The sequence below is a fragment of the Rattus norvegicus genome, chromosome 2 (genome assembly GCF_036323735.1).
Source record: "Rattus norvegicus strain BN/NHsdMcwi chromosome 2, GRCr8, whole genome shotgun sequence".
NCBI lineage: Eukaryota > Metazoa > Chordata > Mammalia > Rodentia > Muridae > Rattus > Rattus norvegicus.
The window spans coordinates 135,285,201-135,350,763 of NC_086020.1; the positions used below are offsets into that span (position 1 = coordinate 135,285,201).

The following is a 65,563-nucleotide window of genomic DNA, read 5'->3' on the forward strand; positions in this document are numbered from 1 at the left end:
AAGAGTTCACATGGAGGGACCCATGGGCCCAGCTGCACATGTAGCAAAGAATGGCATTGTCTATAGGAGGAAAAGCCCTTTGTCCTGTGAAGGCTCATTTTCACAGTGTAGGGTAATGCCAGAATTGGGAGTGGGTGGGTGGGAGTGGGAGCATCTTCATAGAAGCAGGGGGAGGGGTATGGGAGGGGGAGGTAGGGGATAACATTTGAAATGTTAATACATAATATAAAAAATCTAAAAACAACAACAACAAAATAAAAACAAGGACACACGCTCCACTATGTTCATACCAGCCTCAATTATAATAGCCAGAAACCGGAAAAAAACTCAGATGTCTCTCAAAAGAGGAATGGATACAGAAAATATGGTACATTTACACCATGAAGTGCTACTCAGCCATTAAAAGTAGCAACTTCGTGAAATTCTTAGGCAAATGGATGGAACAAGAAAATATCATCCTAAGTGAGGTAACATGGTCACAAAAGAATACACATATTATGAACTCACTAATAAGTGTATATTAGGAAAAATCTCAGAATACCCATGATATAACTTACAGATCATATTAAGATTAAGAAGAAGGAAAACCAAAGTGTGGATGCCTCGGTCCTACATAGAAGGGGGAACAAAATAATCATGGGAGATAAAGGGTGGGAGGAACTTGGGAGGAAGAGAGGAGGGGGGAGAGGGAATAAAGGGACATCATCAGGTGTGGGAGGAGATGGGGAGATATACAAAGGGTCAGGAAATTGACCTTTGTGTAGCAATGGGAGATGAAGAGCTAGGGGCAGCCACCAGAATGTCCCAGATGCCAGAAAAGGAAGAGGCTTCCAGGACCGCATGGGGATGACATAAGCTGGAATACACAACAAAGGTGAGAGAGAACCTTAAGAGACCATATTCAGAGGTTAGCCACAGCCCCTGATTGAGGGATACCCTTCACAAAATTTTAACCCTGTTTTGCTCCTGTCTAAAGGAAATACAGGGGCAAATAGTGGAGCACAGACTTAAGGAAAGACCATTCAAAGACTGCCCCAACTGGGAATCTATTCCATATGCAGCCACCAAACCCAGTTACTTTCTGATGCCTAGAAGTGCTTACTGACAGGAGCCTGATATGGATATCTCCTGAAAGGCTCTGGCAGAGCCTTACAGATACTATAGATGTGGATCCTTGCAGCCAACCATTGGACTGAGCATGGGTTATGGGAAGGTCTGAAGGAACTGAAGCAGATTGCAACCCCATAGGAAGAACAATATCAAACAACCAGACACCCCCCCCCCAACCCCAGAGCTCCCAGAGACTAAACCACCAACAAAATAATACACATAAAGGGACCTCTGGCTCCACCTGCATATGTAGCAGAAGATGACCTTGTCCCAAAGAAGGGAAGCCCTTGGTCCTGTGAAGGATTGATGCTCCAGCTAGAAAATGTTAGGGCGGGAGTGGGTGAGTGGGTGAGTGGGTGGGGACCTACCTTCATAGAGGTAGATGGAGAGAGGGTGAAATGGGGATTTTCAGGGGGAAATTGGGAAAGGGAATAACATTTGAAATGTAAATAAACAAAATAACCAATAAATAAATAAAAATACAGTACAAAATAAAGACCAATTACATGTGTTTAGTGCATTAGTAGAGAAACTTCAATGAAATAAAAAATGTACTTACAAAGCCGGGGAAATGGATCAGTAGGTAAAGTCTTTGCTAAATAAACATGAGCATCTGGGTTTGGATTTCAGCACACACATTTAATTGTGCATCTGTTTGTTTTTTCTACACCAACATGAAAGTGTAGACCAGTGGATTCTGGATGCTTGTTAGCCAGCCAGTCTAACAATAGCAAACACCTGCTTCAATGAGAGACTCTGACTCAAAAATGAAGTACAGAGAAGAGAGAGAGGTGGGGGGGAGGAAAGAAGGGAGGGAGGAAGGAGGAGGGGAGGGAGGAAGGGAAGGAGGGAAGAACCTGCAAATACATGTTTATAAACAAGCACACATGCATGCAGGAACATATTCAGATTGTGGGTATATAATCTTTCTGTGCACCCCACAAATTAGTTCTAAGTCTCCATTAATTGAATCTTACGTGTGTGTGTGAGCATTGTTTAATACTGTCATCATCCCACATGAACAGCAACAACTACTACAACCACCCCAACACCGTGCAATGACTGCTCAATAAGTACAAATACACTACAATTAGATAATGTTTAAAAGTTGACCTTTCAATTATTCTGGACAAACACAAGTCCTCAGCTAAGGATGGCTATAGATCACCTTTAGGGGATATAAAATGAAATATTTCCCCATCGTAGGAAGTTTACTGGACAGAATTGATCTGAAATATTGTAAGGTGTTTAGGTTTTTCTTTTAATAGATTTGGGAAATCTTCATATTTTTGGCACCCAATGATTTTCTTTGCAATATGTATGTTTATCTTATTTATTTGCCTAAAATCATTACTGTTTGTGAAAGAATATATGATTATTTCAAACCTTCCTGTAGAGTTATCCTTGTTATTTCATAATTTTGGCATTTCCTTTTAAAAAGCTTAGTCTGGACCTGAGTTCAGTCATCAGACATATGTGCTTTTAAGGAGAGCAGCAACTCCCACAAATTGTTCTCTCACCTCCAACAGGTTCAGCTTGGCATGCCCACACTTATACACTTTCTATACACAACGTTTAAACACCATTTAAAAAAAACTATTTGTAAAATGTGCTGTCTATTTCCTCTTGTGACTACTTAAATGAACAGATTGTAAAATAAATGGGACTTGTGCGGCTAAGTGATTAGTGGTCAGGGCTTCTGTTAAATATCACTGTTTTCTTAATATGCTCTCACTGGAGAACAACAGTGCAAAGATGATCGGGGTCCATACTGAATCTGGGCATCTGTTTTAGTCAGCAGCCATCATCAACCATGAGACAAATGAGTGAGATATCTGGGAACTTAGGACCTCAGCTCCTCTGTTCTCCAACATAAAGCCTAAACTCTCCAGGGATCTATGCACTAGGGATTTATTTTTCTAACTGAATCATTAGCCCATGTTTCCATGAACAAAAGAAATAGACAATTTGTTAATAATTTATATATTAATGTTTGCAGTGCTATAAATGGATTAGATATAATAAGTCTTTAAATGACTCATTTGTTTGATCTAAGACTAGATGATTTATTAAATGATCAATGGAGGAATATTGATCCATATGTCACATAGTTAAAAACTTGTGATTTGGTCACATTTTGCCAGATTGCATTACCCCTCTGATATAATCTGCTAACTTTCAGAAGTAGAGATAAATATTCTTATTTCAAAGCTGATTAGATAATATGTTAATACTAAAAACAAAACCGTATGTAATGCTGAACACCCAGGAGATAAGCAAACAGTGATGAACTGCAGTATTTTGGAGAACCAGTATCTATTCAGAGGGAGAATAGTATTTACTGGTGTGTATGTGAGTCCTTACTGTAATGAAGCTTCTATCTTTTATGTTAACATAATTTTCCCAAATTTAACATGCCTTTACATGGATTTGGGGGTTTTGAACTCAAAATTCTTGCATAGCAAAGATATTACTCACCAACCCTTACTCCTTAAGGGCGATGTTGGCCTGGAAACCGGGAAGGGGAATAACAATCAAAATATAAATAAGAAATACTCAAGTTAATCAAGATGGAAAAAATAAAAATAAAAAGAGAAATACATAGAGGAAAGAGGGGGAAATAACAAAAGGCATAAAAATATTGAAAAACATATAGAAGAATGTTTTCATTGTATAAGAATCATATAGAAAGAGAAATAGACAATACCAGATCTCCATAGCACATGATAATCAAAATACTATATGTTCACAATAAAGTATTTAAATGTCAAAAACAAATAGAATAGAATCAAAGACCCAGAAATAAACCCACATACGTATGGACACTTGATTTTTGACAAAGAAGCCAAAAACATACAGTGGAAAAATAAAACATCTTCAACAAATGGTGCTGGTTTAACTGGCAGTCTGTATGTAGGAGAATGAAAATAGAAAAAAAAAAAGAGTGGTAATTTAGATTTTTAGTCCATCTGTCTCTGAATGGACAGACATATTTTCATATATCATTATTTGTGATTACTAATGACTGTCAAGAGCCAGTGTATTTTCATATATTGATCTCAGATTTTCTGTAGATATACCAGGAAGTGAGAACAGCGCATCTAAGTCCTATTTTAAATTTGTTATGAAACTCCTCATTAGTGTTGCATACTGTAGCTGTAGCATTGAATATATTCCACCAACAATGTCTCCAGTTTTACCAGCAGGTTTTATCTTTTATTGCTTTGTTTCCTGTATCTTTCTGCGATCAATGCTGCCATCTGAAAGGTGATCTTAGGATGTGGATTTTATATTACTGACTAATGTTGCTAGTCATCTTTGTTTCCCTTACTCATCTTCTCAGAGACACTGTTGCTTGTTTTCAGTCAAGTTATGGTGATTTTTGTTACTACCAAGACGTAGTACTCCTTCATATCTTTTGGAGACCAAAATGTGATTAAACTACTTACAAATGTTTTTCTATTGCAATGGTTCCTTTTACACCCGATTTCCTTGACAGTGCAAGGATCTTCATTTTAATGTCATTTGAGCTGCCCAGTTTTGTGTTTGTTGACTGAATTATGGATATCATGTCTAAGAATCAATTCTGAGAAACTTACTCTGTTTTTCTCAGAACTTGCACAGTTCCAGGGCTTCTGTTTCAGCAACTACTTCATGTGTGCTTACTTGTTCAGTTTTTTGGGTGTTTTCTTTTTTTTTCTTTCTTTCCATTTTTTTTTACAATATGAAACTCTAACATATTTATATATTTATATATGTGTGTGTTTATGTATTATATATATATGTGTACATATATATGTGTGTGTGCATGTGAATATATATTCACAAAAGTATCATAAAACATAAAATGTTTAACAAAGGACCAGTATACACACAATAGGATAGCAAGAGACTCAGGTTCATAGCACGTTTGCTGCTCAAGTATGAGGAACTGAGTTCAGCCTCTAACACTTACATAAAGTAAAATCCAGGGATGGTGATATGCTCCAGTAACCCCAAAGATGGGCAGGTAGAGGAAGATAGACTCCCTGGGTCTCACTGGCACTCCTTGGCCTAGGATAAATCTATCCCACAAATTCACATTCCAAAGCTCTTGAGCATCATAGTGCTTGTCATCCAGTCTCCCCCTGTACAGCCACCCCGACACACACACACACACACACACACACACACATACACACACACACACTCACACACACACTCACACACACACACACTCACTCACACACACTCACACACACACTCACACACACACTCACACACACATACATCATCGGTTACCATGCACATAGTTGTATACACACACAAAATATTTTACATAAGAAATATTGAGTTTCTGTATATAACAATAAATTTTGTTGATGAAGTTTCAAAATATTACATTAATAATCTGTTATTCCAGGAGCCTACATATAAAACTATAGCCCAAGAAGCAAATTATATGCATATATGCACTTTGTAGAGAAAATTAGTCATCTGGAATAACTTTCACAGTAGAAGCCAATAATGCTGCTGTTATTTTCATTCCAGGTCTTTCACTCTAACTCTCTCCAGATGAGCAGGGAGCCGAGAAAAGAAAATTAGTGGCCATTCCAAGGACATGGCTCTGAGACAATTCTATTCTATTAGTGTGTATACAGCCTTCCAGAAAGTTGTGATTCAGAGCTGCCAAAACATGATCTGCCCAAGAGCAACATTTATTCAGACCATAAAATGGAGAAAGAAAGAAAATTGATAACAGCAACAACAAAAACAACTCCATGGGTCATTTAAACCACCTTCTTAATGTCTGAAAGATTTCACTGGAAGAAAGACTTCTCCTCTATTGGTAGCTTATGTTGAATAAATAATTCTGAATGAACGCAGTCACAAATAGTGATACAGTTTCATAAATCAAAGGGTAGCTACTTCAGCCAAGTGTCTACAGAAGAAGCGCTCACTCCTAGCCCCTCTTCTGCTTGCTTGGACGGCTGCTTGTTTGTACAGACGTCCCTCAAGTACAGACCTCCACACTTGTGCTGCTGCCATGTTTATAATCTTCTCGATATGCTTGCTCAGAACAGTTTCACTCCTTGTAACTCATCTTTTGTTCTGATCCTTCTTGTGTTTTCCTGAAAATTGTGTTCAAGTGACAGAAAAAGTCCAAAATCCATGCTTTGAGGACTGAGGATAGGGTACAAATAAAAGTTTCGTAATTATCAAATGTTTGCTTCTATCTTGGCATTATGATGTGAGTTTTACTGCAATATCTTTCCTTGTAAGAGATTTCTGAATTTTAATACACATTGTCGTTGTTGAGATTAGCTACATTTTGCGTTTTATTATCTAAAGTCATACAATCACATCTCAGTAGAGCCATAGTCAATTGGTATGCTGACTCAAACTTCATATTTTTCTATATATAAAGAAAGAAACCTGAAAATTTAAATCAGCCTCAAGAGACAAAGCAAATTCATGGTGTTCACTACACTTGGGTAACTTAAATAAATACATTTGGCAGGACAGTTGACTATTAGACATACCTCTCGATAACATATTTTTCCACTTGTTAAAGCACAGCCATAGTTTAGCAGAACAGTTTCTAGGCAAACTTGCAAAAGGAATCCTAGCCTGAAGCTCACTGCTTGGAAATGGGCCTCTCCTCTGATTAGATTCACACTAAAACCCACCACATGTCAAATCGACTTAAGAATAAAAAGTCCTATCTGCAGAGTTTGCCTGAATAGCTTATCGATTTGGATTTAAAAAAACAGTGAGTTCAGCAAAATAAGAAAAGCAAGAGAACCAATAACTTAAGCTCAAATGGTTCTCTCCTGAGCTGCTGCACATACTCACAAAGAGAAGAGGAGGCCGTGACGGCCAGCACACTCCTGCATGCTGTGCCACACTGCACATTTAGCTCCTTCCTGAAGAGGAAATGGATGCTGGCACTTTCTGCCCAGCATTGCCTGAAATATTCATAGAATTTTTTTAGAGGAGGCCAAGTCTGATTTACAAAATATATATTCTAATTGCCTGTATACACATTGTTATACCATTTCTGTAGAAAACAATTGTGAATAACAAAGCAATTTTAGCTGCTATTGGATCTTAACCTATACCAAGTCCTAGGTTATGGTTTCCTTTTTACCATTGTATAACTAACATGTAGTTTTATCGAATTATCTGCACTTCAAGTAAGGCAGAACATTATTGTCATCAGGACAAAAACGATCATCACAGTGTTCTAAAGCAATGACTTTTCCTTAAAATCATCTCAGTTACACATTTACCCGTGGCCTCTCCACATGAGAATGTGTCTCTACCTACACAACAATCAGATACTTTGATTCAAAGGAAACCTGTCTTTCCCTCTCTTCATAGATAATCTTCTTAGGCCATTGTTACTGCAGTTAGAGTTCATGCCTGTATTCAGAGCTGGTTAGGTGGTTGAGACAGTAGAATCACAGATTAAATGTTTGTATTCCTGTCTCAAAATATATTTCAAAATGCTGGTCATGTTACAGAGTGATCAAGTCAATGCCTAGAATGGGTTCAATACATAGTGCTGAAAAAAATTCTCTACGTCCATACCATAAGACTTGTGCTGGAAGTTAAAAAGAGAAACACTAAAACTGAAAAAATATGTAACACTTATATGTGCTTTTTGTAATAAGCAACATAACAGCACGCCGTTCATATTGTCTAGAATGGAGATAGTTATTGCTGCATAGAGAATCTATGAGTAGGAGACTTTTATAACCTGAGGCATCTCAGTGTCAAAAATAAATCTGGGAAAAAAAGTGCAAACCAGGTTCTTATGTGATTCACAGTATGGCTGAAGCTAAGATATAAACATAAATAATTATAATTGGCACATCTTCTGAAGTTGACCAGTTATTGACCAGAGAACAAGTAGTAGGTAGCAAAGCTCAATGCTTTCCTAGAAGCTAATTTATAGCTTTCTCAATTCTCTTTTGTAAAAAATGAATGAATCCATTTCATTTTCACTCTAGGTCTAAACTTTACATTTCCACCATCCATATTATTACTCTCTTTAATTCATTTATATTTCATCATGTGAAATTTATTGACATTTGCTAAATCAGATATAAAATGGAGGGATTAAAATATATCCCTTGCTATTTTATACATTCTTGTCTTTTGAAAACCCATAGAAAATGAAGATTTGATGCAATAATTTTGGATGCAGTTACCTTGACAACCAAGAAGCACACTACTGCATGCTACTATTCAGACACATTTCCATATCTAGAATGATCTGCTGTGTTATGTGCAATTCTTTGTGTGGCTTTAAATAAACACCATCTAGTCTTCATTTTGTTTTTAAATAAAGTGTTTGTTCTATTGCTAACAAAATTTTGTTTAAGCGAGCATATATAAATATGTAGCAGGTGAGTCACTAAAAGAAATTCTAAAAGGTTTTCTGAAACTTGAGATTTGTATAAATATGCTATAGCAAAATATATTTAACTAGTACAAAATACTGATAGCACAAAATAAATTTTAGAGTAAGCATAATATTCAGTTATTTTAATTATTATGTGAAATTATCTGTGTTGTGAATTATTTCACATCTTGACCCTTCCTTAAGTTTTTATTGGTTACACATCTAACTGCCCTGTGATACAAAGTGTCTGGGCAAGCAGGCCAATGGATTTGCAAAACTAACAATTTAGTGACACTCAGGCATTACTATGAACACAGTTCCCTGAACTCTAATACTAGTAATACCAAATTAAATAAGCAGGCAAATCACAGATGAAATTCTACAAGCCACAGTTCTGAGCAGAGGAAAAGAACACAATATACATGAATCTCAAATCAATAGTGAGAACACATGAAGCTCTGAGGAAAAGTGACAAATTACCCAGGTCATCTCACATCAAAGACTGCAGTCAGCACATGTATGGAAAAGTGGTCACCATCTGTATTCATTTGTACCAACAAACCCACAATTATATAGGCCAACACAAATGTTTGAAAGGCTACTCCCCAAAGGAAAAGTGTATCTGCTAGATGTTAGAAGTTTGTGCAGAAAAGGAAATTCTTATTATTATTTGTATGAAAACTGCATGAAATGTAACTTTTTGTAAGTTTAGTTGTACATCTAACCTGTAGGTATGCCTCAGGTTACTGAATTTCATGTTACTACACCACCCAGATAATACATTTTTTAAATTGTGTGTTTGTAACAAACTTATCTGTCTTTTAAGTTCATTTATTTGTTTGAAAGATCTAACTTAAAATGTCACAGACTGGAAAGTCTCACATTTGTAATTGTGTTACTATTACTGTATCAGTCATGGTGATCTTTGCTCAGTACTCTTGGATGTTCCAATTGTAATTGTCTCAAAACTGCCCAAATTAGGATGTGAAACTTAATGTTGTGCATTCTCACAACACTACACCAACCACCCATCTATCCCTCACACTCCACTGTGACCTCTGCTCTCCAAGGTACAATGATATTAAGAATCAGGCCAGAGAAAAACCCCATACTTACTTCTACAAGGAAGTTTTCTTCAAGGGATGCTACAGGCCAACAGAGGCTGAGAGCCAGACACCTCGTGCCATACAAGGATATTGTGAATGCAAAGGCAATGTTCTTGATGAAAATTAAAAATAACTAATTTACATGATAAAACAAGTATTATAGAAAAATGTGACTCAGACTTTTTGTTTACATTGGGAAGGATTGAGTGGTCTAGATGGAAAAGAATCAAGCAAGCCATTCTATATTCAGCTACATTCAGAGTAAATTTGGAAGCCACCTGAAATTGTACTGTGGAGTTTGGTGAGTAAAACCATCTCCGTGACAAAAAAATCCAAGGTGACATAGCAAATACTTTATAAAATCCCCAACAAATGAGCCAGAAGATCTAATTAAGGTAATGCTGAAGGGGGTTACAGTGAACAACAGGTTTCAAGGTCACTGAAACTGTCTACTATTGGAGGAATATGACACGAGGGGGCTTTGTATAAAACTCTCCGCAATATTTCTCAGGACAGGATGTTTGTCAAGCCACTGGATGTTGACTGGTATTTTCTGTCCGAAAGTTCTAAAGTTAATAATAATTGTACTAGGTTTACTTTGCATGGGCTCTACAAATGAAAGGAGAAAGACTGCTTGGTTACCAAAACGTTCTTTATACCATGATTGCTGAATATTGAAAAGTCCCATATTGAAATTTACTGATCAGAAAAAGAATTGCTTTCAAAATACCATTTCTTATTGACAATAGGGACTCAATCACTTAGGAGTTCTGCTGAGATGTATATGAATAACAGTATTTTGTGTGTGCTAATATTTATTGTGAAGATCATGAATCAAAGAATGCTATTGTCTTTCGAGTCTTCTTCCTGAAGAAATATATTTCATAAGGGTCCAGCTTCCACGGACAGTGATTTCTCTGATGGATCTAAGCATTCCAAAAGCATTCTGGAAAAAACTTTCAGTTTTAGATTTGTGATGCATAAAAAGAAGTCAGAAATTTTCAATATGAATGGTAGATCAGAATAAAATGCCAAGTCTCACAAATTTCTTTGAGGGACTTAAGATTTCAGTGATGATGTCACTGAATTTATGGAAAAAGAGAAAGAGTGAAACTCAAAAGTGGAAAATACATGAAAATGGATGGTGGTACTCAGGATGACATTTCACAGGTGAGGAGTTGCTCCTTCCAGATGGACAGAGATGGACTGACTCCTCAAGTGGAGTCTGACCCATTTGAATAGAACATGAGTACTGTTTAGGTGATCAATTAAGTTTGAGAAGCCTTAGTTTAGGTGATTGTATATGTTTTAACTTGAGGTAGGAGCCCCATGATCATTTTTTCCTTCATTTTGACTAGTTGTGAATTTGTGTAGCATCCCTATCTACTGGGAAAAAAAGAAGCTTCTTTGTTGCGGGGTTGTTTGCATTGTACATTTGAAGCCCTAGGTTCAGTTCAACTATTCTAGGTAGGTAGGGGTGTGTGTGTGTGTGTGTGTGTGTGTGTGTGTGTGTGTGTGTGTGTGTGTGTGTGTTGAGAACATGGTCATTACTGTTGTTTTATCTTTGCAACCTTTTCTAAAAGTAAGGTCAAGACACTTTCATCACAGTGATCACATACAAGCCTTTATTCTCAACTATGGAGACAGAGGCATGTGGGTCTCTGTGAGCTTGAGGCCAGCCTATAACTCTTAGTGAGTTCAAGGACAGCCAAAGCTATATAGAAAAACAAATCTCAACACAAAACAAAAATGAATGTCTAAAAATAATAAAACAATCCACCGAAACAATCTATCACAAAACTCTGCATAGCTTTGTTCTTTAGTCATGTGGAATGTTTTTTATTTTGTTATTTATTATATTTACTTAGAATGAGATTTTCTTGCTCAATAAGATTTCTATTTTGAAAAAGGAAATCTTTGATAGTAAGTCATTACACTGTGTGTTGGGGAGGCATGTGCATATAGTTGTGTAGGGGATGGTGGGCTGTGTACGCCAATGTGCATTTGCAGGAAGGCTGGAATGTTGGCTATCCTGCTCTGTCACTCTGTTACCAGGAGGCATGTGTTCTTGGTGATTCTGAAGCTTGTCACTTGTCAGCTAGATTGGTAGCCAGTGAGCCACAGCCATTTCCCTGATTCTGCTCTTCATCCTCAGTGCTGCTGTGTAGGTTTAAGGGACTTTTTCCAGCTCTTCATTTTGGTGCTGGATATGTGACCTAACTTCCTGTGTTTGTGTTTTAAGTGGTCTTACCACTGAGTTTAAGTTAAACTTAAGCCCTTAAGTTACAACTTCTGTGATTATATTTAGACTCCATATTATGCTTTCTGTACATTACCTCAGATAATTTTATAATTCTTTGAATTTCATGGCATTTTTCATATTTAAGGACTAACTCTTTTATCTGAAGTTTGATATTCATTTATAATAATGTACTTGCTGATTTTTAATAGTTACTGAGCAGTCATAAGATGTCTTGTAGAAAATTAGTATTTTGAGATCTGGGAGATCCCTTTGTAAAAATGAGAAGTACTTATATTTGAATGGTCAATAAACATTTCAGATTTTTGATCTTAAAAAGTGAATTTGTTTAATGATACTATCCGCAGCAAGTACCAACATTGTAAACCAAAAATCAATGATAGAATGAAGGTGCCTGAGCCCCACATCACCTCCTGTACTCCGTTGTCTATGTATCAGGGATGACGAAGCTCACCTTGATACACCCTTGAGTTGTTTGTCCTCTATAGTCAAGACAGTTTGGTTACAGACTAACCTTCTTCATTGATGCTTTGTGTGTTCCAATGGACCATAAAATGCTTGCTCACTGTGAAAAGACCCATCTGCTTCTTCAGAAGCTGAGTTTCACACAGAGATTTTTATGACTATGATACCTTTCCTGATGCTTCTCAGTGTTTACTCTTCTTACGTTCTGTTTTAGGCTACCCTTAGAGTAACAAAAGTTGCTGCTCCTCAATGTATTGCAATGATTACTGTCTCTTCTGAGAAAGGTAAGTGACGCTCAAACCCTGCACAGGTTACTTAGAAACTTCGAAGTCAAATATTTAAAAATTTAAATTAAATCTAGGAAATCTTGCAGAAGTAACTTGCCACAAATAGAAAGCTATAATCACATGCTAAAATGGGAAATGCATGGGAAATGTCACAGAGTCCTCTGCTGTATTTAAGTGTGAGTGTTCTGCAGCAAACGAAGTGCTGGAATTAACATCATCAGTGTGCTTATTTCTGTACAGAGTGAGCATCTTAATGTCATCCTGAATAAATAATGTGGCTTGTGTTAGATTTCAGAGGAAAGTAAAAAGTATAGAGCTGCAGGGCCTCGTTTATTCTGGCAAATCAGCCAACATGCTTATGCCGTGTCATATTCGGATGCAGATGAACCGAACACCTGGGATCTTAAAAATAAGCCATAAGCTACCTGCAAATTTCTCCTTGCACTTAATGTGTCGGTAGAGCAATAATCAGTAATGGAAAGCTCATTCATTAGTAACTAATACTTGATAGTTTTCCAAGCATCAATGGAGACAAGCTTTTCACAGGACTCAGAACAATTATAGCATAGGGGTGCCTGTAAAAATACCCCTTTTGCTTTCTTCAAGTTTCTTGGTGATTTGAAAACAAGAACTTCCCATCTATGTAAGGATGCCGTTCTGTTGACCTTATTTGTTCATGTTTAGATAGTCATGTAGAGGAGAAAAAAGAACAATACTAAGCATACTAGTGTGGACATCATTAAGCCGAGGAGCCTCAATGCTAGAGAGTGCAACAGATACATAAGGAACACTAAGACCAAGAGAACTAGACTTCCCCAGGGAAGAGCACACCAATTGGTTATCCAGTAAAAATCATCAGCACTAAAAATGTGCATAGTTAGCATTAAACAGACTGAGCAGTGTGTATTTGTGTTTTTAGAAGTGTGTGTGTCTGTGTGTGTGTGTGTGTGTGTGTGTGTGTGTGTGTGTAGTGGTGTTGTGATGATCTGAGGAACATATCTATAGATATTTATTACAGTATGTAAAGATTAAAGATGTTCATCACTAACTGTTCTAACTCTTAGTTCCAGAGCAGAAACGTTACTGGCACTGTATAATTGCCCACATTCAACACCTCACATTAGCTCTAGATTCCAGTTTGTGATAACTGAAACACCTACAGTGTTCATAGTTTTCTGGTTTGCATTTAGAAGATACTTAAGGGTTATTGGGTCAAAAATTATGAATTTTGTACTAAGATTCATTTTTAATACAGTGCTAGATATGTCCCAGAAGAAATACAATAGTTGAGTATTATGACAAACCATCTTGAGCAGAGAACATATATTTTTCAAGCCTTTCCTGTTTCTTAGGTAAACATGGCAATGGGGTTATTGGTATTTGTGCTTTGAAAGTCTTACTGTGACTGAAGATTGTCACAGTTACATGTTATTCATTTCTTTTTGAGATATGTATATATAAAATTATTATACTGATAGGTCCTGCTATGTATTTCATTTTATGTATATATATTATGTATATATATATATGTTATATTGTTTATACATGTTTTATATGTATACTATGTTTATATATACATCTCCATTTAATGGAGTGCACACCTCATTAAAAATGGCACCTACTCATTTTTGAATTCTCTTTTAATTTGATCATTTGTCAGGAAAAACCTATTTCAGGCCATGTGTTTAAAACAGAACAAGAAATAATAGTTAAATTGTTCTCAACATTCGTGAATATGTGTACAGTAGAACAAAGAAGAGGGGAGACAAGAGTCAACAGATAGCCTGCACAATCAGGCAAGAGTGTACAAACATAAAAGAAAGGCAATAAGCAAAAGTTTCCCAGCTTCAGGCTGGAGAGATGCTCAGAACAGACATTTCTTGTGCTCATAGACTCTGGTGCTATAATGAATATCACCTTTATGAATCAAAGAAAAGTGATTATATGAGCCACCAGTGAATTTGCATAATGTTAGTAACAGTATCAGCCCTTCCTTTGGAACAGAATTATCACTTTAATCTCCAATCAATTACAATTTTATAGTAATGCTTTTCTCCTGTTGGCCCTTGCAGAAATGGAGTCTGACACCTGTGATTCATATCCTGGATTTCACAGAAAGCCTGTGAGGATGGTCCCTCTGAATGCGTCGCTATGTCCTGTGCAGTACGTATGTCTACCCATGTGGTAGGTTGTTATGAGGATTTAGTGAGAAGGTCTTGATGAAACCTTCAGTGTGATATTGGATGCAAAGTAAGCCATGAAATGCCAGCCTTTGTGATGCCATTTTGTGACCATACTTGTTCTCATAGAGAACAGAAGGGAACAAATCATTTGCTGCAGAAAAGTTTTTCTTTTTTTATTGGATATATTTCTTTATTTACATTTCAGCACTTAGTCCCTTTCCCAGTTTCCTGTCCGTAAGTCCCCTATCCCCTTCCCTTCTCCCATAAGGTTGTTTCCGTCCCAACTACCCCTCTTACTACCCCTGGAAATTCCCCTTCACTAGGGGTCCAACCTTGGCAGGACCAAGAGCTTCCCCTTACACTCATGCCCAAGGCTGTTCTCTGCTGCACATGTAGTTGGGAGTCCAGGGTCAGTCCATGTATAGTCTTTGCATAGTGGTTTAGTCCCTGGAAGCTCTGGTTATTTGGCATTGTTGTTCTTTTGGGGTTGCAAGCCCCTTCAGCTCTTTCAATCCTTCCTCTAAGTCCCCCAAAGGCGGTCCTGTTCCCAGTTCAGAAGTTTACTGCTAGAGTTCAACTCAGTACTGGACATGCTCTGGTTCTGCCTCTCAGGAGAGCTCTACATCCAGTTCCTATCGGTGTGTGCTTCTTAGCTTCATCTATTTTACCTAGTTTTGGTGGCTGTATATGTATGGTCCACATGTGGGGCAGGCTCTGAATGGCCGATCCTTCAGTCTCTGCCCTAAACTTTCCCTCCATATCCCCTCCTATGAATATTTTTGTTCCCCCTTTAAGGAGGAGTAGAAGCATCTGCACTTTGGTCATCCTTCTTCTTGAGCTTCATGTGGTCTGTGGATTACATCTTGGGTAATTTGAGCATTTGGGCTAATATCCACTTATCAATGAGTATATACAAAGTGTGTTTTTCTGTGATTAGGTTACCTCACTCAGGATGATATTTTCTAGTTCATTCCATTTGCCTATGAATTTCATGAAGTCATTGTTTTTAATAGCTGAGTAATATTCCATTGTGTAGATGTACCACATTTTCTGAATCCATTCCTCTGTTGAAGGGCATCTGGGTTCTTTACAGCTCCTGGCTATTATAAATAAGGCTGCTGTGAACATAGTGGAGTATGTTTCTTTGTTGTATGTTGGAGCATCTTTTGGGTATATGCCCAGGAGATGTATAGCTGGGTCCTCAAGTAGTGGAATTTCCATTTTTCTGAGGAACCTCCTGACTGGTTTTCAGAGTGGTAGTACCAGTTTGCAATTCCACCAACAATGGAAGAGTGTTCCTCTTTCTCCAGCATCTGCTGTCACCCGAGGTTTTTTGTTTTGTTTTGTTTTTTATCTTAGCCATTCTGACTGCTGTGAGGTGTTCAACATCCTTAGTGAACAGGGAAATGCAAATGCAGAAAAGTTTCTAATGCCCTTTATTTTGCAAAAAATCTCTTAGTGTCATTTCTATATATTTTAACACCTTTAACTTTAATATTTTGTTTTTGTTTTTGTTTTATATTGACATGTTATGGGATCATGAGTAGTCCAGATGGTCAGCCTGACTGGATTTTGCATTACCCAAGAGGCATAAGTCTGGGTGTGTCACTGAGGCAGAATGACTAGGGTCTATTCTATTTCCTGTGGTTTATAACTAAATAAGTAAGAAAGGAAGGGAAAGTGACAGCTAAGCAACAACATTCCTTTGAACATTTTTTACCCAGGCCCCTATACAATCAGCTACTCCATATAGCCACTCAAAGGGCCAGAGCTGAGATTGCCCCCATGCTTCCTCTATTATAGCTGTGAATTTGTAATAACATATGAATACTGATTAATAGTATAAATTGGATTATTTTTAAATTTTTATGTTAGGCATCTAAGATAACAAAAATATTAAATTATATGTAGACATTTTCATCAACTTTTTTTTTCAGAGCTGGGGACCGAACCCAGGGCCTTGCGCTTGCTAGGCAAGCACTCTACCACTGAGCTAAATCCCCAACCCTTTCATCAACTTTTTAAATTATCTGCTCAAATTCTTGGGTTTTCTTCTTCATTGAGCTGCTGGAATTGGGTCAGCATATTCCCCCCTTGCTGAAAAGATACACATATGTGCTATGACAACCAGCTAACGCATCACACACAACATATAGATGATATGTGAGTGACCTTATGTTTTCCACTATTCCTCTGCTCATAGAGTCTAACTACTTTCGAACAGGATTAATATAAACTGCAAAAAACAATGTTAGCATTGCATTTATAAATGAAAGAGGAAATTGTGGGGTGAAAAAATATGGCTAGTGGCCTCTCACTTACCAAACACATGTGAAACATTAGATTATGTTTCTACTACTCCAAAAGAAAAGGTGTGGAGCTAGAAGCCTGAGATGACAGAACATAGAACATTTGATTTTCAAAAGACAGGAAGGAAAGAAAAGGAGAAGAAAGCGTGAGGTCATTTGGTAAGATGAAATTTATTAAGAGACAATGATTAAGTAAAACTTAGAGATGGTGGTGCCTCTCTCTTTTTTCCTCCTACCCCTTCTTTCTATTACACACACACACACACACACACACACACACACACACACACACACACACACACCACTCTGTTTTACATAACACACACAAAAATTATAGAAGGATGTAAAGCATAACATAGCAATGTCTTTTTGGGAGTCAATATAGACAAAAGAAAAAAGGGACTATGTTAAGCAACATAGTAAATTGGGAAACTTGAAAAAAGAAAATGGCTTGTGTGGCTGAAAACACAGATTTTATTGAAAATAATGTGCTCTAATTTCCCTGTTGGTTTATTCCTTTTTCCTGTAAAGTATCACACTTTTCTGCATGGCATGTCCTCAAATTAACTTCTTGGATGTTGGGAGCCCAGTATGGGCCCCAGGGTATCCCAACGCTCAGAAGAGGATTTACCACTAAATTGCAACACTGTCTATTTTTATGTGAAATTTACCACAAATAACAGAACAGAAAGAAGAGTAATGACTCATGAATCATTCTTCTGGAAAATAAAATTAGAATTGTTACCAAGGCTTGCCTAAAGTACACACCAAACAATCCTCAATGGGCCTCCCTGTTTCTGTTACAGAAGACAAGAAAGTCTAGGACTGGTTAAATATTCTGATTTACATGTTTTCTGTAAGCTATTTCTTCCTAAGAAATTAATGTATGCATATTTCCATATAGATCTCTGTATGTAAATTGATTTTATGCTTAACGTTTTTTTTTCATCTTTATTCACTTGGATATGTCTTATTTACATTTTGATTGTTATTCCCTTTTGGTTTCCAGGCCAGCATCCCCCTAACCCCTCCCTCTCCCCTTCTCTATAGGTGTTCCCTCCCCATCCTCCTCCCATTACCACCCTCCCCTCCCGCAAGAATCATGTTCACTGGGGGTTCAGTCTTGGCAGGACCAAGGCCTTCCCCTTCCACTGGTGCCCTTACGAGGCTATTCATTGCTACCTATGAGGTTGGAGCCCAGGGTCAGTCCATGTATAGTCTTTGGGTAGCTTAACGATTTTTTAATGAGACTGTGCCACCTACACCAGCCTGGCCTGAAACCTGCTGTGTAATCCTGTGTGATATTTAACTTGATTCTCCTGCATCAGCATCCTGACTTTTATGATTATAAGCATGTCCTTGTTATGCAGAATGAAAGTTGAGCATCACTATGTGGAGCAAATGAGACTAAATTCACATCAGTTTTCCATTTCTGTTTGCAAGTGCTAAAATTACAAGCACCTGCTACAACACACCTTAATATATACATTAGTTTAAAAACCTATTAATCTGTGGTGCTGTAACTAATAAAATATTTTAATAATTGTTTTCAATAACAGTTAAAGTATTTAATATACTTAATATTCACTAATTAATTGTTATATCCATCAAGCCACTTATGTTTTCCATAATTGGCAGTATATAGTCATGAATATTTCTGCTGTATTATTAAAAATCTCGAAATCATACCAAGATTTCCAAGGGATTAACAGTGAATAAAAAGTAATACAGAATATTAAATCCCGTCTCCTGAGGAATATGCAGATTATTTCTAAATTTGTTAGTATTATGATTTCCACTAATTTGATTAATGAAAGATGATTTATCATATAAAATATCCTCTCTTCCTAAATATTATAAATATTGCTACCAGACAAACAGTTCTTGGTAAAGGTGCTCTGTGATCAAGATTGTCAACTAACAATGCAAGACTGGAAAATGAAAGGCATGTAAGTAATTTTAGTAAAAATTCTTCTAGATGTAATCATACTCTTGTGTGGTATGAGTGAGAGTTCACTCATCTGCTTTTGTCTTCAGAGATCTGAACTCAAAGTCTATGTTCTATATCTTAAATGTCAGATGCTATGTTCAAAATCTGTTTCTCCCACTACTCATAGGGGTCCTAAAAATTGCCATGTGTATGGTTGTGTTAAACAACACTAGATAGATAGATAGATAGATAGATAGATAGATAGATAGATAGATAGATAGATAGACAGATAGAAAGATAGATAGAGAGAGAGGGGGGTGGATAGATAGATAGATAGATAGATAGATAGATAGATAGATAGATAGATAGATAGATGCATGCATACATGCATAACCCTGTACGATACATGTGGATATATTATATCCATACACGTGTGTGTGTTGTTATTCTTTTTAAGTTGACTTAACACTCCTATGTATTATGTATAATAAGGCAATGGGACTTAAATCCCATTAGATCTAGACATTTTCTCTTTCTTTCTCTTACATGCAAACACACACACACACACACACACACACACACACACACACACACTCCATGTCCTCTTTTCTGGTTGGTGCTATAAATCAATGATAGTTGTTCAAAGATTCTTTTAGGACAGGAAAATTAAGATTTTCTAAGGGGAAAATTTATGATGTTTCATTTTCCAGTAAGTAGATCGTATGTCATTAATTTTTTAATTGACACTGCAATATTTTAATACCAACTTGTAGGCTCAACTTGGGTGATAGGAGGCTCAACTCAATGGTTTAGCAGAGTTCTGATTTAATTTTGTGTCTTTTATTTGATATTTCTGTTTGCTTTTAGAGATCTGGAAATAAAACAACTTCCTGATAATATCTTCCTCATCTCATTGATTTCTGCCCAACCCATACCCCACCTCCTTGGATTTACAGATTATCAGGTTCTATGATTTCAACTTAACCAAAGAGTCTTCTCTTAAGAAGTTTGTGGTATAATTAAGTCTTTTCAGATAAGGCCTACTAATCTATTGTTTCTAATCCACCTGCTAATGCTGTCAAAAATACATCAGAACATGTTATTTATTAGTCTTAGTGACTAACCCATACATATCTGAAAGCCATTACCCTAATCACAGTGTAACAATGGAAGCATCCATTTTTTCCTTACAGAAGGTCTTACTCTGCCAAGCAATCTTAGCATTTGCAAATTACTGACACCAGGTCATTTGGTTCCCAGTAGCTCAAACACAGAGGTTCTCAACCTGTCCGTTGCAAAACCCTTCTGGCCAATTGTTGGCCTATTGTCCATTTCATAGTAGTCACCTAAGACCAGATATTTACATTATGATTCATAGAAGTATCAAAATTACACTTACAAGGTTTCAAGGAAAATAAATTTATGGTTGGGGGTCACTCTGTCATGAGGACCTGTAGTAAAGAGTCACAGCATTAGGAGCCTAAGAACCACTGCAGCGTAACCCCTCCAATGGTAGCAAGGAATTTACTCTAAACATGTTCCTTTTATTCTTGATAACATTCTCTCTTTACATTGAGTGTAAAAGTAAAAGGACATTGCGCAGAGATATGTTATCCAGAGGTCATTACATGAAGACACTCATCACCTTCACCAATTTAGAAAGAGTATGATCACAGAGAACTTCCCAAAATGAATACATGCCAGCTTCCTGAAAAAACGATTTATGAAACTGTGAAGTTAATTCTTCATGTTTTGATTTCTAAAAAATTACAGATTCAGGATCATTATCCTTCTCTGAGGAGCTGAGTTAAAAAAAATGTTGAACCTAAAATATATGTTTTGTAGATGATATTTTTCCCTTAAATAGAGACTTCTGATTTCAATAACATATCACTTTCTTCACACTTCTTTATCAATGGGCTATGTTTCAATGAAATGAGCACCTGGGGGTGGCTGTTACTTCTCAAATTCATCTTTGTTTACTGAGTTAAGTATTTTACCTGGATTAAGCTTAACGAAAACTCACCAATGACACAGATGCAAGATGTTTTAGTAAATATTTGTCATCATGTCAATGTATATAGCTGCAAGATAAGTGATTGCCCAATAGCAAAATTATCAGGTGATACATGAACCAAGAATTTGAGATGGATAACGAGGCCTGAAAACATCGGAGTAGATTTCGAATATGGTATGACATGGGAAAAATTGCAGAAGTATATTGTATATTACATACATTCAGAGGGAAAACATACCACCTACAAATGTCCTTATCAAAACCGACAGAAAATTTCAAACATGCTGACCTCTTAGGAAAGAAAAATATATACAGCATAGGAAAGCGAGATGTTCTGACTATCAGAAAAACTGATATCATGTTATAAGGTTCAAAGTGGCTTGCTGAGCAAATAGCTTTTGCTGAACTTGAACTGCCTGGAAATATTCTCGATAATTCAAGAAGGAAAAGTGCTATTCTGATTGCCTTTACCCAGATGCTTAAAACTTGCTTTGTAAGGTATAGCCATACTGATACGATCTCTTCTTCAAGTAATGTGTTGTTTACTTTCTGGGAAGGAAAAAGGAATGCAGTACAATACTTTACTCAGAGCTTGAAAGTAAAACTCAGGAAGGGCTTGCAGCTTCAATAGTTCACAAGTCTTTGACAGATGAAATGTTCCACACACTGAGAATGAAACACACTTGCTCAGTCTTTCCCACTGTGTTCATTCTGGGGGCCTATTACTAAGTTACTATTATTAACTTGAAAATCATATGATAGCCACAAAAAATAGCTGCTATAATGTGTGCACAGGAGCTTGTGAACAGTCACAGCAATGATGCTGTATCTGAAAATGAGGTAGGTGTGACAGTCTGCACCTTACAACCCAGTACATAAGAGATAAAGTCAGGAGGGTCAGGAGTCAACAGAACACTGAATTAAAGCCAATATGATAAGAAAAAATACAGATAGAAATATTGAAAGATATTTGGAGCTAGGAATGTTATCTTTGGGTAAAGTTCTTTTTGTACCGTGCCTGGATCTCTACTTTGGAACCTAGATCTGCATAAGTCACGAGTTCTCACATCTTCCCATAATCCCAGTACTCTAAGACGAACACAGGTATCAGAAGTTCAAGGTCATCTTCAGATACCTAGAAGTTCCAGGCTAGCAGATGAACGCTTCTCACAATAAAAGAATCAAAACAGAAAATTGCCTTATTATAATGTTACAGGTTTCTCATAACTAATAGTGCTGGAAACAAAACAGACAACTCAAGATCGCCACAGACTTACTATTTGTGTAGCCATCACCTAAAAGAATGACCCAGGGGTTTTAGCAAGCAGCCAAAAAATAATAGCCTGTACAGAACCCCCAAACTGTGCCATAATCTAGTATTTCTCTACTTAATGACTCATATCTTTACTAAATCATAACCCCTGCCCTCCTCAAAAATATATGTTTTCTGCTTGTAATGTGGGTCCAAATATATAAATAAATACATGATAAATTATTTATTTATTTATTTATTTACTTATGTAGGTAGGTAGGTAGGTAGGTAGGTAGGTAGGTAGGTAGGTAGGTAGTTCGTTTGTTCGTTGGCATTCCCCTTGAATCCTTAACATGCACACCTCAATGCAGTTCAGATTTTATAGTCTTTGTTCTCAAAAGATTCCAACTCAGGGACAAGAAGTTTATCATGCAAAGTTCTTCCTTGTGGAAGTTTTGGGGCTCCATGCTTGTTTTCCCAGTCCCAAGAACATCAAGATCAGTTATTAAAGTCTTGGTGTATCAGTACCTCTGTCTAAATTCTGTCTGGCTATAACCAGCAGGGCCTACATTTTATATCATGATGTTTGAACCACAAATTTTTCACAGTCTCCAAACTCTTCAGTTCCTTCTAAGAGATAATTCTTCATTATTTGTCTAGCATTTTGTGGTTGTTTCCAACATGGTAATTGGGCTAAATTTACAAATGCAGCAATGACACTGTTAAAAGGTTCAAAAATATTTGAACTGATAGACTATAGATTCTAGATGAAAACTTAATGTTATAATTTTGGCATAAATACATAGAAATATAACAGCCTCTAATAATTTTTGATATACCCATAGACCAGACAATACTTGTCAATCTTTGAAAAGGTTCTCCTTCTTTATACATGGAAATTAAGGTAGAGATTCCCAGTTGGTCTACTGCACAGAAGAAGAAACTATGGCCTTCTCAGGACAAAAGAGAAATGCATATGATACCCTACACCTAAGTTCTAAAAACTAAGAAACAGGTGTGGATAACATCAAGGTAAGAATGTTTTTTGGATACTGCGGTGTAGATGCACAAATGAACTCACAGTAATTGTGACGATGTGCAGAAGACTTAGGCAAGCTCCACCTAGACAAAATCCCCGCATCAATGGGACAAGTCGGGCATGAAATCCTACCAAAACGAAGGTTTCGTTCGCATTTTTAATTAATTGATTTTTTTAACATATTCTGTTTACATCCTGCTCACTCCCCCTATCTGGCCATACTGTCCCACAATCCTTCCCCCATGCCCTTCTCTTGGCAGGTGGGGCCCCATGGATATCCCTCTATCCCCCAGCACTTCAAGCCCTCCCAGGCTCTTCTTCTTTCACTGACAAGGCAGCTCAGCTAGTAGCACACATCACAAGTAGAGGCAACAGCTTTTGGGATAGCCCCTATTATAGTTGTTCAGGACTCACTGCACATCTGCCTGTGTATGCTCCTTGGTTGGTGGTTCAGATCCTGAAAACCCCAAGGGGCTATATCAGCTCACCTGGAGGTGAGTTGACTCTACTTATCTTCCTGTTAAGTTCCTATCCCCTTCAGGGTCACAGTTTTTCCTCCCATTCTTCCATAAGAGTCCCCAAATTCTATTTACTGTTTGGCTGTAGGTGTCGATATCTATCTGAGTCAGCTGCTGGGTGGAGCCTCTTAGGGGACAACACGCTCCTGTCTGCAAGCCTAGAATAACATTAATAGTGTTAGGGATTCGTGCCTGCCCGTGGAATGGGTCTCAAGTTGGGCCAGTTACTGGTCTGCCATTCCCTTAGTCTCTGCTCTGTCCCCTGTGCCTGCATTACTTGTAGACAGGATAAATTTTGGGTTGAAAGTTTTATAGGTAGACTAGTGTCTCTATCCTTCCAATGGGATTCCAATTTGGCTATAGGAGGTGGCCTCTTCAGCTTCCACACCCCCCCAATGTACTGAGTGACAGATAAGGTAACCCCCATTGATTAGCCAGAGGGAGATTTAGGGTAAATTGTCTTTAATCATGTGACCAATCACATTTCAAGGCAGGCTCCAGTCCCAACACCAGTTGAATAACACAAACTGGACTCAATAGAGAAATAAAACTGAGGAGGAAAGAAAGCTCAAATTTGAGTGGGAAGAGAGAGAAGGTGGTTATGGTAGTGATAATATTTTTAAATAAAAGTAATATCTTTAAATAAAATTGTTCCAGCCAATTAAAATCCCTTTGTTTTCCTTTCTTAAGTACTCTCTTGCTTATTTTGAATTAGCATAATAAGCTCATTTATACTGAAAGTTTTTCCAAGCGTTTTCTATACTATATGAGCTCATACGTTAAACACCTCATTTTGAATTTTTAATTATTTTTAATTATTGTATGAAATTACAAATTCTATCCTCCAATTAAATTACTTAAGCCTATTGTTTTAAGTTGAGTTTTATCTTTGTTCATATACTTCATTATACTTCAAATATTTTAACAAATATTGTAATTTGTAAAAAATACATTGCAATTAATGCTGGTCTTCTGGTATGTGAGTAGGTGATTTAAATATTTTTATTAGCACCAGAATTCTAATAAGCTTATTTGTATTTCTAAATGTTCTCTCAGGCAATAAATAACAATAATGAATTTTAGAATATGTTAATCTCCATTTTCAGTAAGTTGCTTATAACTACTTTGCAAAGTTATCCACTTTATATTCCTACATGAAAATTGTCTTAGTATATTTAATCACATTTTTATTGGTTATTTTTCATTTTATTGGTTATTTACATTTCAAATGTTACCTCCTTTTTAGTAACTCCCATGCTTCTATGAGGTCGCTCTCCCACCCACCCACCCACTCCTGCTTCAGCTACCTAACATTCCCCTATCCTGGGTCATCAAGCCTCTACAGGACCAAGGGGCTCCCCTCAAGGTGATGTCAGATAAGGCAGTCCTCTGCTACATATCCAACTTGAGCCATGCGTACCCACTGTGTACTCTTTGGTTGGTGGTTTAGTCCCTGGGAGCTTTGTGGGTCTGGTTGATTGATATTGTTGTTCGTCCTATAAGGTTGCAAATACCTTTAGCCCCTAAATTGCCTGTGGGGATCCCTGCACTCTGTCCAATGTTTGGCCATGTACATCTGTGTCTGTATTGGTTCAGTTCTGGCAAAGCCTCTCAGGGGACAGCTATACCGTGTTCCTTTCAGTAAGCACTTCTTGGCATTAGCAATAGTGTCTGGGTTTGGTGTCAGCAGATGGGATGTACCCCTAGGTGGGGCAGTCTCTGGATGGCCTTTCCTTCAGTTACTGCTCCACTCTTTGTCCCTGAATTTACTTTTGTCAGGAGGAATTCTGGATTAATATTTTTGAGGTAGGTGTGTGGCCCTATCCCTCAACTGGAGGCCAGGCCTATAGCACTCATTTTGAGCACAATATTTATTTTTAAATTAACAGATAGAAAACTGTGACACATTATTGAAATTTTTACTACCACTCACACTTTATAGTATTTCATTTTCTTTGATAATTTCCTTTGAACTGCCTAGTTATATATCTTTTTTTTTATTAACTTGAGTATTTCTTATTTACATTTCAAATGATATTCCCCTTCCCGGTTTCCGGGAAAACATCCCCCTAACCCCTCCCCCTCCCCCTCCCCTTCTTTATGGGTGTTCCCCTCCCAAAGCTCCCCCCATTGCCGCCCTGTCCTCAACAATCGCATTCACTGGGGGTTCAGTCTTAGCAGGACCAAGGGCTTCCCTTTCCACTGGTGACCTTACTAAGATATTCATTGCTACCTATGAGGTCAGAGTCCAGGGTCAGTCCATGTATAGACTTTAGGTAGTAGCTTAGTCCCTGGAAGATCTGGTTGCTTGGCATTGTTGTTCATATGGGGTCTTGAGCCCCTTCAAGCTCTTCCAGTTCTTTCTTTGATTGTTTCAACGGGGGTCCTATTCTCACTTCAGTGGTTTGCTGTTGGCATTCGCCGCTGTATTTGCTGTATTCTGGCTGTGTCTCTCGGGAGAGATCTACATCCGGCTCCTGTCCGGCTGCACTTCTTTGCTTCATCCATCTTGTCTAATTGGGTGGCTGTATATGTATGGGCCACATGTGGGGCAGGCTCTGAATGGGTGTTCCTCCTGTCTGTTTTAATCTTTGCCTCTCTATTCCCTGCCAAGGGTATTCTTGTTCCCCCTTTTAAAGAAGGAGTGAAGCATTCACATTTTGATCATCCGTCTTGAGTTTCATTTCTTCTAGGCATCTAGGGTAATTCAAGCATTTGGGCTAATAGCCACTTACCAATGAGTGCATACCATGTGTGTTTTTCTGTGATTGGGTTACCTCACTCAGGATATAGTTTCCAGTTCCAACCATTTGTCTATGAATTTCATGAAGGCATTGTTTTTGATAGCTGAGTAATATTTCATTGTGTAGATGTACCACATTTTCTGTATCCATTCCTCTGTTGAAGGGCATCTGGGTTCTTTCCAGCTTCTGGCTATTATAATTAAGGCTGCTATGAACGTAGTGGAGCATGTGTCGTTTTTATATGTTGGGGCATCTTATGCCCAAGAGAGGTATAACTGGGTCCTCAGGTAGATCAATGTCCAATTATCTGAGGAACCTCCAGACTTATTTCAAGAATGGTTGTACCAGTCTGCAATCCCACCAACAATGGAAGAGTGTTCCTCTTTCTCCACATCCTCGCCAGCATTTGTTGTCCCCTGAGTTTTTGATCATAGCCATTCTCACTGGTATGAGGTGAAGTCTCAGGGTTGTTTTGATTTGCATTTCCCTTATGACTAAAGATGTTGAACATATCTTTTTTTTAAATTTATTTAATACTTAATAATAATTCTTTGGTTTCCGGGCAAACATCCCCCTCCCCCCTCCCCTTCCTTATGGGTGTTCTTCTCCCAACCCTGCCCCCATTGCCGCCCTCCCCCCATAGTCTAGTTCACAGGGGGTTCAGTCTTAGCAGGACCCAGGGCTTCCCCTTCCACTGGTGCTCTTACTAGGATATTCATTGCTACCTATGCGGTCAGGGTCCAGGGTCAGTCCATGTATAGTCTTTATGTAGTGGCTTACTCCCTGGAAGATCTGGTTGCTTGGCATTATTGTACATATGGGGTCTTGAGCCCCTTCAAGCTCTTCCAGTTCTTTCTCTGATTCTTTCAACGGGGGTCATATTCTCAGTTCAGTGGTTTGCTGCTGGCATTCGCTCTGTATTTGCTGTATTCTGGCTGTGTCTCTCAGGAGCGATCCACATCCGGCTCCCGTCGGCCTGCACTTCTTTGCTTCATCCATCTTGTCTAATTGGGTGGCTGTATATGTATGGGCCACATGTGGGGCAGGCTCTGAATGGGTGTTCCTTCAGTCTCTGTTTTAAACTTTGCCTCTGTCTTCCCTGCCAAGGGTATTCTTGTTCCCCGTTTAGAGAAGGAGTGAAGCATTCACATTTTGATCATCCGTCTTGAGTTTCATTTGTTCTAGGCATCTAGGGTAATTCAAGCATTTGGGCTAATAGCCACTTATCACTGAGTGCATACCATGTATGTCTTTCTGTGATTGGGGTAGCTCACTCAAGATGATATTTTCCAGTTCCAACCATTTGCCTACGAATTTCATAAAGTCGTTGTTTTTAATAGCTGAGTAATATTCCATTGTGTAGATGTACCACTTTTTCTGTATCCATTCCTCTGTTGAAGGGCATCTGGGTTCTTTCCAGCTTCTGGCTATTATATATAAGGCTGCGATGAACATAGTGGAGCACGTGTCTTTTTTATATGTTGGGGCATCTTTTGGGTATATGCCCAAGAGAGGTATAGCTGGATCCTCAGGCAGTTCAATGTACAATTTTCTGAGGAACCTCCAGACTGATTTCCAGAATGGTTGTACCAGTTTGCAATCCCACCAACAATGGAGGAGTGTTCCTCTTTCTCCGCATCCTCGCCAGCATCTGCTGTCACCTGAGTTTTTGATCTTAGCCATTCTCACTGGTGTGAGGTGAAATCTCAGGGTTGTTTTGATTTGCATTTCCCTTATGACTAAAGATGTTGAACATTTCTTAGGTGTTTCTCAGCCATTCGGCATTCCTCAGCTGTGAATTCTTTGTTTAGCTCTGAACCCCATTTTTTAATAGGGTTATGTGTCTCCCTGCGGTCTAACTTCTTGAGTTCTTTGTATATTTTGGATATAAGGCCTCTATCTGTTGTAGGATTGGTAAAGATCTTTTCCCAATCTGTTAGTTGCCGTTTTGTCCTAACCACAGTGTCCTTTGCCTTACAGAGGCTTTGCAGTTTTATGAGATCCCATTTGTCGATTATTGATCTTAGAGCATAAGCCATTGGTGTTTTGTTCAGGAAATTTTTTCCAGTGCCCATGTGTTCCAGATGCTTCCCTAGTTTTTCTTCTATTAGTTTGAGTGTGTCTGGTTTGATGTGGAGGTCCTTGATCCACTTGGACTTAAGCTTTGTACAGGGTGATAAGCATGGATCGATCTGCATTCTTCTACATGTTGCCCTCCAGTTGAACCAGCACCATTTGCTGAAAATGCTATCTTTTTTCCATTGGATGGTTTTGGCTCCTTTGTCAAAAATCAAGTGACCATAGGTGTGTGGGTTCATTTCTGGGTCTTCAATTCTATTCCATTGGTCTATCTGTCTGTCTCTGTACCAATACCATGCAGTTTTTATCACTATTGCTCTGTAATACTGCTTGAGTTCAGGGATAGTGATTCCCCCTGAAGTCCTCTTATTGTTGAGGATAGCTTTAGCTATCCTGGGTTTTTTGTTATTCCAGATGAATTTGCAAATTGTTCTGTCTAACTCTTTGAAGAATTGGATTGGTATTTTGATGGGGATTGCATTGAATCTGTAGATCGCTTTTGGTAAAATGGCCATTTTTACTATATTAATCCTGCCAATCCATGAGCATGGGAGATCTTTCCATCTTCTGAGGTCTTCTTCAATTTCTTTCCTCAGTGTCTTGAAGTTCTTATTGTACAGATCTTTTACTTGCTTGGTTAAAGTCACACCGAGGTACTTTATATTATTTGGGTCTATTATGAAGGGTGTCGTTTCCCTAATTTCTTTCTCGGCTTGTTTCTCTTTTGTGTAGAGGAAGGCAACTGATTTATTTGAGTTAATTTTATACCCAGCCACTTTGCTGAAGTTGTTTATCAGCTTCAGTAGTTCTCTGGTGGAACTTTTGGGATCACTTAAATATACTATCATGTCATCTGCAAATAGTGATATTTTGACCTCTTCTTTTCCGATCTGTATCCCCTTGATCTCCTTTTGTTGTCTGATTGCTCTGGCTAGAACTTCAAGAACTATATTGAATAAGTAGGGAGAGAGTGGGCAGCCTTGTCTAGTCCCTGATTTTAGTGGGATTGCTTCGAGTTTCTCTCCATTTAGTTTAATGTTAGCAACTGGTTTGCTGTATATGGCTTTTACTATGTTTAGGTATGGGCCTTGAATTCCTATTCTTTCCAGGACTTTTATCATGAAGGGGTGTTGAATTTTGTCAAATGCTTTCTCAGCATCTAATGAAATGATCATGTGGTTCTGTTCTTTCAGTTTGTTTATATGATGGATCACGTTGATGGTTTTCCGTATATTAAACCATCCCTGCATGCCTGGGATGAAGCCTACTTGATCATGGTGGATGATTGTTTTGATGTGCTCTTGAATTCGGTTTGCCAGAATTTTATTGAGTATTTTTGCGTCGATATTCATAAGGGAAATTGGTCTGAAGTTCTCTTTCTTTGTTGTGTCTTTGTGTGGTTTAGGTATAAGAGTAATTGTGGCTTCGTAGAAGGAATTCGGTAGTGCTCCATCTGTTTCAATTTTGTGGAATAGTTTGGATAATATTGGTATGAGGTCTTCTATGAAGGTTTGATAGAATTCTGCACTAAACCCGTCTGGACCTGGGCTCTTTTTGGTTGGAAGACCTTTAATGACTGCTTCTATTTCCTTAGGAGTTATGGGGTTGTTTAACTGGTTTATCTGTTCCTGATTTAACTTCGATACCTGGTATCTGTCTAGGAAATTGTCCATTTCCTGAAGATTTTCAAATTTTGTTGAATATAGGTTTTTATAGTAAGATCTGATGATTTTTTGAATTTCCTCTGAATCTGTAGTTATGTCTCCCTTTTCATTTCTAATTTTGTTAATTTGGACGCACTCTCTGTGTCCTCTCGTTAGTCTGGCTAAGGGTTTATCTATCTTGTTGATTTTCTCAAAGAACCAACTTTTGGTTCTGTTGATTCTTTCTATGGTCCTTTTTGTTTCTACTTGGTTGATTTCAGCTCTGAGTTTGATTATTTCCTGCCTTCTACTCCTCCTGGGTGTATTTGCTTCTTTTTGTTCTAGAGCTTTTAGGTGTGCTGTCAAGCTGCTGACATATGCTCTTTCCTGTTTCTTTCTGCAGGCACTCAGCGCTATGAGTTTTCCTCTTAGCACAGCTTTCATTGTGTCCCATAAGTTTGGGTATGTTGTATCTTCATTTTCATTAAATTCTAAAAAGTTTTTAATTTCTTTCTTTATTTCTTCCTTGACCAGGTTATCATTGAGTAGAGCATTGTTCAATTTCCACGTATATGTGGGCATTCTTCCCTTACTGTTATTGAAGACCAGTTTTAGGCCGTGGTGGTCCGATAGCATGCATGGGATTATCTCTATCTTTCTGTACCTGTTGAGGCCCGTTTTTTGACCAATTATATGGTCAATTTTGGAGAAAGTACCATGAGGAGCTGAGAAGAAGGTATATCCTTTTGCTTTAGGATAGAATGTTCTATAAATATCCGTTAAGTCCATTTGGCTCATGACTTCTCTTAGTCTGTCGACATCACTGTTTAATTTCTGTTTCCATGATCTGTCCATTGATGAGAGTGGGGTGTTGAAGTCTCCCACTATTATTGTGTGAGGTGCAATGTGTGTTTTGAGCTTTAGTAAGGTTTCTTTTACGTATGTAGGTGCCCTTGTATTTGGGGCATAGATATTTAGGATTGAGAGTTCATCTTGGTGGATTTTTCCTTTGATGAATATGAAGTGTCCTTCCTTATCTTTTTTGATGACTTTTAGTTGGAAATTGATTTTATTTGATATTAGAATGGCTACTCCAGCTTGCTTCTTCTGACCATTTGCTTGGAAAGTTGTTTTCCAGCCTTTCACTCTGAGGTAGTGTCTGTCTTTGTCTCTGAGGTGTGTTTCCTGTAGGCAGCAGAATGCAGGGTCCTCATTGCGTATCCAGTTTGTTAATCTATGTCTTTTTATTGGGGAGTTGAGGCCATTGATATTGAGAGATATTAAGGAATAGTGATTATTGCTTCCCTTTATATTCATATTTGGATGTGAGGTTATGTTTGTGTGCTTTCATTCTCTTTGTTTTGTTGCCAAGACGATTAGTTTCTTGCTTCTTCTAGGGTATAGCTTGCCTCCTTATGTTGGGCTTTACCATTTATTATCCTTTGTAGTGCTGGATTTGTAGAAAGATATTGTGTAAATTTGGTTTTGTCATGGAATATCTTGGTTTCTCCATCAATGTTAATTGAGAGTTTTGCTGGATACAGTAACCTGGGCTGGCATTTGTGTTCTCTTAGGGTCTGTATGACATCAGTCCAGGATCTGCTGGCCTTCATAGTTTCTGGCGAGAAGTCTGGTGTGATTCTGATAGGTCTCCCTTTATATGTTACTTGACCTTTTTCCCTTACTGCTTTTAATATTCTTTCTTTATTTTGTGCGTTTGGTGTTTTGACAATTATGTGACGGGAGGTGTTTCTTTTCTGGTCCAATCTATTTGGAGTTCTGTAGGCTTCTTGTATGTCTATGGGTATCTCTTTTTTTAGGTTAGGGAAGTTTTCTTCTATGATTTTGTTGAAGATATTTACTGGTCCTTTGAGCTGGGAGTCTTCACTCTCTTCTATACCTATTATCCTTAGGTTTGATCTTCTCATTGAGTCCTGGATTTCCTGTATGTTTTGGACCAGTAGCTTTTTCCGCTTTACATTATCTTTGACAGTTGAGTCAATGATTTCTATGGAATCTTCTGCTCCTGAGATTCTCTCTTCCATCTCTTGAATTCTGTTGGTGAGGCTTGTATCTACAGCTCCTTGTCTCTTCTTTTGGTTTTCTATATCCAGGGTTGTTTCCATGTGTTCTTTCTTGATTGCTTCTATTTCCATTTTTAATTCCTTCAACTGTTTGATTGTGTTTTCCTGGAATTCTTTCAGGGATTTTTGCCATTCCTCTCTGTAGGCTTTTACTTGTTTATTAATGTTTTCCTGTGCTTCCCTAAGTGTGTTCATGTCTTTCTTGAAGTCCTCCAGCATCATGATCAAATATGATTTTGTAACTAGATCTTGCTTTTCTGGTGTGTTTGGATATTCCATGTTTGTTTTGGTGGGAGAATTGGGCTCCGATGATGGCATGTAGTCTTGGTTTCTGTTGCTTGGGTTCCTGCGCTTGCCTCTCGGCATCAGATTATCTCTAGTGTTACTTTGTTCTGCTATTTCTGACAGTGGCTAGACTGTCCTATAAGCCTGTGTGACAGGAGTGCTGTAGACCTGTTTTCCTCTCTTTCAGTCAGTTATGGGGACAGAGTGTTCTGCTTTCTGGCGTGTAGTTTTTCCTCTCTACAGGTCTTCAGCTGTTCCTGTGGGCCTGTGTCTTGAGTTCAACAGGCAGCTTTCTTGCAGCAGAAAATTTGGTCTTACCTGTGGTCCCGAGGCTCAGGTTCGCTCCTGGGGTGCTGCCCACGGGCTCTCTGCAGCGGCAGCAACCAGGAAGACCTGTGCTGCCCCTTCCGGGAACTTCAGTGCACCAGGGTTCCAGATGGTCTTTGGCTTTTTCCTCTGGCGTCCGAGATGTGTGTGCAGGGAGCAGTCACTTCTGGTTTCCCAGGCTTGTCTGCCTCTCTGAAGGTTTAGCTCTCCCTCCCACGGGATTTGGGTGCAGAGAACTGTTTATCCAGTCTGTTTCTTTCAGGTTCCGGCGGTGTCTCAGGCACAGGGGTCCTGCCGCTCCTGGGCCCTTCCCCACGGGAGCCCAGAGGCCTTATACAGTTTCCTCTTGGGCCAGGGATGTGGGCAGGGGTGAGCAGTGTTGGTGGTCTCTTCCGCTCTGCAGCCTCAGGAGTGCCCACCTGACCAGGCGGTTGGGTCTCTCTCTCACCGGGTCTGGGAGCAGAGAGCTGCTGCGGGCTGGGATCCGCGGGTGTGGGACTTCCGGTAAACACAGAACGTGCCAGGTCCTAGAGAAATTCTGCTTTCCTGTGTCCCAAGCTCACCAGGCAGCTTTCTTGCAGCAGAAAATTTGGTCTTACCTGTGGTCCCGAGGCTCAGGTTCGCTCGTGGGGTGCTCCCCACGGGCTCTCTGCAGAGGCAGCAACCTGGAAGACCTGTGCCGCCCTTTCCGGGAGCTTCAGTGCACCAGGGTTCCAGATGGTCTATGGCTTTTTCCTCTGGCGTCCGAGATGTGTGTGCGGGGAGCAGTCACTTCTGGTTTCCCAGGCTTGTCTGCCTCTCTGAAGGTTTAGCTCTCCCTCCCACGGGATTTGGGTGCAGAGAACTGTTTATCCGGTCTGTCTCTTTCAGGTTCCGGCGGTGTATTAGGGTCAGGGGTCCTGCCGCTCCTGGGCCCTCCCCCACGGGAGCCCAGAGGCCTTATACAGTTTCCTCTTGGGCCAGGGATGTGGGCAGGGGTGAGCAGAGTTGGTGGTCTCTTCCGCTCTCTTTCCTGTTTCTTTCTGCAGGCACACAGCGCTATAAGTTTTCCTCCTAGCACAGCTTTCATTGTGTCCCATAAGTTTGGGTATGTTGTACCTTCATTTTCATTAAATTCTAAAAAGTTTTTAATTTCTTTCTTTATTTCTTCCTTGACTAGGTTATCATTGAGTAGAGCTTGTTCAATTTCCACGTATATGTGGGCATTCTTCCCTTATTGTTATTGAAGACCAGTTGTAGGCCGTGGTGGTCTGATAGCACGCAAGGGATTATTTCTATCTTTCTGTACCTGTTGAGGCCCGTTTTTTGAACAACTATATGGTCAATTTTGGAGAAAGTACCATGAGGAGCTGAGAAGAAGGTATATCCTTTTGCTTTAGGATAGAATGTTCTATAAATATCCGTTAAGTCCATTTGGCTCATGACTTCTCTTAGTCTGTCTACGTCTCTGTTTAATTTCTGCTTCCATGATCTGTCCATTGATGAGAGTGGGGTGTTGAAGTCTCCCACTATTATTGTGTGAGGTGCAATGTGTGTTTTGAGCTTTAGTAAGGTTTCCTTTACATATGTAGGTGCCCTTGTATTTGGGGCATAGGTATTTAGGATTGAGAGTTCATCTTGGTGGATTTTTCCTTTGATGAATATAAAGTGTCCTTCCTTATCTTTTTTGATGACTTTTGATTGAAAATTGATTTTATTTGATTTTAGAATGGCTACTCCAGCTTCCTTCTTCTGACCATTTGCTTGGAAAGTTGTTTTCTAGCCTTTCACTCTGAGGTAGTGTCTGTCTTTGTCTCTGAGGTGTGTTTCCTGTAGGCAGCAGAATGCAGGGTTCTCGTTGCGTATCCAGTTTGTTAATCTATGTCTTTTTATTGGGGAGTTGAGGCCATTGATGTTGAGAGATATTAAGGAATAGTGATTATTGCTTCCTGTTATATTCATATTTGGATGTGAGGTTATGTTTGTGTGCTTTTCTTCTCTTTGTTTTGTTGCCAAGACGATTAGTTTCTTGCTTCTTCTAGGGTATAGCTTGCCTCCTTATGTTGGGCTTTACCCTTTATTATCCTATGTACTGCTGGATTTGTAGAAAGATATTGTGTAAATTTGGTTTTGTCATGGAATATCTTGGTTTCTCCATCTATGTTAATTGAGAGTTTTGCAGGATACAGTAACCTGGGCTGGCATTTGTGTTCTCTTAGGGTCTGTATAACATCAGTCCAGGATCTTCTGGCCTTCATAGTTTCTGGCGAGAAGTCTGGTGTGATTCTGATAGGTCTGCCTTTATATGTTACTTGACCTTTTTCCCTTACTGCTTTTAATATTCTTTCTTTATTTTGTGCGTTTGGTGTTTTGACTATTATGTGACGGGAGGTGTTTCTTTTCTGGTCCAATCTATTTGGAGTTCTGTAGGCTTCTTGTATGCCTATGGATATCTCTTTTTTTAGGTTAAGAAAATTTCCTTCTATGATTTTGTTGAAGATATTTACTGGTCCTTTGAGCTGGGAGTCTTCACTCTCTTCTATACCTATTATCCTTAGGTTTGATCTTCTCATTGAGTCCTGGATTTCCTGTATGTTTTGGACCAGTAGCTTTTTCTGCTTTACATTATCTTTGACAGTTGAGTCAATGATTTCAATGGAATCTTCTGCTCCTGAGATTCTCTCTTCCATCTCTTGTATTCTGTTGGTGAAGCTTCTATCTACAGCTCCTTGTCTCTTCTTTTGGTTTTCTATATCCAGGGTTGTTTCCATGTGTTCTTTCTTGATTGCTGCTATTTCCATTTTTAATTCCTTCAACTGTTTGACTGTGTTTTCCTGGAATTCTTTCAGGGATTTTTGTGTCTCCTCTCTATGGGCTTCTACTTGTGTATTTATGTTTTCCTGGAATTCTTTCAGGCATTTTTGCGATTCCTCTCTGTAGGCTTCCACTTGTTCTCTAAGGGAGTTCTTCATGTCTTTCTTGAAGTCCTCCAGCATCATGATCAAATATGATTTTGAAACTATATCTTGCTTTTCTGGTGTGTTTGGATATTCCATGTTTGTTTTGATGAGAGAATTGGGCTCCGATGGTGCCATGTAGTCTTGGTTTCTGTTGCTTGGGTTCCTGCGCTTGCCTCGCCATCAGATTATGTCTAGTGTTACTTTGTTCTGCTATTTCTGACAGTGGCTAGACTGTCCTATAAACCTGTGTGTCAGGAGTGCTGTAGACCTGTTTTCCTGTTTTCTTTCAGCCAGTTATGGGGACAGAGTGTTCTGCTTTTAGGCATGTAGTTTTTCCTCTCTACAGGTCTTCAGCTGTTCCTGTGGGCCTGTGTCTTGAGTTCACCAGGCAGGTCACTTGCAGCAGAAAAGTTGGTCTTACCTGTGTTGTCCCGAGGCTCAAGTTAGCTCGCGGATGCTGCCCACAAGCTCTCTGCGGCGGCAGCAACCAGGAAGATATGCACCGCCCTTTCCGGGAGCTTCTGTGCACTAGGGTTCCAGATGGCGTTTGGTGTTTTCCTCTGGCATCCGAGATGTGTGTGCAGAGTACAGTCTCTTCTGGTTTCCCAGGCTTGTCTGCCTCTCTGAAGGTTTAGCTGTCCCTCACACAAGATTTGGGTGCAGAGAACTGTTTATGTGGTCTGTTTCCTTCAGGTTCTGGCGGCGTCTCAGGCGCAGGGGTCCTGCTGCTCCTGGGCCCTCCCCTACGGGAACCCAGAGGCTTTATACAGTTTCCTCTTGGGCCAGGGATGTGGGCAGGGGTGGGCAGTGTTGGTGGTCTCCTCCGCTCTGCAGCCTCGGGAGTGCCCACCTGACCAGGCGGTGAGGTCTCCCTCCCACAGGGTTTGGGAGCAGAGAGCTGCTGGGGGCCGGGATCCGCGGGTGTGAGGATGTTGAACATTTCTTTAGGTGTTTCTAAGCCATTTGGCATTCCTCAGCTGTGAATTCTTTGTTTATTTCTGAACCCCATTTTTTAATAGGGTTATTTGTCTCCCTGCAGTCTAACTTCTTGAGTTCTTTGTATATTTTGGATATAAGGCCTCTATCTATTGTAGGATTGGAAAAGATCTTTTCCCAATCTGTTGGTTTTCGTTTTGTCCTAATCACAGTGTCCTTTGCCTTACAGAAGCTTTGCAGTTTTATGAGATCCCATTTGTCGATTCTTGATCTTAGAGCATAAGTCATTGGTATTTTGTTCCGGAAACTTTTTCCAGTGCCCATGTGTTCGAGATGCTGCCCTAGTTTTTCTTCTATTAGTTTGAGTGTATCTGGTTTGATGTGGAGTTCCTTGATCCACTTGGACTTAAGGTTTGTACAGGGTGAAAGCATGGATTGATTTGCATTCTTCTACATGTTGACCTCCAGTTGAAACAGCACCATTTTCTGAAAATGCTATCTTTTTTCCATTGATTGGTTTTTGGCTCCTTTGTCAAAAATCAGGTGCCCATAGGTGTGTGCGTTCATTTCTGGGTCTTCAATTCTGTTCCATTGGTCTATCTGTCTTTCGCTGTACCAATATCATGCTGTTTTTATCACTATTGCTTTGTAATACTGCTTGAGTTCAGGGATAGTGATTCCCCAGGGAGTCCTTTTATTGTTGAGAATAGTTTTAGCTATCCTGGGTTTTTTTGTTATTCCAGATGAAATTGCAAATTGTTCTGTCTAACTCTTTGAAGAATTGGATTGGTATTTTGATGAGGATTGCATTGAATCTGTAGATCACTTTTGGTAAAATGGCCATTTTTACTATATTAATCCTGCCAATCCATGAGCATGGGAGATCTTTCCATCTTCTGAGCTCTTCTTCAATTTCTTTTTTCAGAGTCTTGAAGTTCTTATTGTACAAATCTTTTATTTGCTTGGTTAAAGTCACTTCGTGGTACTTTATATTGTTTGAGTCTATTATGAAGGGTGTCGTTTCCCTAATTTCTTTCTCGGCTTCTTTCTCTTTTGTGTAGAGGAAGGCTACTGATTTATTTGAGTTAATTTTATACCCAGCCACTTTGCTGAAATTGTTTATCAGCTTTAGTAGTTCTCTGGTGGAACTTTTGGGATCACTTAAATATACTATCATATCATCTGCAAATAGTGATATTTTGACTTCTTCTTTACCAATCTGTATCCCCTTGACCTCCTTTTGTTGTCTGATTGCTCTGGCTACAACTTCAAGAACTATATTGAATAAGTAGGGAGAGAGTGGGCAGCCTTGTCTAGTCCCTGATTTTAGTGGGATTGCTTCAAGTTTCTCTCCATTTAGTTTAATGTTAGCAACTGGTTTGCTGTATATGGCTTTTACTATGTTTAGGTATGGGCCTTGAATTCCTATTCTTTCCAGGACTTTTATCATGAAGGGGTGTTGAATTTTGTCAAATGCTTTCTCAGCATCTAATGAAATGATCATGTGGTTTTGTTCTTTCAGTTTGTTTATATAATGAATCACGTTGATGGTTTTCCATATATTAAACCATCCCTGCATGCCTGGGATGAAGCCTACTTGATCATGGTGGATGATTGTTTTGATGTGCTCTTGGATTCTGTTTTCCAGAATTTTATTGAGTATTTTTGCGTCAATATTCATAAGGGAAATTGGTCTAAAGTTCTCTTTCTTTGTTGTGTCTTTGTGTGGTTTAGGTATAAGAGTAATTGTGGCTTCATAGAAGGAATTCGGTAGTGCTCCATCTGTTTCAATTTTGTGGATTAGTTTGGATAATATTGGTATTAGGTCTTCTATGAAGGTCTGATAGTATTCTGCACAAAACCCGTCTGGATCTGGGCTCTTTTTGGTTGGGAGACCTTTAATGAGTGCTTCTATTTCCTTAGTATTTATGGGGTTGTTTAACTGGTTTATCTGTTCCTGATTTAACTTCAGTACCTGGTATCTGTCTAGGAAATTGTCCATTTCCTGCAGATTTTCAAGTTTTGTTGAATATAGGCTTTTATAGTAAGATCTGATGATTTTTTTTATTTTCCTCTGAATCTGTAGTTATGTCTCTCTTTTCATTTCTGATTTTGTTAATTTGCAAACACTCTCTGTGTCCTCTAGTTAGTCTGGCTAAGGGTTTATCTATCTTGTTGATTTTCTCAAAGAACCAACTTTTGGTTTTTTTGATTCTTTCTATGGTCCTTTTTGTTTCTACTTGGGTGATTTCAGCTCTGAGTTTGATTATTTCCTGCCGTCTACTCCTCCTGGGTGTATTTGCTTCTTTTTGTTCTAGATCTTTTAGGTGTGCTGTCAAGCTGCTGACATATGCTCTCTCCTGTTTCTTTCTGCAGGCACTCAGAGCTATGAGTTTTCCTCTTAGCACAGCTTTCATTGTGTCCCATAAGTTTGGGTATGTTGTACCTTCATTTTCATTAAATTCTAAAACGTCTTTAATTTCTTTCTTTATTTCTTCCTTGACCAGGTTATCATTGAGTAGAGCATTGTTCAATTTCCACGTATATGTGGGCATTCTTCCCTTATTGTTATTGAAGACCATTTTTAGGCCGTGGTGGTCTGATAGCATGCATGGGATCATTTCTATCTTTCTGTACCTGTTGAGGCCCGTTTTTTGACCAATTATATGGTCAATTTTGGAGAAAGTATCATGAGGAGCTGAGAAGAAGGTATATCCTTTTGCTTTAGGGTAGAATGTTCTATAAATATCTGTGAAGTCCATTTGGCTCATGACTTCTCTTAGTCTGTCTACGTCTCTGTTTAATTTCTGTTTCCATGATCTGTCCATTGATGAGAGTGGGGTGTTGAAATCTCCTACTATTATTTTGTGAGGTGCAATATGTGTTTTGAGCATTAGTAAGATTTATTTTATTTATGTAGGTGCCCTTGCATTTGGAGCATAGATATTTAGGATTGACAGTTCATCTTGGTGGATTTTTCCTTTGATGAAGTGTCCTTCCTTAGATTTTTTGATTACTTTTAGTTGAAAATTGATTTTATTTGATATTAGAATGGCTACTACTCCAGCTTGCTTCTTCAGACCATTTGCTTAGAAAGTTGTTTTCCAGCCTTTCACTCTGAGGTAGTGTCTGTCTTTGTCTCTGAGGTGTGTTTCCTGTAGGCAGCAGAATGCAGGGTTGTCATTGCGTATCCAGTTTGTTAATCTATGTCTTTTTATTGGGGAGTTGAGGCCATTGATGTTGAGAGATATTAAGGAATAGTGATTGCTGCTTCCTGTTATATTTGTATTTGGATGTGAGATTATGTTTGTGTGCTTTTATTCTCGTTGTTTTGTTTCCAAGACGATTAGTTGCTTTCTTTTCTAGGGGTAGCTTGCCTCCGTCTGTTGGGCTTTGCCATTTATTATCCTTTGTCCGGCTGGATTTGTAGAAATTTATTGTGTAAATTTGGTTTTGTCATGGAATATCTTGGTTTCTCCATCTATGTTAATTGAGAGTTTTGCTGGATACAGTACCCTGGGCTGGCATTTGTGTTCTCTTAGGGTCTGTATGACATCTGTCCAGGATCTCCTGACTTTCATAGTCTCTGGTGAGAAGTTCAGTATGTTTCTGATAGATCTGCCTTTATATGTCGATTGACCTTTTCCCCTTACTGCTTTTAATATTCTTTCTTTGTTTTGTGCATTTGGTGTTTTGAGTATTATGTGACGGGAGGATTTTCTTTTCTGGTCCAATCTATTTGGAGTTCTGTAGGCTTCTTGTATGCCTATGGGTATCTCTTTTTAGGTTAGGGACATTTTCTTCTTTGATTTTGTTGAAGATATTTACTGGTCCTTTGAGCTGGGAGCCTTCACTCTCTTCTATACCTATTATCCTTAGGTTTGATCTTCTCATTGAGTCCTGGATTTCCTGTATGTTTTGGACCAGTAGCTTTTTCCATTTTCCATTATCTTTGACAGTTGTGTCGATGTTTTCTATGGTATCTTCTGCCCCTGAGATTCTCTCTTCCATCTCTTGTATTCCGTTGGTGATGCTTGTATCTGCGGCTCCTTGTCTCTTCCTTTGGTTTTCTATATCCAGGGTTATCTCCATTTGTGCTTTCTTTATTGCTTCTATTTCAATTTTTAATTCCTTCATCTGTTTGATTGTGTTTTCCTGGAATTATTTCAGGGATTTTTGTGATTCCTCTCTGTAGGCTTCTACTTGTTCATTTGTGTTTTTTCCTGCATTTCTCTAAGGGAGTTCTTTATGTCTTTCTTGAAGTTCTCCAGCCTCATGATCAAGTGTGATTTTAAATCTAGATCTTGCTTTTCTGTTGTGTTTGGATATTCATTGTTTGCTTTGGTGTGAGAATTGGGCTCCGATGATGCCATGTAGTCTTTGTTTCTGTTGCTTCAGTTCCTGTGCTTGCCTCTCTCCATCAGATTATCTCTAGTGTTACCTTGTTCTGCTATTTCTGACAGTGGCCAGATCATCCTATAAGCCAGTGTGTCAGGAGTGCTGTTGACCTGTTTTCCTGTTTTCTTTCAGCCAGTTATGGGAACAGAGTGTTCTGCTTTCGGGTGTGTAGTTTTTCCTGTCTACTGGTCTTCAGCTGTTCCTGTGGGCCTGTGACCTGTCCACCAGGCAGGTCGCTTGGAGCAGAAAAGTTGGTTTTACCTGTGGTCCTGTGCCCGAAGTGGCTCCTCGGCAGCTGCTTTTGATCTTTCTGTGATGGTGGCAACTAGGAGGGTCTTCACTGCCTTTTCCCAGGGCCCCCGTGCACCAGGGTCCCAGATGGCATTAGGTGTTTTCCTCTGGAGTGAGAAATGTGGGCAGAGTGTAGTCTCTCCTGGCTTCCCAGGTGTGTCTGCCCCTCTGAAGATTTAGCTCTCCCTCCCATGGGATTTGGGTGCAGGGAGTTTTTGATGGGGTCCCTTCAGGTCTGGGTGGTGTCTGGACAGCAGGGGACCTGCCGCTCGAGTGCCCCTGTCTTCTAGTTTCCAGAGGCCCTATACAGTTTCCTCTTGGGCCATGGATGTGGGCAGGGGTGGGCAGTATTGGTGGTCTCTCCCGCTCTGCAGTCCCAGGAGTGCCCACCTGTCCAGGCATTGAGCTCTCTCTCCCAAGGGGTTTGGGAGAAGGGAATGTGGCCCATAATTTTATATAGTCTATAACTCCTTATCCAGGAACCACTCTCAAATGTTATGTAAAAATTATTTCCTAACTTCAATAATGTTTTCCTTTCTAATATCCCAATGTTGGCTCTAATTCATTTTCTAATAGTTTCTATAAAGTTTCTTTGCAAGTAAAGCATTAATCTGGAACTACCATTGTGCAGTTACTAGATTGTTTCCAAGATGAGAACACACAGCATGCACCTGGGCCATTAGGGCTGTGCTGTGCTATGCTGTGGCCCTGTGCCTCAATTTTCAATTGTTTAAGATTCATAACATCAAGGAACATCTAGTTTCACAGAAATCACCAGAGCAGAAGGAAAAAGAAGTAGGAAAGTCAGATATAATAGATTAATTATTCACACCAAGGCCAACTGAAAGGCAGGCACACACAAATGAAATCTATACAGCCATTTTCCAGGGCGAATGTTAGGGAAATTGGAACAACCTTTTTTTACAAAGAGCTGCTGTGGGCTACTGAGATGTCTCCATCCCGGCCTACTGCCGACAGTCCCTGTCATCATATGCTGTCCCAGCAGCTAACTATTTCAACAGAATGTTCTATTTATATGACTATTTCAAATGGATCTATTACTCCATGTACAATAATTATGTTGTGGAACATCTTTCCAGTATCTGGCCTATTTTTCAGGTTAGGCACATCTTCATCCTCTCCGCAGACTGGATCTCTCTGAATGAAAGCAAAGATTGTGTGTACTCCTAGGCATCCTCAAAGCCTCTCTTTTTTTGTCTATTTTTTCACTGTTGCCAAAGTAATCATATCTTTCAAATGTTCCTTTTATCAAGGCATCATAATCACTGTGAGTATATGACTGTCTGGGTACTAGGATGTCTGCTCATGTCAAATTAGTGTTCAGTATTCCACTGACAGACTGGAGAGATGTATTTGAGAAACTTTCTAGTATTGGACTTGGTGAGTGTTGATGGCTGAATGCAATTTCTTATTCTACTGTGGATTAATAGACCAAGGGTCCTTCAGAGAGGAAAGGTAAGCACCCAAGGTTTTTCTCCTGAAATCAGTCCAGGTGGCCCAAACTGGTGATCAGAAGACATAACATTAATACTTGTCCTAATGATTTCCTTGCTAGACAGCTAGAAATTTTAAGTAAATAAAATCACTGGATTCTTCAAGGACTCTATTGTCAGATTATTTGTGACGGTTGGTTCTTTTTGATTCCCAGAACATTGAAGATTACCAACTGTGGTTTTTGTCCTGGCCATGAGGAAGCTCCAAGAACACTCCAAGGTAAGTAACCGGGAAATCTAAGGAAGGACTAACTGAGTTCACTGGTCTAACCCTGAAAGCTTAATATTTTCACCATTTAGTCTTAAATTTGGATATACACTAAAACAAAATATCTAAATATTTCTTTCATTAAATTCCTAATTAAAAACTTTAACATAGACTTTAAGCACATGACAATATCTCATAATGAAAGATACTGAGATCTGACAAAAATAACTAAAAGATCTGTGTTTTTCACTTGAGAAATTTAATTTTTATAGGAAGAAAAACAAAATAATTTTCTGGATATATTGTTTCTGAAAGAAATAACTGAAAAAAATCAATTGGTAATCATTACAGAAAATGCTACTAGCCAAAGAAATATCTCAGTGATTCCAAACATCCCCATAATAGCTCATTGCAATCCATCACTCCAGTGTCAGGGGATCACATACCTAATCTGACCTGCACAAGAATCAGGTTCAATATTGTACATGATATACATTGGAGCAAAACAGCTACAAACAAGAACAAATCTAAAATTAAAACAAACACATTCAAAGAACAATTCAGAGTGTGTAAAGAAACTGTGTTCACAATGTGTGTGTGTGTGTGTGTGTGTGTGTGTGTGTGTGTGTGTGTGTGTGTGAAGATTTCTCATAAGCAGTAAGAAATTTGGCAAATTTAAAAGGTATTCTCCTTATTCCAAACTGTGATTCTGTTTTGTAATGAAAACTGTGAATGAAGACAAATCCCTGAATCCATGTGAAATCTGCATTCACATCTCCCTATGACCAGTCAACCCCCACAGAATGAGAGATCGTATTCAGAATTTCAGAGACATCCTGGCTGACCTGCTACTTTTCCTGCTGCCTTTTTTTATTTCTCACTAAGTAATTGCTAAATAAATAATAGTAATAATTTCTGGGAAGCTTTGTTTTACGTAAATTATTACATCCACCAGATGAATCTATAGATAAGCTATTCATGAAAATGATGTTTGAGTCATATAATTTAAATAACAATGAAAAAAAGAAAAGAAGTTGTATTCCTATATTCTGCACTGATTTCAGCAAAGACCCAAATTAACAAGCTTGTTGAACGAAATGGATCTATGGAGGTGCCCCGCTGATTCCCCACCTATCAATTATTTCTAACGCATTATGCCTCCATATTACTCTAGAATCTACCTTAACTGAGGTTGCTCAATATTATAATTAAAATTATCTATAGACCTTGATTTGATATTATCACTGAATGAAATATTCACATTGTTCTTTGCTATATACTAATATTTTAATCCTAATGGACTATATGTAAATTCCACATAATATGATTTAGTCTGTTTTAAGTAAACTACTAGATTTCCAGCTACTATTTTCTTTACTATCCAACATCTATTTTAGCCCTATGTCTCTGTCAGGAATTTATGCTGTGTGTGAGTAAGTTTTTCATGTTAGACACATAGTATACATAACAGAATTTTCTGTTAACAATGATTATAAACATGTAACCAATTGAAAATAGGGAGTAAATATGTTTACGGTCATCATATTTACATTGTGAAACCAGGGAAGAATGATTGAAATTTACCTGGGTTTTTAAATGGGACAGCAGATTTAGGCATAGATAGCTGGAAATAAGAAATCACAGAAGGAAATAAAGTCTCAAAAGTTTATGATGTTCAGTTTCATAGGATAGGCCAGGAGAAACAGGAAGTAATATAGTGATGTGATCTCTGAAAGAGAAATATCCCAATGGTAACTTAGAATGGCATGCTTCAGAAAGATATTCATATTAGAAAAGAAAAATGAGAGAGGACCATTCAACACAATGCTTTGGAACAGAACTGTGATTCAATGCTGTGGATTATCAGAGTCCAACAAAACTCTGATGTTTCAAATTGAGGAAAATGGATTAGGGAAGAAAATATATTTGGAGGCTAAAACAAAAAAGTTCAAGGTCTCCTTTTGTCTTCTACGTTGTACCATGGCATTCCAAAATTGCATTTGCTCAGGTTCACAATAAAAGACATACTTGTGCTTCAGGTGTGTGGATCTCTAATAATCCAAGATTATCCTTATCCTGCACAGGATATGTTGTCCATAATTGTAGAAAAAGGACAATGTTCTGATGACCTTTTCAGAATGCAATCGGAAAAATCACACTGGTCCCTTAGGGAAAAGGTTAACACCGGAAAACATATTAACTTGAAAGAGGAATCCGTGCTCACTGTCGCTTCTGTCGTAATGGTAAGGAATGTTTTTGCATCACCAACATTCAGCATCCCTCTGGAGATATATTTGTGGTTTCTGTCCTTGAGATAGCATGATGATGGCAGTTTCCTTGAACTATAGACACATGACCTCTTGGTAAAAGGCAAGGTAGGTAAAAGCTTGAGAAGCTCAAAGATTCTTCTCAAAGTCACAGGTGAACATCATCTGTTAGAAGTTAACTTCCTCAAATATCGGATGGAATTTGGTTTGGCAATACAAATGTCCCACTGATGTCACTTCTGACTGTACCGTGTGAGCAATAGCAGGGCAAGTAATAATAGTGGGAAATGTGCGTTTAACAAACACATATCTCAAATCATACTGACCAAAAATATTCCTCCTAAATAACAACAGTACAAAGAGCTAGTCCATGACAGATTTTAATAGGTTATGAGAGAGTTGGATGTTGCACTCTGTCCAGTAAATACACGAAATTGTTTTCCATCTCTACCAAGAATGAATAAATATAACAGCCCCCTCTCTTTTGCCAAATATCGCCATCCTAATTCTCAAATAATGAAAAATTAGCCTAACCTTTTTCAAAATAGTCTTCCATGCTTAACTTACCAGTGAGCACCAGTAACTCTGGAGCAGATATCATTGCTTTATTTTTATTTGGGCCATGATCTGAGTTTGCCTCTCAGTAGACTGTGGAGCTATGGCCCAGACTTCAAGAGAAAAGATAGTGCTCTGAGAGTAGGCATGCTTAATAACATTAGGCAAAATTACTGAATTGTCCCTCTTTGGCCAGAGAGTCTGACAAGGGCTTCTGGCACTCATTGCCAGATATCTGGACACCTCATGGGGAGGAAAGTGAAGATCAGTAACTGAAGGAGTCCATGTGTATTCATAGCAATTTAAAGGTTCATGAAAACCAGACAATCTTCCATTTTTCTGATTTGCAGTCCTTGATAAAACATGAAAGTTAATTGTGGTACTTCATGAACAAAGACACTTTTCTATCCTTCCAACAAGCTACTGCTTACAATTAATTTAAATAGTTGAATATTTACACATTAAAAGGAATGGATATAAAACTGGGAGATCTTCTGACATAAAAAACAGGATGCTCAAGAAAGTTCAAAACTATTCAAAGTGGACCTGTAAGCAGAGGTGCACTTGTATATTATGTGAGAGAAAGTACGGATTCACCAGATTATACAATCATAACGAGATATTTACGGACGCTGCCATTTTTTGATGGTTACTTTTTTCTGGAATAGTTCTTTGGTATTTGTTTATTTTCTTGTTTTTTTTTTCATATAGTTGCTGCAATTTTTTCTTTCCTTTTTTACAGTTTTTTAATTATTTTTCCTATTTAATTATTTATTTAGTTATTTATTTTTTCTAAATCTTGACCGCTGTCCCTACCTCATCACCCTTCACAGAGTCTCTTCCCTTCTCCTCTGTGTTGGTTAGGGCCCCCTGGTTTATCCTCACTTCCTGGCACAAGAACTCTCTTCCGAATTAGTATACCTATCCTACAGAGTCCAGTTGGTGAAGGATTTCCACAGACACTCTACATACTGGGGGATCCACATGGAGACAGAGCTGCACATTTCCCACACATGTGCCGTAAGTCATGATGCACCTTTTATATGCCTTTTGGTTGGTGGTCAGTCCTTCATAGCTCCCAATGTTTCATTTTCTTTGATTCTGTTGGTCTTCCTGTGGAATACCTGTCTTCTCAGGACCATGAATCCTTTCCGTGACTCTTCCCTGTGAGTCACTGAGCTCCATCCAATATTTGTCTGTGGGTCTCCTTGTCTGGTTCAGTCAGTTGTTGGGTGAAGCCATTCAGAGAGCAGTTATGATAGGCTCCTGTCTGGATGTCCCACACGTCAGACTGTGAAGTGGAGTACAGATCTCTGCTTGCAGGTAGTTGAGTAAACTGCAAGCCAGGGAGGGAAATTTGAACAGAGTAGGTTTATTTCAATGATAGTGTAGCCAGAAATCTGCTTCTTTGATTCTAGGTCTAGGTAAGAACACATAATTTTTTGCCTGTAGGTTCTACTTTTGAGCCAAGGTTCTGGGTAGTTGACAGGTAGAAAACCACTTTAGGAAGTAGGGCCTCAACCAGTGAATGTCAGTCTCCCTAATCCTGTAACTCTAATATAGTACATGATGCTGTGGTCGTTCCTAAACATGACATCATTTTGCTGTTATTTGATAACTGAAATTTTGCTACTGTTATGAATTATAATGTGTAATTTATGGAATATCTGATGTGAAGGATATATAATATGTGACCCCCAAAAGGATCATGACACACAAGTTGAGAATCACAGGTCTAAACTGCTAATTTTAAACAAAAATATTTCTCAAGTACATTCTACAATATACATTCACCATTACTTTCTGTTTTCTTTTCATTAAAAAAAAAAAAGACTTTATCTGAAACATTGAAGGAAGCTTACTTTCTTGTGATTTATATGTAAATTGGCTTAGCATCCCAGATGAAGGCACTCTTGTTGGAAAAATTTCAGCCATCCAAAGCTAATGATAGCATTTGGGGATCTGCACTAATATAGAAACAGTGCTTTTTTAAGGTACAAACGGGAATGATGTCCCATTCCAAGAGGTTTCCTTTGCTCAGACATGTATATTCACTTTATAAACATGTGCATTCCTCAAGCTAGAGTGTTGAATAATGCCTGTAATCCCACAACTTGAGAGTCTTCTACATTATAACTGTCATGGGTTACAAGACAACCTATGTAACACGCTGTGTGCAGGTCAGCCTAGACTATTGCTTTGATTTCCTATGTGAAACAAAGTAAGTATATGTGTGTAATGCCTGCGGGTTTTTGCATCCTCTTATCATGGTATTGTGAATATTTCACATGTTAAATATATGTCATTGATTAGAACATGAAGCTATTACTAAGTTAGTGTTTCTCAAGTATAAATACCTAGACAAGTCTGGGTCAGGAATAGCTTTGACTTCTTTGAATCATTTTTTGGTATGACACTTCATAGAAATATTTCCTAGGTATCAGAAGCTTTGAGTTCACATTACTACCCAGGATCACAACATGTCTGCCATGCCTGTAGCAGAAGCTTTTATAACTGCATTGTGTATGATCACTCGTGTGCTTTTTGATCTTTATATTCTAGAGTGTCACAAGAGTGTTACATGGATTCATACTGTATTAGATATTTAATGTGTTCAGATGTTGGCTGGAAAGATGTTTCACCGTTTACAACACTGGAAGTTTCCATACACAGAACAGACATGGCCTGCCTCAATCTTCATTCTCTCTAATACTAGTGATCCTGATACCTTCCTCTGGGTTCTGTGGGTAACAGTCATAGTTGTAGTATACAGAAATTCATACATAATTTTTAAAAATTTCCCACAATTCTATAGGGAGAAGTGATTTGCAGAAAATATTTTAGGCAATACTTTGACTGTATATTCTTTTTTTTTTGTATTGGATAATATTTTATTTACATTTCAAATGTTTTTTAATTTATTTAATACTTAATAATAATTCTTTGGTTTCCGGGCAAACATCCCCCTCCGCCCCCCTTCCTTATGGGTATTCCCCTCCCAACCCTCCCTCCATTGCCGCCCTCCCCCCAACAGTCTAGTTCACTGGGGGTTCAGTCTTAGCAGGACCCAGGGCTTCCCCTTCCACTGGTGCTCTTACTAGGATATTCATTGCTACCTATGGGGTCAGAGTCCAGGGTCAGTCCATGTATAGTCTTTAGGTAGTGGCTTAGTCCCTGGAAGCTCTGGTTGCTTGGCATTGTTGTACATATGGGGTCTCGAGCCCCTTCAAGCTCTTCCAGTTCTTTCTCTGATTCCTTCAACGGGGGTCCTATTCTCAGTTCAGTGGTTTGCTGCTGGCATTCGCCTCTGTATTTGCTGTATTCTGGCTGTGTCTCTCAGGAGCAATCTACATCCGGCTCCTGTTGGTCTGCACTTCTTTGCTTCATCCATCTTGTCTAATTGGGTGGCTGTATATGTATGGGCCACAGGTGGGGCAGGCTCTGAGTGGGTGTTCCTTCAGTCTCTGTTTTAATCTTTGCCTCTCTCTTCCCTGCCAAGTGTATTCTTGTTCCCCTTTTAGAGAAGGAGTGAAGCATTCACATTTTGATCATCCGTCTTGAGTTTCATTTCTTCTAGGCATCTAGGGTAATTCAAGCATTTGGGCTAATAGCCACTTATCCGTGAGTGCATACCATGTATGTCTTTCTGTGATTGGGTTAGCTCACTCAAGATGATATTTTCCAGTTCCAACCATTTGCCTACGAATTTCATAAACTCGTTGTTTTTGATAGCTGAGTAATATTCCATTGTGTAGATGTACCACATTTTCTGTATCCATTTCTCTGTTGAAGGGCATCTGGGTTCTTTCCAGCTTCTGGCTGTTATAAATAAGGCTGCGATGAACATAGTGGAGCACGTGTCTTTTTTATATGTTGGGGCATCTTTTAGGTATATGCCCAAGAGGGGTATAGCTGGATCCTCAGGCAGTTCAATGTCCAATTTTCTGAGGAACCTCCAGACTGATTTCCAGAATGGTTGTACCATTGACTGTATATTCTTACTTATTTTGAATTCTGACTATCCAGTGAGCTGGTCTACAAAACATTTACACCAATTTTTCTTTAAATTTAGAGTTTTATAAGTAACATTACTTGTAGGACCATCATTAAAATTCTATTTATTTGTATAGTATCCTTTTGAAGATGCCAAAGCCAAACTACGTTTTGCTTAAGGAACTCATCCATGTTCTACAAAAAAATTAAAACCACTTCTGTGAACCATTTAGACACCTATGCCTTGTCTGTTTGCATAGCACCTCATGGTTTATGAAATCCGACTTGCAAGAACTTATTTGGGAGGGATATCTCAAAGAAGGTAAGAAGTCTGATTTTTCCCTGTGGGAACAAAGTCCTCATTGTAATTCAGGAATTGGGAATATCTCAGAAAGATTACAGATATTAAGGGACACCAGAGAATTGCATTCTTCTGGTGTGGGAGATGCACTGTTCTATTTCAGGAAGGATTGGGAAGGGGAATTTTAAGTGTAGTTTGATGTAATTGAATAATTTCTTTTTGGTTCTTTCTTGCCATTTTCTTTTTTTATTTTTAGATATTGAATTTAGTGGTAGTTGAAGAAGGCTACAGTGTCCTTGAAAGAAATTCCAATTACCTAGTGTTTTGTTTGATTTTTTTCTATTGTAGATGTACTTAGGAGTACATGATAGTTGTTTTTCTTAGTGGTGAGATTATTATAATCTAGAAATATTCACCCCAGCTACACTGCTTCTCATATCAAAGCACATTGCATTTAATTATATAGGTGCATACAATTATATGATTACACACAATTACAGTGTATGATAAAATGAATAATCATAAAAGTCTAGTGTATGTTATATAATATACTTTGTATTATTTTAGCAGTACTTTTACTTATATGAAAAAAATTGTGTGTTTGCAATATTTCAGGTACAATCTTATTTACCTCAGGTTTTCTGTAGCTCATAATTTTACTGTAAACCCATATTCATTAAATTTTATTAATTTATTTATTTACTTTATATCCTGATTGCAATAATATCCTCCAAATCTCATTTTTCAAATCCCCCACCCAATTTAATTTTAATTTAAAACTTTATGAAGTTTTTATTTTTTTAAAATTTTGGGTGGAAGTTAATTGGAAGTGGACATATATGGAAGGATAGGAAAATGAATGTTTTGGGGTTGCATGAGGAGAAAGTCACAGAGAATCAGTGAAGAACATGCATTTTGAAAAGGAAAAAGATAGATTACAAAAACAATAGCAATAAAAAGAAAAGAAAGCAAGTATATATTCTTCCTAATCGTTTCCAGAAATAAGGTCCGCAGGAAGGAAGTCATGATCATGTCACACACAATGGCATAAGATAGCCCAGGGAAAAGCTCGTCCAATTTAGAAAGTGTCTTAATTTACCACCATCGCTGTGATAAAACATTTATGAAAAGCAACTTATGGAGGACAGGTTACACTTGATGATATACTTCTAGTTACCATTTAAATACTGAGAAATGCCATGGCAGAAAGCAAAGCAGGGCAGGAACCTGGAGGCAAGAACTGAAGCAGAAGTTGAGTAGGTGTTCTGCCAATTGCCCTGCACCTCTTATCTTTCTTTGTCTGACCAATAGCTCAAGGGTGACACAATCGTGGAGATATGGGCGCTACAAATTCCATTGTTAATCAATATACCTTAGACTTCCCTATATAATTGGCAAATCTGATGGGGACATTGTATCAACTAAGATACCCTTTCTCACAAACTTCTCTCATTTTTCTTTTTTTATTTCTCCATCCTTATTAAATTGGGTATTTCTTGTTTACTTTACAACTGTTATGCCCTTTCCAGGTTTCCAGGCCAACATCCCCCTAACCCTTCCCCTCCCCTCCCCTTTTATATGGGTGTTCCCCTCCCCATCCTACCCCTGTTACCACCCTCCCCCCAACAATCCTGTTCACTGGGGGTTCAATCATTTTTCTATTGCTTTAAAGAAACACAAGGACCAGTGCAACTTATTGAATTATGTGTTTATTTGGGACTTAGAGAGCTAGAGGGATTACAATCCTTCAAAGTCATGACAGAGGAGTCATGATTACAGGAAGGAAGGACAACCAAACAGGGAGCAGGGATCTGATGGCTCTCCTTTTAGGAAGCAAACATGAAGCACAGAGGGCACACTGCAAATGGCACCTGGCTTCTAACCTTAAATTCTAAGCAATGACATACTTCCTCCAGGAAAACCAAGCCAAGTAAACCCCCAAAAGTCGTCACAAGGATGGAATCCTATACTGTGATGCTTAGAATTAGACTGGCATCCATTCAAACATTCACAATGAAACTCCAACTTTTCCTCACAAAAAGTCAACAATTCAAGAAACCTTTGAAGTCCTTAATTTGATTCACTCATAGTTTCCCGGCAGCATATCAGTTCTGAAATATTACTTTGCTTTAATATCCCTTCATTCTTTGCAATATGTATGAAAATTTAACTGTTTAGTAAGTTGCAAAGAACTTAGAGTCTCCATTTCAGACACAGACTTCACTTCACAGGTTCATACCTGCTCATGCTAACTGCTATTTTCCTCATCGTTTTGGATTTCAAGTTTTTAATGACTTCAATTTTGTAAACTATATGAAATGAGAGAGGATCTTGTTTTTGCATTGTGGTGTAACAGATGTCCATTATACAAATCATGATTGACAACTTTCAAGAGATATTTGGAGAAAAAGATAGTGTATTTTATGAAGATAATCAGAAGTCTTATGACGTCAACATGCCTTCTGCTACATTAAATACTTCTGGCAAAGCAACGCTTATGATTGAAACCATAGATGACCACAGTGTGAAGACCTCAAATGTTAATACTAAAGAATTAAATATTTCATCTGATGCTCCTGAGGAGGAAGCTCCTACAGGTAAGAGAAGTTGTTTTTTTTTTTTTTATTAACTTGAGTATTTCTTATATACATTTCAAGTGTTATTCCCTTGCCCGGTTTCCGGGCAAACATCCCCCTCCCTCCTCCCCTTCCTTATGGGTGTTCCCCTCCCAACCCTCCCCCCATTGCCGCCCTCCCCCCATAGTCAAGTTCACTGGGGGTTCAGTCTTAGCAGGACCCAGGGCTTCCCCTTCCACTGGTGCTCTTACTAGGATATTCATTGCTACCTATGGGGTCAGAGTCCAGGGTCAGTCCATGTATAGTCTTTATGTAGTGGCTTAGTCCCTGGAAGCTCTGGTTGCTTGACATTGTTGTACTTTTGGGGTCTCGAGCCCCTTCAAGCTCTTCCAGTTCTTTCTCTGATTCCTTCAACGGGGGTCCTATTCTCAGTTCAGTGGTTTGCTGCTGGCATTCGCCTCTGTATTTGCTGTATTCTGGCTATGTCTCTCAGGAGCGATCTACATCCCGCTCCTGTCGGTCTGCACTTCTTTGCTTCATCCATCTTGTCTAATTGGGTGGCTGTATATGTATGGGCCACATGTGGGGCAGGCTCTGAATGGGTGTTCCTTCAGTCTCTGTTTTAATCTTTGCCTCTCCCTTCCATGCCAAGGGTATTCTTTTTCCTCATTTAAAGAAGGAGTGAAGCATTCACATTTTGATCATCCGTCTTGAGTTTCGTTTGTTCTAGGGATCTAGGGTAATTCAAGCATTTGGGCTAATAGCCACTTATCAATGAGTGCATACCATGTATGTATTTCTGTGGTTGGGTTAGCTCACTCAGGATGATATTTTCCAGTTCCAACCATTTGCCTACGAATTTCATAAACTCATTGTTTTTGATAGCTGAGTAATATTCCATTGTGTAGATGTACCACATTTTCTGTATCCATTCCTCTGTTGAAGGGCATCTGGGTTCTTTCCAGTTTCTGGCTATTATAAATAAGGCTGCGATGAACATATTGGAGCACGTGTCTCTTTTGTATGTTGGGGCATCTTTTGGGTATATGCCCAAGAGAGGTATAGCTGGATCCTCAAGCAGTTCAATGTCCAATTTTCTGAGGAACCTCCAGACTGATTTCCAGAATGGTTGTACCAGTCTGCAATCCCACCAACAATGGAGGAGTGTTCCTCTTTCTCCACATCCTCGCCAGCATCTGCTGTCACCTGAGTTTTTGATCTTAGCCATTCTCACTGGTGTGAGGTGAAATCTCAGGGTTGTTTTGATTTGCATTTCCCTTATGACTAAAGATGTTGAACATTTCTTTAGGTGTTTCTCAGCCATTTGGCATTCCTCAGCTGTGAATTCTTTGTTTAGCTCTGAACCCCATTTTTTAATAGGGTTATTTGTTTCCCTGCGGTCTAACTTCTTGAGTTCTTTGTATATTTTAGATATAAGGCCTCTATCTGTTGTAGGATTGGTAAAGATCTTTTCCCAATCTGTTGGTTGCCGTTTTGTCCTAACCACAGTGTCCTTTGCCTTACATAAGCTTTGCAGTTTTATGAGATCCCATTTGTCGATTCTTGATCTTAAAGCATAAGCCATTGGTGTTTTGTTCAGGAAATTTTTTCCAGTGCCCATGTGTTCCAGATGCTTCCCTAATTTTTCTTCTATTAGTTTGAGTGTGTCTGGTTTGATGTGGAGGTCCTTGATCCACTTGGACTTAAGCTTTGTACAGGGTGATAAGCATGGATTGATCTGCATTCTTCTACATGTTGACCTCCAGTTGAACCAGCACCATTTGCTGAAAATGCTATCTTTTTTCCATTTAATGGTTTTGGCTCCTTTGTCAAAAATCAAGTGACCATCGGTGTGTGGGTTCATTTCTGGGTCTTCAATTCTATTCCATTGGTCTATCTGTCTGTCTCTGTACCAATACCATGCAGTTTTTATCACTATTGCTCTGTAATACTGCTTGAGTTCAGGGATAGTGATTCCCCCTGAAGTCCTTTTATTGTTGAGTATAGCTTTAGCTATCCTGCGTTTTTTGTTATTCCAGATGAATTTGCAAATTGTTCTGGCTAACTCTTTGAAGAATTGGATTGGTATTTTGATGGTGATTGCATTGAATCTGTAGATTGCTTTTGGTAAAATGGCCATTTTTACTATATTAATCCTGCCAATCCACGAGCATGGGAGATCTTTCCATCTTCTGAGCTCTTCTTCAATTTCTTTTTTCAGTGTCTTGAAGTTCTTATTGTACAGATCTTTTACTTGCTTGGTTAAAGTCACACCGAGGTACTTTATATTATTTGGGTCTATTATGAAGGGTGTTGTTTCCCTAATTTCTTTCTCGGCTTGTTTCTCTTTTGTATAGAGGAAGGCAACTGATTTATTTGAGTTAGTTTTATACCCAGCCACTTTGCTGAAGTTGTTTATCAGCTTTAGTAGCTCTCTGGTGGAACTTTTGGGATCACTTAAATATACTATCATGTCATCTGCAAATAGTGATATTTTGACCTCTTCTTTTCCGATCTGTATCCCCTTGATCTCCTTTTGTTGTCTGATTGCTCTGGCTACAACTTCAAGAACTATATTGAATAAGTAGGGAGAGAGTGGGCAGCCTTGTCTAGTCCCTGATTTTAGTAGGATTGCTTCAAGTTTCTCTCCATTTAGCTTAATGTTAGCAACTGGTTTGCTGTATATGGCTTTTACTATGTTTAGGTATGGGCCTTGAATTCCTATTCTTTCCAGGACTTTTATCATGAAGGGGTGTTGAATTTTGTCAAATGCTTTCTCAGCATCTAATGAAATGATCATGTGGTTCTGTTCTTTCAGTTTGTTTATATAATGGATCACGTTGATGGTTTTCCGTATATTAAACCATCCCTGCATGCCTGGGATGAAGCCTACTTGATCATGGTGGATGATTGTTTTGATGTGCTCTTGGATTCGGTTTGTCAGAATTTTGTTGTGTATTTTTGCGTCGATATTCATAAGGGAAATTGGTCTGAAGTGCTCTTTCTTTGTTGTGTCTTTGTGTGGTTTAGGTATAAGAGTAATTGTGGCTTCATAGAAGGAATTCGGTAGGGCTCCATCTGTTTCAATTTTGTGGAATAGTTTGGATAATATTGGTATGAGGTCTTCTATGAAGGTTTGGTAGAATTCTGCACTTAACCCGTCTGGACCTGGGCTCTTTTTGGTTGGGAGACCTTTAATGACTGCTTCTATTTCCTTAGGAGTTATGGGGTTGTTTAACTGGTTTATCTGTTCCTGATTTAACTTCGATACCTGGTATCTGTCTAGGAAATTGTCCATTTCCTGAAGATTTTCAAGTTTTGTTGAATATAGGTTTTTATAGTAAGATCTGATGATTTTTTGAATTTCCTCTGAATCTGTAGTTATGTCTCCCTTTTCATTTCTGATTTTGTTAATTTGGACACACTCTCTGTGTCCTCTCGTTAGTCAGGCTAAGGGTTTATCTATCTTGTTGATTTTCTCAAAGAAATACTTTTGGTTCTGTTGATTCTTTCTATGGCCCTTTTTGTTTCTACTTGGTTGATTTCAGCTCTGAGTTTGATTATTTCCTGTCTTCTACTCCTCCTGGGTGTATTTGCTTCTGTTTGTTCTAGAGCTTTTAGGTGTGCTGTCAAGCTGCTGACATATGCTCTTTCCTGTTTCTTTCTGCAGGCACTCAACGCTATGAGTTTTCGTCTTAGCACAGCTTTCATTGTGTCCCATAAGTTTGGGTATGCTGTACCTTCATTTTCATTAAATTCTAAAAAGTTTTTAATTTCTTTCTTTATTTCTTCCTTGACCAGGTTATCATTGAGTAGACCGTAGTTCAATTTCCACGTATATGAGGGCATTCTTCCCTTATTGTTATTGAAGACCAGTTGTAGGCCGTGGTGGTCTGATAGCACGCATGGGATTATTTCTATCTTTCTGTACCTGTTGAGGCCCGTTTTTTGACCAATTATATGGTCAATTTTGGAGAAAGTATCATGAGGAGCTGAGAAGAAGGTATATCCTTTTGCTTTAGGATAGAATGTTCTATAAATATCCGTTAAGTGCATTTGGCTCATGACTTCTCTTAGTCTGTCGACATCACTGTTTAATTTCTGTTTCCATGATCTGTCCATTGATGAGAGTGGGGTGTTGAAATCTCCCACTATTATTGTGTGAGGTGCAATGTGTGTTTTGAGCTTTAGTAAGGTTTCTTTTACGTATGTAGGTGCCCTTGTATTTGGGGCATAGATATTTAGGATTGAGAGTTCATCTTGGTGGATTTTTCCTTTGATGAATTTGAAGTGTACTTCCTTATCTTTTTTGATGACTTTTAGTTGGAAATTGGTTTTATTTGATATTAGAATGGCTACTCCAGCTTGCATCTTCTGACCATTTGCTTGGAAAGTTGTTTTCCAGCCTTTCACTCTGAGGTAGTGTCTGTCTTTGTCTCTGAGGTGTGTTTCCTGTAGGCAGCAGAATGCAGGGTTCTCGTTGCGTATCCAGTTTGTTAATCTATGTCTTTTTATTGGGGAGTGGAGGCCATTGATATTGAGAGATATTAAGGAATAGTGATTATTGCTTCCCGTTATATTCATATTTGGATGTGAGGTTATGTTTGTGTGCTTTCATTCTCTTTGTTTTGTTGCCAAGACGATTAGTTTCTTGCTTCTTCTAGGGTATAGCTTGCCTCCTTATGTTGGGCTTTACCATTTATTATCCTTTGTAGTGCTGGATTTGTAGAAAGATATTGTGTAAATTTGGTTTTGTCATGGAATATCTTGGTTTCTCCATCAATGTTAATTGAGAGTTTTGCAGGATACAGTAACCTGGGCTGGCATTTGTGTTCTCTTAGGGTCTGTATGACACCAGTCCAGGATCTTCTGGCCTTCATAGTTTCTGGCGAGAAGTCTGGTGTGATTCTGATAGGTCTGCCTTTATATGTTACTTGACCTTTTTCCCTTACTGCTTTTAATATTCTTTCTTTATTTTGTGCGTTTGGTGTGTTGACAATTATGTGACGGGAGGTGTTTCTTTTCTGGTCCAATCTATTTGGAGTTCTGTAGGCTTCTTGTATGTCTATGGGTATCTCTTTTTTTAGGTTAGGGAAGTTTTCTTCTATGATTTTGTTGAAGATATTTACTGGTCCTTTGAGCTGGGAGTCTTCACTCTCTTCTATACCTATTATCCTTAGGTTTGATCTTCTCATTGAGTCCTGGATTTCCTGTATGTTTTGGACCAGTAGCTTTTTCCGCTTTACATTATCCTTGACAGTGGAGTCAATGATTTCTATGGAATCTTCTGCTCCTGAGATTCTCTCTTCCATCTCTTGTATTCTGTTGGTGAAGCTTGTATCTACAGCTCCTTGTCTCTTCTTTTGGTTTTCTATATCCAGGGTTGTTTCCATGTGTTCTTTCTTGTATGCTTCTATTTCCATTTTTAATTCCTTCAACTGTTTGATTGTGTTTTCCTGGAATTCTTTCAGGGATTTTTGTGTCTCCTCTCTATGGGCTTCTACTTGTTTATTTATGTTTTCCTGGAATTCTTTCAGGCATTTTTGCGATTCCTCTCTGTAGGCTTCCACTTGTTCTCTAAGGGAGTTCTTCACGTCTTTCTTGAAGTCCTCCAGCATCATGATCAAAAATGATTTTGAAACTAGATCTTGCTTTTCTGGTGTGTTTGGATATTCCATGTTTGTTTTGATGAGAGAATTGGGCTCCGATGGTGCCATGTAGTCTTGGTTTCTGTTGCTTGGTTTCCTGCGCTTGCCTCTCGCCATCAGATTATCTCTAGTGTTACTTTGTTCTGCTATTTCTGACAGTGGCTAGACTGTCCTATAAGCCTGTGTGTCAGGAGTGCTGTAGACCTGTTTTCCTCTGTTTCAGTCAGTTATGGGGACAGAGTGTTCTGCTTTCGGGCGTGTAGTTTTTCCTGTCTACAGGTCTTCAGCTGTTCCTGTGGGCCTGTGTCTTGAGTTCACCAGGCAGCTTTCTTGCAGCAGAAAAGTTGGTCTTACCTGTGGTCCCGAGGCTCTAGTTCGCTCGTGGGGTGCTGCCCACGGGCTCTCTGCAGCGGCAGCAACCAGGAAGACCTGTGCCGCCCCTTCCGGGAGCTTCAGTGCACCAGGGTTCCAGATGGTCTTTGGCTTTTTCCTCTGGCGTCCGAGATGTGTGTGCAGAGAGCAGTCTCTTCTGGTTTCCCAGGCTTCTCTGCCTCTCTGAAGGTTTAGCTCTCCCTCCCATGGGATTTGGGTGCAGAGAACTGTTTATCCTGTGTGTTTCCTTCAGGTTCCGGTGGTGTCTCAGGTAGGGGTCCTGCCGCTCCTAGGCCCTCCCCCACGGGAGCCCAGAGGCCTTATACAGTTTCCTCTTGGGCCCGGGATGTGGGCAGGGGTGAGCAGTGTTGGTGGTCTCTTCCGCTCTGCAGCCTCAGGAGTGCCCACCTGACCAGGCGGTTGGGTCTCTCTCTCACGGGGTCTGGTAGCAGAGAGCTGCTGCGGGCCGGGATCCGCGGGTGTGGGACTTCCCGAGAAGTTTTAATAAGTCATCAAGTCATCAAATGAATGAAAGAATGATATTCCCTGATTTCATAAATTTTTAAATGTCAGCACAGCATTGGGTCACATAGTGATGTCAGAGTATAGGAAAGGTTTTAAACAAAATTTTAAACTCTATATGAATATATGCATGTATTCCTATGTATATATCCAGACACACCCATATATATATAATTACATATATGTATATACATACATGTATTATGTCAGAGGTATTCCTTATTTAGCTCCTGTATGCATTCTAGAATATTACCTTCAATACTTCTGACCTTTCTTCCCATGGTCTATAAGTTATATAGGATATCTTATATATGAAATTATTTTTGAAAAGATAACTTAGAAACAATTATTTGATTAAAAGTCCATTAAAATACTATGATATTATACCATGTACCAACAAGCATTGCTATCCTTGTCCAAAAACCCTGTTTGTTTAATTTCATTTGAGAGATAATCTTGCCAAATGCTTAGCATTTGGTATAAATATTAAGTTGCACAGGATCCACTACAACACATTTGTGAAGAATAATAAAGAGGTTAAAACATACCTGATTTAACAAGTAACAACATTCAAACTAAGATATATTGTTAACTTAAGTAGTATTTATGAGTGAGTACATATGTTGGTATTTCTCATGTATTTTATAAGACATAAGAAACAGAAATAGGTAAAACCTTTTCATTTTGCCTAAATATCTAAGCCTACTTCTCAGTGCTCAATACACAGAGATTCCGTGCTTCAAATGTATGTTCTTTCTTCTCCAGGCGACTGTATTCCCATGAGGAGTAATCTTTCTGTGAGTAGAGATTCCAAAATACAGTATCTAAATGTTTCTGTTCTCAGAGTTGAAAATAAAGTCTTTTGAAAGGAATCTGGTGATGGAAGTCCCTCTCTCTGCTGCCACCCCTTGTTGCTGAGCTCCTTCAGTGCAACTTTCCAATGATAGTTTGGTATTTTCTTTAAAAACAGGCATAGGCTGAGAGTGAATGGATAATGTGCAGAAGAAATAATGGCAATGTTCTTGCTTTTATTTCAATGACAAAATTATACCTATATGCACTGAATTTCCTTTACCATAACAGTTTGCTTTTCCTGCCTTTGCCATTTATCCTTCTGTGCCTGCTCAGATGTAATCAGGTCACTTCTTTGTTGGATGTGGTGGTGGACAGAATGTCCATCTTACTGATGTTAGACACATGACGTCTATTAGCCTTCCACTGTTATTAAACTTGTTATGACACTGAAACAAAACAGAGATTTAACTGTTAGGGACCATGAAAGGTCTTTCTACATACATCAGCTTATCCTACCCGCTGTCATTTCTGAATTTTCATGTCTTTTTCTTTTCAAATTTCTAACATTTCCTATCTAGATAATGAAAAGAAGTCCCACAAAATTACTCAGAAATTACCTAAAGAATCACACGATCTCTACTTCTTTCCTCACTCTAAGATGAGAGAGGTGAGAGCTGATTAATGTACACAATGATGAATGACACAAACAGGAGGGCATTGATTCTTGATTCCACAGCACCTAGACATAGGGCCCACACTGCTCAGCAACTGACTGCACTTAAGAAGTTTAAGTTACATTTATTTCTTTGTTTCTTGGTTTATTGGTTCGTTCCCATGCACATGTGTTTGTGTCTATGTATGCATGAGCATGTTTTTGGGTGTGAACTTACTCATGTGTCTGTGTGCATGCCTGTGCAAATGTGCACGTATGCATGTGTCTGCATATGCTTGCATGCTTCTATGTTTGCATGCATGTGTGTGTTCACATGCCCATGCCACATCATGCAGTGTGCTTACAGATGGGCAGGTGGTTTAGGTCAACAGTCTCATCAAGGCAGTGGAATGCACACTCATTCCTAATGTGTCTCACAGGAAAATTACACCTGAGCTGTAAAGAGTGTGGAGGGAAAGTTTGGAGTCTTTCATCTCTCAGCTGTGTCTCTTAATTACCAGTTTATTTAATTTCTTTATGGGATAAAGTCCTTATTTCAGTGATGAATAATCTTATGCAAGACTGCAAATCTTTTTGAGAAACACCATTATTCAGATAAGACTCAGGGAACTGAATAAAAATATGTAATTTCTATCCAATAAAAGCTAAAATGACCTTGAACAAATTATTAAAATGCATTGTTCTACCATCTCTGCTCTGAAAATGAAGGAGTTTCACTCTGACCTCCAATGTCCTTTCAAAATGTTATAACTCTTAAATGATATCATTAAGTTTCAGTGCCTTGAAGTACAGCTTGTCAGAATATGTTTCTCCTCTGGTTGAGTGTTCACACCAGTCTAAGATTTTATCACAGATGCTGATACTTAATGAGAGTTAGTCTCCAGTTTCAAGAAAATCATGATATATCAGACACAAATTTAATGGTCAAATCAAATGATAAAAACTAACTTGAAGTGAATATCTGTCCTCACAAAAAAGCACTATGATTAAATAGACAGAACCCAGTGAGGCACGACTGCTATCTCCGATTGGTTCAGGGCCTTCACTTTTGCTATTGTACTATGGAAGGGTGGCTTATATGAAAAGATAACAACAGAACAGAAAAGCAAGATGTGTATTTGCCAGTTTATTCAAAGAACAGAAAGCCAATGTCTCCCATACACACATTATGTCTGTTTTCCTTATTTTTTTATTCTTGATTTTTACTAAACAATAGTCAATAGTTAAATTTGACTCTTTCTTTCCAGGTAGTGATAATTGTGGGTTAGCTCAAATGTTGACACATAATTATTTGAAGAAAACCTGAATGAGAATTGCACATAGCTAAGGAACTACACAGAAGTTCTAGAAGGGAATTCAGATGAACAAAATCTCTTGACACAGAACTGTCATGTGGATTTATGTGAACATTTGTCCTTTGTCTCTTTCAACATAACACCTGCATAGTAGTAAAATGTTTTGTCTTTATAAATGAAATAACTTTCTATTTCATGATAAAATAAATGAGCTACATAGTTTCAATTTTTATACACAAATTTCAAATTAAAGCTTTATGTCATTGGATTTGCAGTAAAGTGGAGGCAGGCTAAACGTTTTTATTTCTATTTTGGTGCAAGTGTGAATATCTCTGTGTGTGTGACCTTTGTGTATGGTGAGTGTAGAAGCCAGACGTGGATCTCCAGATGAGGAGCTGCAGTTTAAGATGTTTGTAAACCTCCTGTTGTAGATGTAGAGCAGTGCATCCCAATTTTCTGTAAGAGCAGCAAATGCTTTTACACTTTCAGCACAAACAATTCAAAATCTTAAGTGTGATTTTATTCATAATTATCCATAAACAAAAAAAAACATTCACTAGCAATTCAAATAATACACAACAATTACAACCTTTTGGAAAGAAGTCTCCTCATCTGTATACACATGTAAAACTTTTCACTCTGAAATTATTGAAATTTCAATAGAGATTTGCTCAAATAAACCATAAATTTAAAAATACCATTTTGAATTTACAACATGCTGAAAAGTTATACGTTCTTAAATATTGTGACAATGTACAAATCACATTTAAACACAGTCACTTGGTGGCAACTTATTTGTTTTCAAACTGTATAGGACAAAGAGATGGCTTTTGGAGCCATGCTAATGTGTCCATTGAGATACTCCTTTATATATTCATTATGTTTTTTTTCTCCTTTGCTTTTAAAAGTATTTATACTTTTTTGTCTGTTTAAATGGCTGATGGCAAGTGATTTCAGGGTGATCTGTATTCCTTAGAAAGTATCACATGTTTTTATTTAGCAAAATTTCTTTGGGAACATGGAAAAACTTTGTATTTCATCTTTCAGTTTCTTACAGAAAAATAACTCATTATTTTAACAGAAGACATGCTTAGAATGTCCTGTGTCGAGGATAATTAACATGTCACTCTCCTGCTCCTGACCTCGCTTTATAGGAGCCACCCTGCCTGATCTGAAACAATCCAGTGGGTGATGCCTAAGTGACAGTGCAGATAAAGGCAACATACAGATACTGAACACTCGTGAATGTATTCCATGATGGCCGTTTATTAAGGAAAGGCACTAAAGTACCATACAACTTCAAGTGCAACATCTATAAGATTAATAAACTGTATATAGGCTGCAGATAGATCAGCCAAGAAAGTGCTTATATTCAAGAATAAGGGCTTGAGTTCAGTGTGCAGAACTAAGAAGCTAAGAAGCTAGGCAGGATAAAAGCCTTTTGATTCCAGCACTGGGGAAGTTTCCGACAGGAAATTCCTTGAATTCCCAGCTAATCTATGCACCCTAGGAGTGACCTTCAAGTCAATGAGAGATCTAATATTTAAAAAGAAGTTTGATGTCTTCTATTTCCATATACCTTAATAAGAACTAACATATACATGTATGACTATGCAATTCTATATGTACATATACACATAAACAGAGATACACACATGAAAGGAAAACATTAAGCTACATCATTGCTGTAGTGTTCCTGTGTTGAGTTTTAATAATTTCAGTTTCCTGAAAGCAGATTCTAAACATTTTCATTAGATTTTTGCAAATAATAACAGTGACAGAGAAAAAAGTTCGTATTAAATAATGAAGAACAAAAATAGGAAAGAGCTAAAACTATTTACTTCATATAAAGTCAGTATATAGCTGTATTAACTGAATATCTACTATATCACAAAATGATGTAGAAGCTTTGTTTTCTCTCTCTCTCTCTCTCTCTCTCTCTCTCTCTCTCCCCCCCCCTCAATAATATGCAATCTTTTATGTCCCTATTTGTAACTATTCAAGGATTTAGAAGGTTTTTCTCTCATTCCATTAACTGCATACCGTCATTATAATGGGTGTGCATATGTATAGATGTAGATCACATAGCACTTTAAGATTTTATGTATCTCCCTGCTAATTACATGTAAACATGGTAAGTACAGTCATATCTTTACATGTATATTGTTGTTGTTGTTGTTATTATTATTATTATTATTATTATTATTATTATTATTATTATATACCTAAAAGCTTTTCTACAGAGGTGATACTTTCCAAATGTTAAATGCATGAATATGGGAAAGTGTGAAGGAAATGTTAACTTAATCTTTAAATAAAGGGCCAGACAGATGAAATGACTCAGGGATAAAGGGACTTGGTGCCAAGCCAGATGTCTATCTCCAGAAAACACATGTTAGAAAGAGAGCACCAACTCTTATTTTTCACAAATTTAATTTTAATCTCATATATATTATTTTCAAACATTGTTAAATACAGGTTTACAAATTCTCTAAAAGTTGACAATTGTGTCTTAATAATTAGTACAAACTAGATCCATCCAGCCACTCAGAACAAGAACCATCTTATCACCTTGGAAGAAGGAACTAAGTAAGTGCCCAAAATGATGCATGATGCTTGGCCCTGAACTCTGTAGATCACCCAGCATAGGACTCCTGGGTCACTCATGGGTTGTCTGTTATTTATACTTGAGAAATTTCTAAATGAAATAGAGGTTTTACTTATGTATCTTTTAAACATTAAATAACTTGTCTTCTCAAATCATTCTCTAATTCTGCGCTTTTATAAGTAACCCCAAGTTTAGGGATAGGTTCTGAATTTTTTATTTTTCTTTAGGTACACAGCTACTTTAAGAATCTTGAGACATGGTGTTAAGTATACTTTGTGCCTATCAGTTGCCAGTCCTTAATGATGGACAGGATGAAAGCTGAGTAGGATACTTATTTAAAATTAATTTTAAAACTTGAGTTGGCATCTCGCATGCTTGCTCTACTTGGATTTTCTTTTGATTTAATTTTTTTTTTTTGGTTCTTTTTTTCGGAGCTGGGGACCGAACCCACGGCCTTGCGCTTCCTAGGTAAGTGCTCTACCACTGAGCTAAATCCCCAGCCCCTGATTTAATTTTTTAATTTTAATTTTTTGGATATTTTATGTATTTACATTTCAAATGTCATCCCCCTTCCCCCATCTTTCATACACCCTACCCCCTACCCCTGCTTCCAGGAGGACGCTCCCACCCCCACCCACCCATTC

At 38.5% G+C, this 65,563-nt stretch overlaps 1 long non-coding RNA gene across 1 annotated transcript; it reads left to right on the forward strand.

Moving 5' to 3' along the window:
- The first annotated feature begins 30,640 nt into the window (after window positions 1-30,640).
- On the forward strand, window positions 30,641-53,123 carry LOC134485906 (uncharacterized). Its single transcript, XR_010064268.1, has 4 exons — window positions 30,641-43,326; window positions 45,399-47,156; window positions 50,267-50,451; window positions 52,787-53,123. It is a non-coding gene; the product is annotated as an uncharacterized LOC134485906 (long non-coding RNA).
- The last annotated feature ends 12,440 nt before the right edge of the window (window positions 53,124-65,563 follow it).